Raw genomic sequence first — 72,089 nt, 5'->3', positions numbered from 1 at the left:
GGTGGCAGGAGGAACAAGACTTTTGGTCAGGTGAATACAGGGTTATAAATACAAAATCAAATAGAGGTAATGCAGGAGTAGGTTTAATAATGAATAAAAAAATAGGCTTGCGGGTAAGCTACTACAAACAGCATACTGAATGCATTATTGTGGCCAAGATAGACACGAAGTCCATGCCTACTACGGTAGAACAAGTTTATATGCCAACTAGCTCTGCAGATGATGAAGAAATTGATGAAATGTATGATGAGATAAAAGAAATTATTCAGGTAGTGAAGGGAGACGAAAATTTGATAGTCATGGGTGACTGGAATTCGAGAGCCGGAAAAGGAAGAGAAGGAAACGTATTAGGTGAATATGGATTAGGGCTAAGAAATGAAAGAGGAAGCCGCCTAGTAGAATTTTGCACAGAGCATAACTTAATCATAGCTAACATTTGGTTCAAGAATCATAAAAGAAGGTTGTATACATGGAAGAATCCCGGAGGTACTAAAAGGTATCAGATTGATTATATAATGGTAAGACAGAGATTTAGGAACCAGGTTTTAAATTGTAAGACATTTCCAGGAGCAGATGTGGACTCGGACCACAATCTATTGGTTATGAACTGCAAATTAAATTTGAAGAAACTGCAAAAAGGTGGGAATTAGAGGAGATGGGACCTGGATAAACTGACTACACGAGAGGTTGTAAAGAATTTCAGGGAGAGCATAAGGGAACAATTGACAGCAGTGGGGGAAAGAAGTACGGTAGAAGAAGAATGGGTAGCTCTGAGGGATGAAGTAGTGAAGGCAGCAGAGGATCAAGTAGGTCAAAAGACGAGGGCTAGTAGAAATCCTTGGGTAACAGAAGCAAAATTGAATTTAATTGATGAAAGGAGAAAATATAAACATACAGTAAATGAAGCAGGCAAAAAGGAATACAAACGTCTCAAAAATGAGATCGACAGGAAGTGCAAAATGGCTAAGCAGGGATGGCTAGAGGACAAATGTAAGGATGTAGAGGCTTATCTCACTAGGGGTAAGATAGATACTGCCAACAGGAAAATTAAAGAAACCTTTGGAGAAAAGAGAACCACTTGTAGGCATATCAAGAGCTCAGATGGAAACCCAATTCTAACCAAAAGGGAAAGCAGAAAGATGGAAGGAGTATATAGAGGGTCCATACAAGGGCGATGTACTTGAGGACAATATTATAGAAATGGAAGAGAATGTAGATGAAGATGAAATGGGAGATACGACACTGTGTGAAGAGTTTGACAGAGCACTGAAAGACCTGAGCTGAAACAAGGCCCCGGGAGTAGACAACATTCCATTAGAACTACTGACGGCGTTGTGAGAGCCGGTCCTGACAAAACTCTACCATCTGGTGAGCAAGATGTATGAGACAGGCGAAATACCCTCAGACTTCAAGAAGAATATAATAATTCCAATCCCAAAGAAAGCAGGTGTTGACAGATGTGAAAATTACCGAACTATCAGTTTAATAAGTCACAGCTGCAAAATACTAACACGAATTCTTTACAGACGAATGGAAAAACTGGTAGAAGCCGACATCGGGGAAGATCTGTTTGGATTCCGTAGAAATATTGGAACACGTGAGGCAATACTGACCTTACGACTTATCTTAGAAGAAAGATTAAGAAAAGGCATTTGTAGACTTAGAGAAAGCTTTTGACAATGTTGGCTCTCTTCCAAATGCTAAAGGTGGCAGGAGTAAAATACAGGGAGCGAAAGGCTATTTTCAATTTGTACAGAAACCAGATGGCAGTTATAAGAGTCGAGGGACATGAAAGGGAAGCAGTGGTTGGGAAGGGAGTGAAACAGGGCTGTAGCCTCTCCCCAATATTATTCAATCTGTACATTGAGCAAGCAGTAAAGGAAACAAAAGAAAAATTCGGAGTAGGTATTAAAATCCATGGAGAAGAAATAAAAACTTTGAGGTTCGCCGATGACATTGTAATTCTATCAGAGACAGCAAAGGACTTGGAAGAGCAGTTGAATGGAATGGACATTGTATTGAAAGGAGGATATAAGATGAACATCAACAAAAGCAAAACGAGGACAATGGAATGTAGTCAATTAAGTCGGGTGATGCTGAGGGAATAAGATTAGGAAATGAGACACTTAAGGTAGTAAAGGAGTTCTGCTATTTGGGCAGCAAAATAACTGATGATGGTCGAATTAGAGAGGATATAAAATGGCAATGGCAAGGGCAAGGAAAGCGTTTCTGAAGAAGAGAAATTTGTTAACATCGGGTACAGATTTAAGTGTCAGGAAGTCGTTTCTGAAAGTATTTGTATGGAGTGTAGCCATGTATGGAAGTGAAACGTGGACGACAAATAGTTTGGACAAGAAGAGAATAGAAGCTTTCGAAATGTGGTGCTACAGAAGAATGCTGAAGATTAGATGGGTAGATCACATAACTAATGAGGAGGTATTGAATAGAATTGGGGAGAAGAGGAGTTTGTGGCACAACGTGACGAGAAGAAGGGACCGGTTGGTAGGACATGTTCTGAGGCATCAAGGGATCTCAAATTTAGCATTGGAGGGCAGGGTGGAGGGTAAAAATCGCAGAGGGAGACCAAGAGATGAATACACTAAGCAGATTCAGAAGGATGTAGGTTGCAGTAGGTACTGGGAGATGAAGAAACTTGCACAGGATAGGGTAGCATGGAGAGCTGCATAAACCAGTCTCAGGACTGAAGACCACAACAACAACAACCTTATGCGAGAGAGTGGACGGTTATCCTCTCCATACTTGTTATAGTTAACTCACTTTGACACTTAAATCCAGCAAACGAACATAAGTTACACGGAAATTTCATAAAGCAAAGTATTGTCTCGCAGCGATCAGCCATTTACACTTCATTTGGCTAAACGAGATGTTTAGCGGAATCACGGGAAATCACTTGTAGAAGCTAACAAAATTTTGTAATGATTAAAAAAATGGGTCAAATGGCTCTGAGCACTATGGGACTTAACTTCTGTGGTCATCAGTCCCCTAGAACTTAGAACTACTTAAACCTAACTAACCTAAGGACATCACACACATCCATGCCCGAGGCAGGATTCGAACCTGCGACCGCAGCAGTCGCGCGGTTCCGCACTGCGCGCCTAGAACCGCTAGACCACCGCGGCCGGCTAATGAATAAAAACTCTGTACTTCAGATTTCCGGGGAGTTGGCAGATTTCAAGGAAGGGGGGGGGGGGGGGGGAGTGCACCTCTTGGGCCAACGGCCTTGCCGCAGTGGTAACCCCGGTTCCCGTTAGATCACCGAAGTTAAGCGCTGTTGGGCTGGGCTAGCACTTGAATGGGTGACCATCCAGTCTGCCGAGCGCTGTTGGCAAGCGGGAGGCAAAGTGAGGAGCTACTTGATTGAAAAGTAGCGGCTCCAGTCTCGGAAACCGAGATACGGCCGGGAGAGCAGTGTGCTGACTGCATGCTCCTCCATATCCGCATCCAGTGACGCTAATGGTCTGAGGATGATACGGCGGCCGGTCGCCGTTAGGTTAGGTTAGGTTAGGTTAGGTTAGGCCATCGTGGCCTGTTCAGGAGGAGTTAAGTTTTTAGTGTACCTCTTGCCCCCCCCCCCTCCCTCCCCACCTTCACTTGTGGATGCCTAAGCTGATCAAGCGTTTCCAGTTATGCTTCAAATGTAGGGCCAACAACGCCTAAAAAGTTATGATAATCTTGTTTTTTTTTCATTCAACCACAATCCTAGCAACAAGTTCATGTGAATGGGTCTTTGACTCAACATTACACCAATTTTTTTCTGCTTGCCACAAAAATAGAATGACTGGCACAGCATCAGCGTCTTGATCGTCCAACATCCAGAACCAGAGTAAATATTGCACAGTACTGTTGCCCATTGTTATTGAGCCGTCTAGGGAGAACTTCAGTAATATTGCACAATATTACTGAGCAGTAATATTGATCGTGTATACTTCGGTATATTGATCAGCAACATACAGGCCTAACATTGACGTAATTTCGACAAATGAGTTACACGAATAAGTTAAATTAGCGCGAAAACGATAAATAAGAGGTTTGAGCGCCCCATGCCGTGTTCAAAAGGGAAAATTTTCTTAACTCTCAAGTACGGGAAGGCCCATACAGTACGGCACATCTGATTACTCCAGTGCGCAGCATGAACGACTACCATGCGATCTTGAATTCTGGGATTTCACCGTCATCGCCACTGTTGAGTGGTGCTATGAAGAATGCAGTACGTTCCCTGACTCTTCACCTACGCAACAGACAGGCAAATTACAAACCAGAAGTCACATTCAGAGACCAAGTCTTGCCGTACTACATTACTCCAATATGCATTTAAAAAAGGCGCACCACGAAGGAATTATTCGAATGAGAGAAAGTGGTTGATAGGTGTGATGTACTTTCGTGCTGAAAAGTATCCGAATGACCTGCATTGCGTTTCGCCTGATTTCTGTGCAACCCACATAACATAACTTTGTAGGTTCTCTGCTCTGTTTTCGGTACAGCCGCCTGACTATACAAAATAGTTACTATAAGAGGCCACAAGAGATAACTGCTTTGTTATTTTTGTCACTGAGAATGCTTTTTTAATCAGAAATAACCAAATCTTTTCGTCTTTCAGATTTAAAGAGTGGTTGATGGTCTTCATAACTGCAACTGCTGCCGCTGCATAAGAAGAGGCTGAAGATGGGAGCTTAGTTCGTAGTGATACAAGAAAGAATACCCAGTGTTACTTTCTGGTGCGATTGCGATTCTTAAGCCACCATTGTATGTATGGAGAGCTTCGTTCAGCCGGCCGGAGTGGCCGAGCGGTTCTAGACGCTACAGTCTGGAACCGTGCGACCGCTACGATAGCAGGTTCGAATCCGGCCTCGGGCATGGATGTGTGCGATGTCCTTATGTTAGGTAGGTTTAAGTAGTTCTAAGGTCTAGGGGGACTGATGACCTCAGAAGTTAAGTCCCATAGTGCTCAGAGCCATTTGAATCATTTTGAGAGCTTCGTTCCATTTTTCACACACATACGTTCTGGCTAGCAAATTAAGGTTCCTGTCAGTGTGTACACTAAATTCAAAGACAACACTGGAGAGCAACATGTGCAGAGGTTGTAGGGGAACAACTATACTTGACACCAAAAGGCAGTAGAGACAATCGGCAATCAGGTGGCGCAGAATGTGTCTTGTCACTACGAAAAACAGACGCTCTAACCCGACCTGTTTAACGAAACCATATTAACTGAAGAGATAGACAAGATATAAGACCTGTTGCTCGACAATCAATAGTCATAGTAGAACTGTTAAGCCATAAATTTCATATCTCTTTTTTACGCATTTTGTCGCTAATTTAAAGTGAGGATTGAATTAAAGTAAAACGATCGTGAGGGTACCCTCCAAAGTGGAAAAGTTTGCCAGACATAGGAAATCTTCTCGTTATTATTATAGTCTTGTTTAGCTCTTCTAACATCTGAAATCTTCTAAAAGTTCTTGAGATCGATATATGTTTTGTTATCAAGAGGAGTGTGTAGCATTCCACATTTATTCACGACAGAATGAGTCGTTAGAGCTATGCTTTCCAACGTATATTTGCTGCCAAATCGTTATCAGCTGAAATGAAGAGGCATTTCCAGTTGTCCTATTAATAGTACGTTTGTAGGACTTGACATCTTCGTCCCACGATAAGTCCAGATACAGCTGTACTGCAAGCTACCTAATTTACAGATATTCTTTACGCTAAGAGACCTGTATACAATGCAACCATACTCGATCCTGGTCCTAATTAATGTCTGATAGGTGATCAATAAAATTTTGGGTTGGCAGACCACCAGACTCTGGTTAAATATCTTATCATGACAGGGAGACAAGTACTGAAAATGGACATGAAGTGAGTAATCCAATTGAGTCTGCAATTGCACCATATTCTCATTACCTTGACTGACAGTTTAACAAGAATTGAATAATTCCTTGTGTAAACTTCATTGTGATTCACATGTCATCTTGAGAAAATAATGACTGAAGACTTCACAGAAGGGATTTCAAGGTCGTTTCCATTTAACCAATCGTCCACTTCAATTACTGAGTCAATCAGATTGCCAACTGCGGAATCCTCGATGGAACCAGATGAGTATAAACATATATCATCAGCATACTGCCGTATTTGAACATTACATGCAAGAATTTCTTGGAGATCCCTAAACTAAATTCTGTATAATAAAGGGCTAAGGACTACACTCTGATATAAATCTTTAGATAGGACGAAAGGAACTATAAACTGATTCTGATAACTTATATATATAAGTCGTTCTCTTCACAAGGGAAGTACTAATGCTATACATCCAGCTGACTGGAAGTCCAATTCTCCTCAGCTTTTCTAAAATGATAAGGACATGGACATTGTCATGAGCTAATGTGGCGTCTGAGAATAATGATATTAAGAACTTCTTTTCTTGGTAAGCTGAGATATGTCTGTGCACAGAATTTTTATGTTGATCATTGTTCGTCGACCTTTAATGAAGGATCAAAGCAGTAATTCATTAGTTTCCAGCCATAGCTCAATACGACTTTTGACAAGTCTTTCAAGTTTTCCGCCACACAAGAGGAGAAGGCAATTAGTCTATTTGATGTATGAATTTTGCGACTTTGCCAGGTTTTAGTCATGATGATTAGTGTAGTCCATTCCTCCGTAACTTCCCATCTTTCCCACATTTCATTGAATGTCCAAAGAAGTAGATCCAAAGAATCTGGTGGTAAGTTTCTGATCATATAATAATATACAAAAGTATTTATAGAATTTTTCATAACTACTCATGCCTGGTGAACGGAGCTACTGGAGGATGATTGTAACCCGTTTTGGGCGGAATAGCCATGGGGGCTTCAGGTAAAGATGGAAAAGCCCCATTAATCAGAAATTCTTCTAAGCACATGGAATCTATTATTTGACAACCAACTGCATTAAGACATTTCAGAAATTTAGCTGCCTTACAGACCTCTGAAACACTGAGAGATCTTATTCAAGCTACTACAGTACTTACCCAAGTCTCCTGTTTCCTTTCCTTCAAAAATCTCCTAGAATTTGCATCTATTCTTCTAGGAATTGTCCAGCATCTATTCCCTACAATATTTAGCTAGAACTTACCTTCATTTAGCTGGCAGACAGTCCCCTACCCGAAATTCGCAGAATAAAATTCTTTTTTCTTCACTGGGATAATGAGTTTCTGAACGCTAGATTCATAAGTGACAAAAGTGTGGTGTAAGCTTCCCTTGGTGTCCATGCCGATGTCTTGTTTCCTAAGTATTTCCTATGTGATTTTTTGATATTTTTCCCAGAAGGTGTCCTTCGTTTTTCATGGGCTGTTTAAATAATATCTCTTTTCTACTTATCTCATGGTCGAATACTATTTCAATGTGATAATTGTCTGATCTCATAGAATACCTTCAGATCCACCACTCAGAAATTTTATAGAAATCAGGCTACAATAGACTCAAGTCTGCCGCAGACAATCATTTAAAGAGAGAATGTATCATTGGTGGAGATCTGTCGTTCAGAAGACCAATGTAGATCTTTGATTGCTCTAAAGAGGCATTCTGGGTCGTTAAGGACATTGCCCCGAGTACTGTGATATGATAAGGAAGAAGAGATGAAGTTGCATAAAAAATTGATGCCAGATATTGCTACTGGTCATTGTCCTAGATGGATTGTATTTATAGACATTATACAGAATTTCTTGGAAAGGATGAAAAACATTCAGTCAACCAGTTGCATGACAAAGGTTCATTAGAACCCCAGACCTAGGTTTCTGTAATTATCGAATTATCTTTTGCAGAAGGTTGCCTGACTTTTTCATCCTTCCCAACACTATAGCTTTACAGTTGCTGCTTACAGACTTGTTCAAGGTTTGATACTGAAGTTGCCATTCAGTGCTTCTTTTTGCAACTGCCACTTGAAAAGCTTTATTGTTAAAGTTTAATTATACACTCCTGGAAACTGAAACAAGAACACAGTGAATTCATTGTCCCAGGAAGGGGAAACTTTATTGACACATTCCTGGGGTCAGATACATTACATGATCACACTGACAGAACCACAGGCACATAGACACAGGCAACAGAGCATGCACAATGTCGGCACTAGTACAGTGTATATCCACCTTTCGCAGCAATGCAGGCTGCTATTCTCCCATGGAGACGATCGTAGAGATGCTGGATGTAGTCCTGTGGAACGGCTTGCCATGCCATTTCCACCTGGTGCCTCAGTTGGACCAGCGTTCGTGCTGGACGTGCAGACCGCGTGAGACGACGCTTCATCCAGTCCCAAACATGCTCAATGGGGGACAGATCCGGAGATCTTGCTGGCCAGGGTAGTTGACTTACACCTTCTAGAGCACGTTGGGTGGCACAGGATACATGCGGACATGCATTGTCCTGTTGGAACAGCAAGTTCCCTTGCCGGTCTAGGAATGGTAGAACGATGGGTTCGATGACGGTTTGGATGTACCGTGCACTATTCAGTGTCCCCTCGACGATCACCAGTGGTGTACGGCCAGTGTAGGAGATCGCTCCCCACACCATGATGCTGGGTGTTGGCCCTGTGTGCCTCGGTCGTATGCAGTCCTGATTGTGGCGCTCACCTGCACGGCGCCAAACAAGCATACGACCATCATTGGCACCAAGGCAGAAGCGACTCTCATCGCTGAAGACGACACGTCTCCATTCGTCCCTCCATTCACGCCTGTCGCGACACCACTGGAGGCGGGCTGCACGATGTTGGGGCGTGAGCGGAAGACGGCCTAACGGTGTGCGGGACCGTAGCCCAGCTTCATGGAGACGGTTGCGAATGGTCCTCACCGATACCCCAGGAGCAACAGTGTCCCTAATTTGCTGGGAAGTGGAGGTGCGGTCCCCTACGGCACTGCGTAGGATCCTACGGTCTTGGCGTGCATCCGTGCGTCGCTGCGGTCCGGTCCCAGGTCGACGGGCACGTGCACCTTCCGCCGACCACTGGCGACAACATCGATGTACTGTGGAGACCTCACACCCCACGTGTTGAGCAATTCGGCGGTACGTCCACCCGGCCTCCCGCATGCCCACTATACGCCCTCGCTCAAAGTCCGTCAACTGCACAAACGGTTCACGTCCACGATGTCGCGGCATGCTACCAGTGTTAAAGACTGCGATGGAGCTCCGTATGCCACGGCAAACTGGCTGACACTGACGGCGGCGGTGCACAAATGCTGCGCAGCTAGCGCCATTCGACGGCCAACACCGCGGTTCCTGGTGTGTCCGCTGTGCCGTGCGTGTGATCATTGCTTGTACAGCCCTCTCGCAGTGTCCGGAGCAAGTATGGTGGGTCTGACACACCGGTGTCAATGTGTTCTTTTTTCCATTTCCAGGAGTGTATTTGGTTGTAGCTGATGGTGTTCTTAATTAATAGAAGCGCTCCTCCTTTGTCACCTGGGCTATCTAAGGTTACTAAATTAAATCCTATGAAATTAACTCATGTTTGTAGCTGGCATGAAGTTTTGTTGAGACCTGCAATCGTGATATTGTGTTTAATCAGTTCTTTTTCCAGGATTCCCCTGTTCGATATTTTTGACCTCGTATTCCATTGTAATATACAGTGTTAAGGGCGATCATGAGACGAGAAGCTGCTTCTGCTCATTATGACCCAATTTTCCTTTTTTTATATCTGCATGTTCCACATTATTATTATTATTATTATTATTATTATTATTTAATATTCCAGTCACTTGCTTTTAGATCAAAACTGTCTTCTTGTTATCCCCTCCATGAAGTTGACCAAACATGTCTCGTTGGAGCATGTGGACATGATGCATAAGGATTCTCTGTAATTGAAGATTCTGGCACATTTATGTTCACAAAGAGGGTATTGAAGATGGGATACGCTTTCTAGGTTTTGGTCTGTTAGGTGTAAAATTGTTGTGAATCTGTGTTGTGTGTTTTGTGTGAGAGAAAATTCCTTCCCCAATTCAGTTTACTATTACCATGGTTCACTACCACTGCAGCATATGATCTCTGATTTCTACTTCTTCAGCTTTCTTTAATGGAATTTTGAGGGTAGCTGATATTTTTAAGCTCCTTATGTTTAAGCGCTTTGGACAGGTTTTCTCCTTAGATGAGTGATTCCCTTTGCTATGGACACAGCTTGTTGTTTGACTTGTAGATTGTGTTGCCTCATTATCATCTCCACATGTATTACAACGAACCTCTAACTGGCACTGATTACTTACGTGGTAGCATAGCTCCCATGCCATATATTGTAATACAATCTGGCAGCAAATGTGATGAGAAGGTGCCAACACATGTTTGTCAAGATATGTTGCTCATTGCATCCAAGTAATTTATGCTTTTGGTCATACTATTTTCGTGCATAACAGAGATTCTAGTCTGAATAACTTCCTACAGCTGTATTTCCAACAGATTGCTATTTATATTTCTTACAACTCGCTGGGGGTGAGTCCTGTGGCTTGATAGTCCCAACTGTTTGTGTTTTAGAGGGTCTTCTTCCACAAATGCGCTGGTTGCCTCCCTCATTGATAGGTCATTTCATGATTTTACTTTTAAATTCTAAGTCTGTGGTGAACATTAATTTTCCCAAATCCATAGGGTGGTATTTACCGTTGCTGTCATTCATTACCTCTACAAACGCATAAGAAGGACCAACTGCATCAATATGATACCTATTGGAAATTTGTGGTAAGTTCCTATGGGACCAGACTGCTGAGGTCATCGGTCCCTAGGCTTATGCACTACTTAGTCTAACTTTAACTTACGCTAAGGACAACACACACACCCATGCCTGAGGCAAGACTCAAACCTCCAATGTGGGGAGCCGCACGAACCATGCGAAGGTGTCTTAGACCACTCGGGTACACCATGTGGCGATACCTATTGCTTTTATTCTGTTCATAGATTATATTCCAGTTTGGTTGAGCTTTAGTTTGCCTCTGAATGGTTTGTGCATCTTGCAGCTGCTGATCGCTAACTAAATCAGCCCCAACAATGTCTCCAAATTCCCTTTTTTGAGCGAGGGAAGTTATTCTTTTATTTAAAGAATAACGATCAGACATACATGTATTGAGCCACATCTGATTGGTTACTTCCTTTATTTGTTGTTGTTGAATGGTAATCGCTATCCTCTTTTCATTTTTTTCTTCGTTCCATTACAGACTCCATTTTGACGCCAGTCTCGTCATTTCATCGACCTCCGTACTCTTACTCAGAAGAACCTCAGTACTCTGTAAATCGTGAATACGTAACTAATCATCGGCGGAGGGATCTCCTCCCTCCCCTAGAGGTCCGTTGTTCACAGTTAGCGCACCAAAAGCTATTCATATTATGTAATCTTTCGATCTTGCTTCAAGGACGGCACTCGTTCGGCTTATAAGTGTCTTACATGAGTTTTTCCTAGATTTACTTTAAATTAAACTTGGTAAATAGACTATATCGATACAGTTCATTCGGTTGATAAAAGCCCCGTCCACACGCAGTGATCTGTCTGCGTAGATATCTGCGCAAATTTCTGTGCATGCAGTTGATGTTTAAGTGGTCACACTGCACAAGCTCCAATGTTTTGGACAGTGGCTGCTTAAGTGAAGGCAGTTTTCGCACATATATTTACTTCACGAGTTGCTGTGTGAATCTGTCAACTGGCACGATAATTTACGGATGCGTTTGTAAACGAAAAATTATATTTTGACACTTATAACTCCAAGTGTAACACAGAAAAATACTTGTCTGAGGAGAGCAGTTTCTTCGCTTGAGTGGCTGATGATGACATTAAGATTTCTGGCAACAAGAAGGGACTACAAGGATCTAGAATTTTATACGGCAATTTTGGAACAAACAAAGAGTGAAATCAAGCATAACACATGTGAAGCTATTTGCGCTGACCTGAAGGATGATTCCATGAAGACAAGTAAAGCAGCAGGCTATAGTGGAGATTTCTTGATAGGGAGGACACAGGATGTTATCTTGGAAGGAGAATCATCGACAGATGTAACGTAACTTCAGATTTACCACATGTGTGTTGGGTTCCTTGTTGTTCACGTTTTATATAAATGATCTTGTGGACAACATTGATAGTAACATCAGACTTTTTGCAGATGACGCTGTTATCTGTAATGAAGTACAATGTGAAAGAAGCTGTGCAAATATTCAGTCAGACCTGGATAAGATTTCAAAGCGATGTAAAGATTGGCAACTTGCTTTGAATGTTAAGAATTGTAAAACTGTACACTTCACAAAACGAAAAAAAACATAGTAACCTATGAATATAAAATCAATGAGACACAGTTTTAATCTGTAAAGTCATGCAAATGTCTTGGTGTGACACTTGCGAGAAGCATAAAGTAGAAATATCACATAGTTTCAGTTGTGGGTAAACAATATAGCAGACTTCAGTTTATTTCTAGAATACTGGGTAAATGCAATCAGTCTTCAAAGGAGTTACAAATCACTCGTGTGAACCACCATAGACTGTTGCTCATGTGTGTGGGGCTGATACCAAATGGGGCTAGGTGAGACATTGAACGTATGTAGAGAATGGTACAGAGATGATCAAAGAACTGTACAGAAAGAGCCTTGAAACTTTCCCGAGAAAGTCTACTATTAACAAAATTTCTAGAACTGGCTTTAAATGTCGACTCTAAGCATATACTTTAACGCCCTACAGATCGCTCCCATAGAGATCAGGAGGATAAGATTAATCACAGCACGAACAGAGACATTTAAATAAACATTCTTCTCTCGTCCCATATGTGAATGGAATGGGAGAGAAAGCCCTAATAACTGGTACTGTGGGACGTACCCTCTGCCATGCACTTCACAGTTGTTCACATATTGCAGATGGAGATTTAGATGAAGTATTGTTTTTCAAGTGTACGAGATACATATAATATTTTTACAGTTTTAAACTCGTTTGAAACACAGTATATTCTTAAACAATATGTTTGTTACCAATGGGCTGCAGTTTAGTTTGTTTCTGAGTTGGGATTTTCACTGTCTTGCCCAGAGGCTACCACCAACCTGTTAAAGATTTGTGGATCAGAATATCAGACTTCATTCTGAACTCCAGATGGTGATTCATAAGCTATCTGGAGAGTCTCGCTTCTAGTGTTACGGTAGTGAATTTTACATCTTTATCTACATCTATACTCTGCAAACCACCGTGAGGTGCATGGCAGACGGTACGTCCCAGTGTACCAGTTATTAGGACTTCCAATTCCATTCACATATGGAGCGTGGGAAGAATGATTATTTGAATGTCTCTGTGCAGTAATTATTCTAATCTTATCCTCACGATCTCCGTGTGAGCGATAAGTAGGGGGTTGTAGTGTATCCCTAGATTAATCGTTTAAATTCTCTTCTTGAAACTTTGTTAATAGTCTTTCTCGGGATGGTTTACGTCAGTTTTGCAGTTCTCCTCTAATCCGCAACGAATAGGACTTACCGCCACTTTTTTCCCCCTACACTGTCACAAGTTTATGGCATGGGACCGTAACGTGAGGTATGCTAGCAATCCATTGGCGCTAGATCGAAAGATTTCGTTACTTTGTTCTGTTCTTTGCAGTAGACAGTCATCAAGGAATTTTGGCCTTATTATTACTATTATTATTAAGTTTACCTGTTTGCCATAGAGTCACCTGCTTGTAATTTCTCTATTAAATTAGTTAATTAACGAATTATACGTAGCTGCGTTCGTATCTACATTGCTGTATCCCCTGCTCTTAGTTTTGTATAAACATGTATGACTCCTACGTATTTAGTTAAATTCGGCAATGAACTCTGACGTGTATCTGCCATTTCAAAATTCATTTAGCAGCATAAGTCGCTTATTCACACCATATAGTAGAAATATATACTCCGTCATGCGCACGTAACGATCTGTCTGCGCAGATGGTATGTGCATAAAGACTTGCGCAGACAGATTGTTACGTATAGACGGGCCTTAACCAAAGATCATCGTGTTGTTTTGATATAGATGATCATATAGTTTATAAGTGGCGGAAAATTCGTGTGGGAAAACGAGTGGTGATAAGTTTTGGTCTGCCTTAATCCACAAATGCTTGAATTTAGGCGAGTGTTGAAGCTTTCAGAAAACGTAAGTTTTCTCGTTAATTCGCCAGTGTTGAATCAATTTTTCAAACGAATCGGTTAACTGCTGTTTACTGTATCGAATATTTAAGTGGTCAGAGGAAGGCATGACAATAGTAAAGAAGGCAATCTACTGTGTAATAGCATAACAACGATGAAACAAATGGATCATGAACCCCTTTACCTTTTGTATTACGTCGCAGTTTTCAATGACTGCAATTCACACTACAGAATTTTCGTACAGTCTTTGTATTTTACTTTCGAAGTACTGAACGCTCTTAAATTGATGCAATTATTTCTGTTACAATTACTTTTTGTATCGGGCACCAGTGACGAGCATCTTGTAAAATAATAATAATAAAAAAAAATACTATAGGAACTTTAGAGGCGCACTGCTATGCTTGTAAAAGTCCATTTCAAATATAATGTAGTGTGTTGTGGAAATGCTTAGGAACTACAGTGAGAAACATAGATATAATTGTTGGTGAAATGAAGGGGAAATAAGTAGTATATCTTAGTATGGTTATTTATTTTTCCCTTATAATTCTCACATACCTGAAAGTAGCATCAACATTTCACAATCTGTAAGAAATATTAATTTTTAAATTTATCACTCTGAATTCCTCTGATCTCCTCCATCCAGTCCACTTGATGAAAAACCCAAACAGTGATGCAGTTTACGTAACAAAACACATTTGTTTTCTCATACTTTCCCTTATCAACTATTTCATGTCCAGTGACGAATAAGCATTTGAAAATAGTCGTGCCAAATCCAGTTGTACTCTTCAAATGGGATAATCTAATTTAGCATTCGATACAAGTAACAATTGGTAAGGTTTTTAATTTTGTCTAGACATTTGAAAAGGTCTCAATGGAGTGTTAGTGACGTATGTCCAAGAAAGTGCACTACAGTAATGCAAAAGATTTCGGCAAGTCTGCAATCGAGTGGAGGTGTTCCTGACTGTAGAGCCCACATGCACAGAAATAGCTTTGAGTGATGTGATCATGATGACTCCAGTTATAAATAAGTGTCCTAGTGAATAGCATTGGCTGCAGTTCCACCTTTTGATGATGAAATGGTTATCTATGAAAACAAAAATTCTGTACTATCCATCCAGTTTATAGATGGGCTCCAAATGTGTAAAAATTTAAGACATAGACTGGAAGTGAATAATGTTAGAAAAAACCTGGGAGAAATGTGTGGAATGATCACATAAACTCAGTTTTAGGCAAAAGAAATGGCATGTCGTGACTCGTTGGTATTATACTGGAAAACTGTAGCCCATAGTGGAGTACAGCTCAAGTGTGAGTATAACATCAACCAAGGTAACGGGGGACAGTGGGCATACACCAGCACGGATAGCTCAAATAGTCATAGACCACTTTGGTGTGAGGAACAATGTAGCCGAAATACTCAGAAATTGGAAATGATCAATACTGAAAAAGAGGCAAAAAATAAGAATGGTCATTGGCCTCAGCAGAGCAATGTTGGCAGTACTCTCTGTAAGGTGACTGAATGAGAGCAGTTGTGTCAGCAGCTTGTATGGGTTTGGATCAGGTAGGTAAGGTCGGAGTTACGTAGTTGAACCTCCTTGCACTTATATGTGTGATTTATTTGCATAACATTATAGTGAAAAGGCTTAGATTGCTACTCACCATATAGAGAAACACTGAGTCACAAGCAGACACAACAAAAAGTCTGCCATATGTTTTAGCTTTCGGTCAAAAGGCCTCCAGAAGTAAAAATAAATAAATAAATAAATTTATACAAGCACAACAGACATCACATGCATAACCACTGTCTCCAGCAGCTGTAGCCAGACTGAGTCATAACCATTGCTGATGAATGTAGCAATCTGGTGGTGGGGATACGGAGGCAGCATGGGGTGGGGGAGGGGGAATAGCAGGGTGGAGCTGCTTGTGGGAATGAGCAGGGCCAATGTAGGGCTGCTAGGTGCAGTCTTGAAGTTTGGTGGTGGGGCCCAGTGAGGGAGGGGGGTTCGAGGGGAGGGGAGCAGAAAAGGAGAGAAGAGAAGAGGATTAGTGGCTATATTGGTCAAATAGAAGGCTGTATAGTGCAGGAGCAAGGAGGGGGATAGGTAAGTGGGTCTAGTGAAGGTTGAGGCCAGGACGGTTACAAAAACATAGAATATATTGCAGGAAGAATTCCCGCCTGTGCAATTCAGAAAAGCTGGTGTCGGTAGTAAGGATCCAGATGGGGCAGGCTATGAAGCAGTCATTGAAGTGAAACACATTGTATTAACTAGCATGTTCAACAACTGGGTAGTACAGCTGTCTCTAGGCCACACTTTGTCAGTGACCATTGATTTGGACAGGCAGCTTGTACTCATCATGCCCACATAGAAAGCTGCACGGTGTTTGCAGTGTAGTTGGTAACTCACTGCTTTCACAGGGATAGATGATGCTTGTGACCGGAGGTGGTGGGAGGATGTATGGGACAGATCTTGCATCTAGGTCTTTTGCAGGCATATGAGCCATGAGGCAACGAGTTAGGAACAGAGGTGCTGTAGAGATGGATGAGGATATTACATAGGTTTACTGGGTAGTGGAATACCCGTACTCCACCCATGCCCCAACCCCTTGCCTCATCTCCCTGCAACAGATCTTGATGCAGATCCCATACATCCTCCTACCACCACCTACTCCTGACCAGTCATAAGCATCTCCTATCCCATCAAAGGGCGGGGCTACCTGTGGAAGTAATCATTGATCTACAAACTGAACTGCAACCATGACAACAAACAAGCTGTCTGTTCGCATGAATGGCCACAAACAGACTGTGGCTAAGAGACAGCTGGACCACCTAGTTGCTGTCTGATGTAATGTGCTTCACTTCGGTGACTACTTCGCAGCCTGCACAATCTGGAGCATTCCCCTTCTGTACTTATCTTATCCCTGTTCCACAGAACCCCGACTGCACCTAGTAGCCCCACCCTGTTCTCACCATCTTGCTGCACCATCCCACAGGCAGCTCTATACCTTCCCCCACGCCACCCTGCCTGTATACCCTTCCTGCTACCTGCCCCGTGCCCCCCTGCTTAACCCCATCACCGGATTGGTGCTCCAGTCATGCACGATTCCGAATCAATCTGGACAGGACAGCCAGATATAGTGGGCATGTGTGTACACAATGTGCTTGTATAGATCTTGAATGTATGTGTGTTTTCTACTTCAGAAGAAGACCTTTTTAAGTTAAAGCTAAAATGTGTCCCAGCCTTCTCATTGTGCCTGACTGCAACTCAGCATTTTTTCTGTACGGTGAGTAGCGATCTATTCTTTTCGTAATATTGTTATTCCATCCTAGATTTTCCATTGTTTGTTTGATTTACATAGTATGCATCAAAACATCAGTCAGAGACTTGTCCATTGTCTATAAGTTTTCTGAATTTACCTTAGAGCATTAGATTCTCTAGTAAAAAATGAATTAAATGTTGTTCTAATATTAACAAGAAGCTATGCTATGGCTAAACCTATTACCCCCTCACTATTGGTGGGTTGGTTTACGTGCCTTAGCAATAATACAGATAGCTGTACCATAGGTGCAATCACAACAGTGGGATATTTGTTGCGAGGCCAGACAAATGTGTGGTTCCTGAAGAGGGGCAGCAGTCTTTTCAGTTGTTCTAGGGGCAACTGTCTAGATTATTGACTGATCTGATCTAGTAACATCAACCAAACTAGCCATGTTGTGCTGGTACTACGAACTGCTGAAAGCAAGGTGAAACTACAGTCGTAATTTTTCCTGAAGCCATGCAGCTGTGCTATATGGTTAAATGATGATGGCATCCTCTTAGGTAAAATATTTCACAGGTAAAATAGTCCCCAATTCGTATTTCCGGGTGTGACTACTCAAAGCAAACTAAACTTGCATTTTGCTGATCGAAGCATGGAATGTTAGATCCCTTAATCAGTTAGGTATGTTAGAAAATTTAAAAACAGGCCTGGAAAGGGTAGATATAGTGGGTATTTGTGAAGTTTGGTGGCAGGAGGAACAGGACTTATGGTGAGGTGAATACAGGAGTATAAAATACAGAATGAAATAGGGGTAAAGCAGGAGTAGTTTAATAACGAATAAGAAATTAGGAATGCAGGTAAGCTACTATGAATAGCGTAGTGAATACATTGTTGTAGCCAAGATGAACATGAAGCCCACACCCACCACACTAGTACAATATTATATGCCAACTAGCTCTGCAGATGACGGAGAGATTAAAGAATTGTATGATGAGATAAAGGAAATTATTCATATAGTTAAGGAAGACGAAAATTTTATTGTGGTGGGGTACTGGAATTTGATATTACGAAAAGGAAGAGAAGGAAGGATATTGACTGTGGGAAAGGAAAGAGGAAGTCGCCTGGTAAAATTTTGGGAAAGGAAAGAAAGAAGAAGTCGCCTGGTAAAATTTTGCGCAGAGCATAATTTAATCATCGCTAACACTTCATTTAAGATTGATGGAAGAAGGCTACATACATGGAAGACACTTGAATGATTATATAGTGGTAAGACGGAGATTTCAGAATCAGATTTTAAATTTTAAGACATTTCCAGTGGCAGACATGGACTCTGAACACAATTTACTCGTCCCCTAGGAGGTTCACAGCTCTTTTGAGGGAACGTTTTTGGTGCGCACGGGGCCCCAAGCTGTTTCAGCCTCTCTTCTCTGTCAGACTGAATTCCCTTCCTCATACCCTCTTCTTCCCACCCTGGCTCATCCTCCTCCTGTGTCCCATCTTTCTACTCAGTGTTTTCCTTTATGATGACCCAGCTATTCCTTCAGTTGCACTGTTTCTTTATGGTCTTGTTTTGTATCTCCACTCTCCCCCTTTTTTTCCTGCTTTTTCTGGTCCTCTGGGGATTGACCTCCCTTTCTGAGTTGTTTCCACAGTGTCAGCATTTGGGGCCAGCTAGGTCACCAGCACAGCAGTCTGTGTGTTGGGGCTGTTAGGTACCCATCTGCCTGAGCCCCTTGCAACACAGGAGTCACATTTGTGGTACCTGAGCTGTCACTGCCTCGTGTATGACTAGGAGTAGTTACTCATTTTTTTGGGGCATCGGAACTCCCAGCAATGACCATCTTGCCAGGCGGCCCTTGCTGCAGCTGGGTGGTGTTCATGAGGCGAGCTCCTGATTGAAGTGGCTGATACCAGGGGAGACGCTCAGTACATAAACCATGTTAAGATCAACACTTCTAGATGTTCTCTCTCTGCTTCCTCGGCCTTCAGCTCCCTGGCCACCTCCTGGAAGGAGGCCTAGATATGACAGTTTGGGACAAAATCCTTTCCCCATTATTTGGTTTGTTTCAGGACAGAAGGGGAGAGTCTCACCGCTGCCAAACTGCAATATTTTTTTATTTTATTTATTTATTTATTTTTTTAAAAGAACACGTTGAAAATAAGTTTGGTGAAGTTCACTCACTCCATAAGATACAATCTGTTTTCTTACTGATTAAGACCCCCTCTTCCAGTCAGTTGGCTTCCCTTTGTTCTTGTGAGCACTTAGGACACTTGCCAGTGAGCATTACTCCTCAACATTCCTTAAATGTTACCCAGGACATTATCTTCCACAGGAACCTCATCTACAATCTGATGAGGAACTCAGGACTAATCTGACACCGTATACCATTCATTTCATCTAGCTAGTCCAGAGAGGTCATAAGGACAATTGCATTGATAACAGTGCTTTCATCTTGGCTTTTGAGAGGGATACCCTTTCTGAAAAAGCCAATGGTTTATCATTGGAACATGAAGCACCTCCCACGTCCTGTTTCTGGTGTCTCAGTTTTGGTCACGTCTTCGTAATGTGATGTGAATCATATTTATTGTAGTGATAGCAGCTGCCCTCTCCATGTGGAGATTCCTTGCACCCCACTGCCCAAGTGTGTGAACTGTTCAGCAATTCAACACTCTCGAGCATCTATTCCACTCTGAGGCCCAGCAGAAATTCGACTGTCTCCACCCAGTATCTTTAACATCTACCTTTGCTTCAGTTGTGTCCTTTCCTCCTTACCTCCTTCCTATCCCTCCTCTTTCCTCCTCCCTGGAAGTTCCAGTTCCCTCCCCTCGTGAAGCTGCCCCTTCTCCTCAGCCAGGCACTGGGCTCCCTCTATGAATCCCCATTCTTGGCGTCTCCAGGACAAGAATCCTGTTACTTTGAGTTGGACATTGTTAGTTAGTGGGTTCCTCTTCATACTGCTTTGGAAGCAGTGGCCATTCAGATCCATTTAGACTCTGCAGTAATGATATGTAATCTTTATCTCTCCCCAGACTGGCCTATGCTTCCAGCTCCTCTTGCCCTCCTTCGACAGCTGCCTCCCTTCCTTCTCCTTGGGGATTTTAATGCTCATAACCTCCTCAACACTGGAACCACCACAGACATTAGTGTGGCATGTGGCACTTTCTCAGCCATTGATCTTTCCATCTGTAGCCCTGGATTCCTCCCTCCATTCAGTGGGGAGTTCATGACATTATAATTGGGATGCCTTTTCCTTGGCTGCCATTTCCACAGTTCCACCATACGACAGCACTGATGAGTCCGTACAGGGTATGACCATTGCCATCCTTTTGGCAGCTGCTTCAACAAGTCCTTCTTCCTCAGCGGAAGACTGTCCCTTGGTTAACCCCCAAAATTACTGCAGTTAGTAAAGACTGCTGTCGTGCCTCCAATGCTAGAAATGGTATCCATCTCTCGACCGACCCCTAGCCTTTAAATGGTCTCATGCTCAGGCTCATTATTTTCTTAAATGCCATAAACAAATTTGTTGGAACAGTATGTTGCCGCCATAGGGCCGCACACTTGCTCTTTGATGTATGGACAGACATCGGGTACATTTTTGGCTGCCATATTCCTACAGGTGTCCCGGGAATTTATCTGAATAGTGTTATCACCACCAGCCCAGACCCAATCGTTGTGCATTTTGTGGCATTTCACCCAGGCCTCAGTGTCATTTACTGTCTGTCTGCATTACGCCTTCTTAAACACTATCTGAAATAACTCCCATTATCTTTGGTTCTCTCCCACCTGGAGCCTTCTAACACTTCATTTAGCAAGTGGGAATTCAGCAGCATCCTTGCTCTCTGCCCCAACATAGCTCCTGGACCAGGTTGGGTGCAAAATCAAGTGCTTCAACACTTACCAGTGGTTAGCCGATGTCATATACTTGCCCTTCTTAACCATCTCTGGAGTGTGGGGAAATTGCCTTCCCAGAGGCAAGAAGGTGTATTATTCCAGTTTTTAAATCCGGTAAATCACCTCTTCAGATGAACAGCTATCATCTGATCAGTTTAAGAAATGTCCTCTGCAAGTTACTTGAAAGTATCTTTGAATCCTGGGACCTTTTGGCTTGAACCCATGGTGGTTTTTGCTGAGGCCATTTACTGCAGATAATTTAGCCACATGGAGTCTGCTATCTGAATGGATTTTGCCTGGTGTTAGTATCTTGTTGCAGTCTTCTGCAATCTTCATAAAGCTTGTGATACCACACACCACCACCACATCCTTCCCACCCATACATGAGTGAAACCTCTGTGGCCCATTCCTGATTTTTATTCTTTCATGTCACACTTTTCAGGTACAGATTGGCAGCTCACTTAGCGCCTTGCATCTGCAATAGAATGAAGTTCTGCAGGGTTCTGTTTTGAATATCCTACTCTGTTTTGTGGCTATCAATTGTCTGGTGGCAGCTGCAGAACCTACAGTGTCACCCTCTTTGTATACTGATGACTTCTGCATTTACTTTTTGTTCATCTGTAATGAGTGTTGCTGAACACAGACTGCAGTGTCAAATATACCGTGTGCAGTCTTGGGCTCTCACTCATGGCTTCCATTTTTTGGCTGCCAATATTATGGTTGCATTCCTGTCAGTGCTGTAGTCCAAACCCATCTAGATCTGTACCTCTAAGGCCCTGAAAGGGTGAATTCTCATTATTTTTGGGACTGGTCCCTGATGCCCAGTTGCATGGCTTCCCCATCTTTGTTAACAAAAATTGACATGTTGGTCAAACCTCTATGCTCTTCGAAGCCTCAGCAACACCAGCTGGGTGCAGATTGTTCTACTCTGATACACCTCTACATGCCATTGGCCAAGTCCCATCCAAGTTACAGGAGTCTTGTATACAGCTCGGTGCCACCTTCAATGTTACAGATGCTGGACCTGATACACCATTGTGGGTTATGACTGGCAACTCATGCCTTTTCGACTAGCCCAATGGCCAGCCTCCTAGTGGAGGTAGGGGTTCAACCATTGTGGGTTCTGCACCACGAACAGTTGATCACTTTTGCGTATGTGTCCACTGCTCCCCAGAGCACCCAGCTATCGTCTCCTCTTTCCAGATAAGGAGATCCACCTCTCACAATGCTAGCCTGGGTCTGGGGTTACAAACACCATCTGCATCTGGTCCACTTTTTCTGAACTCCAGCTTTCTCTTCTACCACTTCTTTGGAATTGTTCACATACAACTCTGTGTTGCATCTCTCATTCACAGTTCAGTCACAAGGTCTGAAAAACTCGGCTCATCCTGAGTCCCTCTGCCACCAATTCTCCACTCTCAGCACGTTTTGAGGTTCAGAAGTAGTTTATACTGATGGTTTAGTGGTTGCCAATCATACTGGCTTTGCTTGTGTTCATGCACTGTGTAATAAACACCCCTCCTTGCCAGATGGCTGCAGTGTTTTCACTGTGTAGCTGGTAGCCATTTATGTTGCTTCTTGAGCATATCTGTTCCTGCACTTGTGAGTTCTTCCTCATCTGTCATGTCTCTTTGAGCGGTTTACAATGTCTTGACCAATGTTGCCCTTACCATCTCTTTGGTCAGGACTATCCAGGGTTCCCTTTTTTTCCATTATACTATGTGGATGCCCAGTGGTCTTTGTCTGGACACCAGGTCTCGTTGGGATCCCAGGAAATGAAAGGATTGCCAAATTAGCTACTAGCAAGTTGCCTCTTGGTATCAGTATTCCGGAATCGGACCTTCAGTTGGTGTTACACTGTCAAGTTCCAAAGATATGGGATACGGAATGGCACACTCTTACTTTGTGGAACAAATTATGGGTGAAAAAGGAGACCATGAATTTGTGGAGAGCTTCCATGCCGGCTTCTCACAAGGACTCCATCGTCCTGTGCCAGCTCCACGTTGAGCGTACTTGGCTGACTCATGGTCACCTGCTCGATCACAAGGATCCGCCCCATTGTCATACTGTCCTTTTGACAATGGTCCACATTTTGCTGGACCGTCCTGATCTAGGCACCCTGCAGTGGGCTCGTAATCTTCCTGACTCGCCATCTCTGGTGTTGATGGATGATGCCTCAGTGGTTCACCTGGTTTTACAGTTTGTTCTTGAAAGAAGTTTCTGTCACTAAGCGAGGGCACTTCAGCCTTGTTGGCCCATTGAGGGGTTGGCAGGATGTCCTGTTGCTCCCTCTGCCCCATTTGGGCAGTGGCTGTTTGGGCTCGGTGGTGTGCCTCAGCCCTCACCCTACTGGCTCTTTTGCTCTTCTTCCTCCTTCTCGCATGTTCTGTTTCACTTGGTGTTTCCCGTTTTCCTATGCTTCTCTCACTCTGTACATATCACTACTCTTTTCTGAGTATTGTTGGTTGGGGTACCTCTAGTTAGTGATGGGGTATGTCCCCTTTGGGAGACCTCTGCAGCTCCATGAACGGGGCACCTTTCTTCCTTCCGCCCTTTTATTCTTCCTTGTTCTTTTCTCTAGGCTTTGACATTTGGTAGACCTGGAGTTTTCTTTTATTGGGTTCCATGCACTAGGCCCTTCTTTGCTGTGTAATTTTGTTGACTTATCCGTTCCAGGTAGGAGGGCAGATTACCTCATAGTTTCATCCCTTTAATCATTAAACCATCTAACCAGATTTATGGGAAGCTGCCATTCATTGCATAAAACAGAAATTTTGTCCAAGTCATCCTGAAAGGCCCTGCACTTTTCCCATACACACCAGTGTCATCAAAGAATGTCAGATCGCTGGCTGTACTATTCGTCAGATCTATTTGGACATGGAGAACACCTACCAAGGACACTTCTGACATTGCCTTTGTCTCTGATGAACATTTTCTGTCCGGGGCTGCACACTGGCTTGTATTGTTCAAAGATTATATGATCAGACCACATATTTAAGAAACTATTCCATATGACTTGATCTTTTAACAGTCTACAGTGTATTACACTACCAGACAAAAGTTTTCCATCACCATGAAAAAACCTATATACTTTGTTTCAATGTACAAACTTGTCATAAGCACTAAACAGACCAACAAAATAAATATTTTATCTCTCTATCATTAAGTAATGGTTTAGATTTTAATCACTTCTACGCATCCATCCTTTCCCCTCAGAACAGTTGCACAAACTGTTGGCATTCTGGAGATAAGATTTTGCAGTGTTTTTGCAGATATTGGAGCCCAACGCATCTATAAATTATTCCACAGACCTTCAACATAAAATGACTTCTGTTTTCTCATCTCCCCATCAAGTTCATCCCTTAAGAGTTAAATGGGATCAAGTCAGGTGACTGACTTCACCAAATCATGCTCTTCAGTTCCCTACATTTGTCTTTTCTACTGACATACCCTCTGCACAATTTAGAAGCATGTTTGGTATTGTTGTCCTGCTGCATAATAAACCACAAGTAATAACTCTCTTGCTAGGTGGAACTGCATTGTTGATCAGTACCCCGTGATGTCTTTTCTTCTTTAAGGTTCCATTAATTCTCATTAGACTATGGACTTTATCAGCCACGTTATCCCCACACCATGACCAACCCTCCACCACGCTTCACGATTGACGTCACACACTACTCCTCATACGTTCACCACAAAGTCAGTGAACAAACGTTCAACATGCCTTTCAAATACTTCAGACTTAGATTCATCCATGAATAACACCTTTTACCATTGCTGCGTACTCTTAAGTTTTATGTTGCTGTGCCCATTGCAATCCTTTCGTGTTATTCTGTTTGCATAATAAAGGTTTTTTTGTTACTGTACACCGCTTTAAACGTTGTTCATGGTGACAGCATTGCACTGTTGAGACAGAAATTGGAGCTACCAGCTCTTCTTGTGAATTTCAGGTGCAGTACGAGGCCTCTTGACATTTACTCTTTGCACATATGAACTGATCTTCCCTGTACGATGTTACTTGGAGGTCTTCCAGATTGCGACACACTCGCTTCAGTACCAGTTTGCTCGAACTGCAACAGCGTGTACACCATTGTAGATTGGGCTACGTCAACTGTTGTTGCTGTTGTCTTTCTATAATGGCCTTCCTAATGCACATTTTTCAATTCAGATCTAGTGCTTCTCCTGTTAGGAGGTAATACGCTCTGATACTGTTTGGGTATACAAGCACACTGCTAGATGCACACATTGTACTGTAAACTAATGTGAATTGATTGCTACGCAGCTGGCTGAAGGAATGAGGCCTACTTGAATGGAACCATCTTACGTAAAGGCACATCAGTGTTGTTGTGGATACACATCAATGTCTGTGTGGGCGAACAACCAGTCAAATAAGCAACAGAGGCACTTAATCTTTACATGTTTATTGTTTTATTATCAGAATGGGGATACGATAGAATATTAAAAACAAAATTCCTGTTTTAACCACAAAACTATAAATCAGACTGGTGAGCGGAAACTTTTGACAAATAGTATGCATGTCTAATGCTTTTCAGACTTCTAGTAATATAGAATCTGCCTTTTTTTCCTGTGTCTGTGGTTCACAGTAGATTCTGTGTGAAAAGGGTTTCAAAACCTCTGGTTTTTCACGACAGCCTCCACTTTGCATAAGCCAGTTCAAAATGTATGCTGCAGAGGATTGCATGATTTTTCAAACAGTGGTTAAAATGTACTGGCACTACAGAGACTACTACTCTTACTTGAATTTGCTTAAATAAGTTGATTTCGTGAACCACAAATGGCACAAAGGAGCAAATGTGCTGTGATGTCAATGTAAGAATCTACAGGTTGTGAATTAGTGGCAAGTGTGAGTCAATTGACACCACATATGACCTTAGTGGCTCACTTCCAGACTGAAAATATTCTTTCAATTTGAAAATATTATCTCACAGATTACCTGTTTTGGTGTTGTGGTCTTCAGTCTGAAGATGTTTGATTCGAGTGTCCACGGAAATCTATCCTGTGCAAACATCTTTGGCTCTGCATAGCTACTGCAGCTGACACCTGTTTGAACCAGCTGACCACATTCGTGTCTAGGTCTCCCAGCACAATTTTTACCTCTCACTTTTCCCCCCATGCCTCAGGATGTTTTCTGTCAAAGAATCTCTTCTTTTAGTCCTATTGTGCCACAAGTTTCTCTTTTCCCCAACTGTGATACAGTGCTTCCTCATTTTAATTAACTCTTTTGCCCAACTAATCTTCAAGATTTTCTGTAGCACCACATTTCGAAATCTTATATTCTCTTCACACCTGAATAGTTTATCATCCATGTTTTACTTCCGTACAGATGAATACCTTCAAAAAATACTTCTGAACATTTACAATTGTATTAGATATTAACCAATTCCTCCTTTTTCAGTAACACTTTTTGTGCTATAACCACTCTGCTTTTTATGTCGTCTTTTTTTTTTCCACAAAAAAAAAAAAACCCCTCATTTACTACTTCTACTGCTTCATTTCCTGACCTAATTTCTTCAACATTAGCAGATTTAATACAACTACAAGTACATTCTGTGCAGTTGGTTCATCTGTTTTTCAAAGATCGCTGCTCTCTGACAGAATTACGGTGTCATTGGCAAACCTCAAAGATTTTATTTCTTTGAACTTTATTTCCCTTTCTAAATTTCTCCTTAGTTTTCTTTATCAGCTTACTCACTATACAGGTTGAATAACACTGGGATAGGTTACAACTCTGTCTTATTCCCTTCTCGATCACCAGTTCTCTTTTGGATCCCTCAACCCTTATAACTGGAGTCTGGTTTCTGTACAAGTTGTAAATAACCTTTTGTCCTGTGTATTGTTCATATGCTACATACAAAATTTCAGTGTATTCCAGTCAACATTGTCATAAGCTGGTGACCTATTGACTTGGATAGTGTAACATTGCTATTGTCAAATTTCTATGGTGGGGGCAGGCAGTATTGCTTGCTAGTACATGGTCTGTGCAATCAGTATGAATCACTCTGTGTTCCACTTTTCCCTCTCCAACCCATATTACACGTCTCCCCTGGTGAGACTCTACATGTAACTACTCAACACAGTGGTTACACGGAGACTGAGAAAGGTTGTGACTGGCTGATCTCTTATCACTCAGCTCATCTGAAAGTAAATTTCAAAGTAAATCATGTGGTTCCCAGTGTTCTGCTGAGTTGTTGTTTTTTTCATTTTGTGCACAATATCTCAACAACAATCCTAGCTGCTTCATTCAGGTGTTAAAACGAGTTTTTTCGTTATATGTAACCCCTGGAAACATGTCATGGATCAGTCACACTGAGAAAACCTGAGATACCACAGCTGCAAAGTTGTTTTAACTGAACCTTAGTAGTGGAAAGTAAAGATGATTCTACAGCTTGGCATAAAAACTCTGAAACGTTCTGAAATGTACAACATGGAAATCGTGGATGGTAAAACAAAGACAGTGGCTGTAACTGGAGCGAAAATCTGTTGAGTGAAAATTTCAAGCAATGATGAAACAATAGAACAAGTAACAAACTTTATATCTTTATTTGTGTAGCCATATTTTGCACTTTGTGGGCCCAGCAGACACAGAGTGGAATTTAAGGGGAACACATCCTGCCTATCTAAGCCATGTTAATTTAGGCAAGTATTTGACCCATTTCTGAAAATACTATTTGATGCAGGACCCTAATATTTTTACTGTATGTTACATGACGCTAACAGAGTCAACTTTATTAAAATCTACTCTATCTATTTTGTAGTTTTTAAGAAATACTTTTTTTAAATTTATTAACAAAAAAATATTAAGTTTTTTCTGCAGAAAATATTTTTGTGAACTTCCTAATGGGGGAATATTAATGAATGTAGTACCAGAGGCGGCTTTTTATGTTATGCAAAATCTCTGAATATTTCACTCATTTATCTGTGATAGTTTCTAGTATAGTGGGACATGTGTACTGAAAATTTTAGTTTGGGGGAAATTGACTTTAAAGAAAAAACTTTTGAAATTTGTTACTTACAGTTAATTAAAACTGTCCTGCTGCATATGATGGCCCTTCTTTGACCTCTAGCAGGTCTTCCAGCTTCTTTTTTACCTTTCTGGATGTTTGTCTTGCTTTCTTGACCGTATTAGATGCAGACCTGTCTGCATCGGCTATCCTCATTTTATCGCAGTCTTGCAGCCCAGTGATCATATTTTCACCAGGATTAATTCCCAGCTTTTTCAATACCCAACGCTTTCCAATATTACCACAATTGAATGTAAAAACAGCATCATGAACTCCTAGTTTCATTGTATGCATGCCTACAAATACAGTTTTAGGAAGGTGGTTCCAAATTATGCTGTTGAAACATTTATTTGGGTTCTGTGTCTGCCCATGCAGACATTAGAAGGTCGGATGAGCCAAGTCTCTGAAAATAGGTTTAATTGCTGTAATAACAGCAGCAGGAAGAGAATGCGTGTGAGATTAAGATTCTCCAGTTGCCTGAGCCCTATTATATTTGCACAACGAATTTTCTCCTGATGATCACAATGTATGACATGGCTTATCATCAGTAGAGGACTTATGGAAGAATTTGGCCCAAACATCTCTCTGCATTGCCTCCAGATTTTCTTTATTTCTGCTATTTGCCTGCCCATAGTATACCTGCAAGTTTTCTGCAACAACTACTCGCAATCACACATGAACAAAACTAACCGTGTGTTTGAAAATGTGTTGTTTACAAACAGCAGAAACAAAAGCATACCGACCGTTGCAATCCAAGGATAGCCAACACACTTGGGAGTAAAAGAAAAAAAAAAATAATCCCTAACATGCAATGTTGGGATATAAAGATATAAAATATATGCAGAAAAGTGGGTGACAGAAAAGTGGGTGTGGCACATAAACACACATGGTAGGAAAATGTTCTTCAAATGCTCGAAAAAAAAAAAAATTCAGCAAAATCCTTTTCAGAGTACTTAAATAAAACCTTAATCTATCGAAATGTGATGAAAACCAAAAATAGATTTTTTTCGACCTGAACCGCAGTGTGGTCCCCTTAACAAATTATAATAAATTAATTGGAAAATTGAAGGCAGCTTTGGTAGAGGAGAGGAAAGAAATACAAGTCAGATTTCAATGTGATGGCAAAACCAACTCTTCCACTTGGCTGAGAATGTTGAGACTCCCCTTCAAAATTATAAAGGCAGAATGAACAGCACACGGGTGAGGTTCTTAAGTTTCCTAAGTAGTGTAGATTTGAGGGACAAAGTGAAAACAGTTGCACCACTGTGTCAAAAGGAAAGAAAGAGAGCTGTCATAAGTACTCTAGGAGAGGAAGGATTTTGGAAGACTACTGCATCATTCGAATGATCAGTTTGAGTCGTCATACAGTGGGAACACACCTAGTACTGCTAATATGTGAGGGATGGTAATAATTGTGCTGAATTCTGTACTTATTTATTGATGTATTTTTTGCACTTTGGTCTAGTATTTTCAAAGTTTTACAGTGTTTCAAGGAATTAATTACAAGAATATTTCCCCCCTGCGGGTTCGGGGGTAAGAATAGGCCCGCGGTATTCCTGCCTGTCGTAAGAGGCGACTAAAAGGAGTCTCAAACGTTTCGGCCTTCTGTGATGGTCCCCTCTTGGGTTTGACCTATTTTTTTTCCAAATTTCCATTGTTAGTGCGTGCCATTTGGGGAAGGACACCTTACGTGGTGTTTTTCTATTGGTCCATCTTGCTCCACCATCTTGCATGTTACCTGTTGTCGTGTGGGGGGGGACTACGCCCAACATCTTCTGGGTTGTCTCCTTCTCGCCTTCTGCACACTCTTCTTCTTAGCGCCCACGACAACTGTGGACCCTTTCAACACCTAAAATCCAGCACGGTAGCCAGTCCGTTGTGGTGGGGTCGTCATGTACCCTCTTGGTGGTAGCCCCCTGACCACGCAGGGATCGCACTACAGATGCCAGAGCTGTTTCCTCCCCATGCATGCCAAGGAGTATGTGCCCATCTTGTCTGGGGCACGGGGACTCCGGGCAACGGGATATCGGCCAGGTACCCGTTGCTTTGGCTGGGTGGCGCCCTTGGGGAGAGCCCTCGTTTGGAGTAGGTGGCATCTGGGCGGATGTGGCGCAATGAAGCGCAATAAATCACACCAAGCTGGTGGTCGCACGGCCACCAGCGTCTCTAAGCGAGGTAGAGTCGACTTCGATGCTGCGCAATATGACCCTCAGACGTTCCCCTCGTTGGCTGTGCCATGGGAGGGACGCCGATCTAGTGCCAAGCGGGAGCCTTACGTACCGCAATACCTTGTCTGCAGCAGGACTGATGGTGACTCCTTTCTTCCGACGAAGCCTATGTTTTTTGTGGAACACCTGGAGGATAAGTTTGGGGAAGTGGCAGGGTTGTCAAAAATGAGGAATGGGTCCATCCTCCTCAAGACGTCCTCCCCAGCCCAGTCATGAGCGTTGCTCTTGTGTGATAAGCTGGGTGACGTCCCTGTTACCGTCACTCCCCACAGTAGCTTAAATATGGTCCAGGGGATTATTTACCATCGTGACCTCTTGTTGCAATCCGATGACGAGCTGAGAGCCGACTTGGAACGACGTGGTGTGCATTTTGTCCGTCGTGTCCATCGAGGACCCAAGACAAACAGGGTGGCCACCGGTGCCTTTATCTTGGCCTTCAAGGGTGATGTCTTGCCCGAGAAGGTCAAGGTGATGGTTTACCGTTGCGACGTCAAGCCATACGTGCCTCCCCCGATGCGGTGCTTCCATTGCTGGAAGTTTGGGCATATGTCCTCCCGTTGCCCATCCGGCGCTACATGTTGAGATTGCGGACGCCCCTCTCATCCTGATTCTCCATGTGCGCCTCCGCCTGTATGTGTCAACTGTGGGGAGCACCACTCTCCATGCTCGCCGGATTGCCCCGTTCTTCATAAGGAGCGGAAGATAATGGAATTTAAGACCCTGGACCGGCTTACTTATCGAGAGGCTAAACAGAAATATGAAAGGTTGTATCCTGCTTCCCTTCGAACATCTTATGCTGCAGCCACGTTATCGTCGCCCACGCGAGCGACGGTTGTCGCCTCATCTGTGCCGCCTTCAGTGGGCCCTCGGGGCCATGTATCTCTGTCTGCCCCCCTCGTGCCTGGGGGCAAGCCTTCCTCTGTTGCCCCCTTAGCAGTTGGGGGCAAACCCTCTTCTGTCGCTCCCCCCACGCTTACTTCGGGAGTGACATCTGCTCCACAACCGGGAGGCTCGATCCCTCCCCCTCCTTCTCCGCCAGCGTTGCCTCCGCCGGTTCCTCTCTTGCGGAAGGGGTCCCTCGGGGTTCTCCCTTCCTCCGTTTCTTCTCCTTCCCAGCCAGATGTCAGCCAGTGGCTGAAGGTTCCGCCACCTGCTGGTCGTAGGGCTTCTGCGTCGTCGTCAGCCTCCGACGCTCCTTCAGAGAAGCTCTCCCAGCCCTCTCACCCTAAGGGCCGACGTGAGAAGAAGGAACGGCATGTGTCCAAGAAGAAGGACGTTCCGGCAGTTTCAGCACCGCCTGCTGTACATAGTCCTGGCTCCGGGGATGAGGTGGAGATCCTCGCCTCTGCCGCGGATCTCGCCCTCACGGAACCCTTGGGGGCCTCTCCTATGGACTCAGCTGCCTCTCCCCCGGTGGCGGCAGTTGGCTCTGAGGCGCTGTCTGCCTCTTAGTCGCATTCACGCCCTCCCAGTCCCTTCCTGCTTCCATTCTCCAGTGGAACTGCGGTGGTTATTTCCGCCACCTGCCTGAGCTCCGGATGCTTCTGAGTGATTCCCCTGTTCTCTGCATTGCTCTGCAGGAAACTTGGTTTCCGGCACTGCGGACCCCCGCCCTTCGCGGTTATCGGGGATACTATAAGAACCGCGCTGCCTGTCAACGAGCGTCGGGTGGGGTTTGTCTTTTTGTTCACCACTCTGTTTGTAGCTCGCCGGTACCCCTTCAGACGCCTTTAGAGGCAGTCGCTGTCAGGGTTGAGCTCTCGCCGGCTATTACTGTTTGCTCTGTTTACATTCCTCCGGATGGGGAGCTCCCCCGACATGTCTTGGCTGCACTGCTGGCTCAACTCCCGCCACCTTTGCTGCTTCTGGGCGATTTTAATGCCCACAACCCTCTATGGGGTGGGACTGTCTCCGATGACCATGGTCGGGCCGTGGAGCATGTGTTGGCTCAGCTCGACCTTAGCCTCTTGAATACCGGTGCTCCCACGCATTTCAGTGTTGCCCATGGCTCGTTCTCGGCCGTCGATCTCTCTATTTGCAGCCCTGGACTTGTCCCATCCCTCCACTGGAGAGTGCATCCTGACCTGTGTGGTAGTGACCATTTTCCCATCTATTTGTCACTGCCCCAGTGTCATTCTTCTGGGCGCCTGCCTCGCTGGGCTCTCCTCAGGGCTGACTGGCCGGGTTTTACTTCTGCGGCAACCATAGAGTCTCCCTCACAGGGTGACATTGACGAGGTGGTCCGTGTTTTAACCATGTCCATCATTTCAGCGGCCGAGGCTTCCATCCCCCGTTCTTCTGGCCTCCCTCGGAGGAAGGCTGTCCCCTGGTGGTCGCTGGAGATTGCTGAGGCTATTCGCGACCGTAGGCGGGCTCTTCAGCGTCATAGGCGGCACCCGTCTCTGGAGACCCTCATCGCCTTTAAGAGGCTCCGTGCCTTCGCCCGTCGTCTTATTGCACGGCGTAAGCAGGAGTGCTGGGAGAGGTATGTCTCATCCTTGGGCTCCCATGTCTCCCCCTCACTCGTGTGGTCCCAGATCCGGCGGATTTATGGATACCAGACCCCTATGGGTGTCCCTGGGCTCTCCTTGGACGGCGCTGTCTGCATGGATGCTGCCGCCATTGCTGAATGGCTTGCCGCGCACTTTGCTCAGAGCTCTGCGACTGCATCTTATCCCCCCGCCTTTCGCTCTCTCAAGGAGCGAGCCGAGCGGACGCCGTTCTCATTCCACACGCGTCGTTCTGAAACATACAATGCTCCTTTCAGCGAGAGGGAATTCCTCGCTGCCCTCGCCGATTGCCCTGATACAGCACCAGGCCCAGACTGCATCCACGCGCAGATGCTGAAGCATCTCTCCAGGGACAGCCAGAGACACATTCTCGCGATCTTTAATCGCATTTGGAGTGAAGGCGTGATCCCGTCGCAATGGCGAGAGGGTGTTGTTGTCCCCATCTTGAAGCCCGGTGCGGACCCACTGGCGGTGGACAGCTATCGTCCCATTACCCTCACCAACGTTTTGTGCAAATTGCTCGAACGTATGGTGGGGCGGCGTTTGTGTTGGGTCCTTGAGTCGCGCGGTCTCCTCGCTTCATCCCAGGGTGGCTTCCGTCGGGGCCGGTCTGCAGTGGACAATTTGGTGCGGCTGGAATCTGCTGTCCGTACGGCCTTTGCCCGACGTCAGCATCTCGTTGCTGTATTTTTCGATCTGCGGAAGGCGTATGACACAACATGGAGGCATCACATCCTCGCCACGTTGCATGAGTGGGGTCTTCGTGGTCAGCTCCCGGCTTTTCTTCAAAGCTTTTTATTGCGCCGCTCTTTCCGGGTGCAAGTCGGTGCCACCTCTAGTTCATCTTATATACAGGAAAATGGGGTCCCGCAGGGCTCAGTGTTGAGCGTCTCCTTATTTCTGGTGGCCATTAATGGTCTGGCTGCAGCAGTGAGGTCGTCGGTGTCTCCTTCTTTGTATGCCGACGACTTCTGCATCTCATTTAGCTCCACAACTACGGGAGTCGCCGACCGCAGGCTGCAAGTCGCCATTCGCAAGGCAGCATCATGGGCTCTGACTCACGGTTTTCAGTTCTCTGCACCCAAGACTCGAGTTATGCACTTCTGCAGGCGTCGGACGGTCCACCCTCATCCTGAACTTTACCTCGACGGCCACCTGCTTGAAGTGGTGGACACTTGCCGCTTCTTGGGACTCGTGTTTGATGCCCGACTCACATGGGTTCCTCATGTTACTCAGCTGAAGCAAAAATGCTGGCGGCACCTCAACGCCCTCCGCTGCCTTAGCCACACGTCTTGGGGTGCAGATCGCTGCACGCTGCTGCGGTTGTACAGGGCCTTTGTGCGGTCCCGGCTTGATTATGGGAGCCTGGCCTATGGGTCTGCGTCCCCCTCACTGTTGAAGTTGTTAGACCCCATACACCACTGTGGGGTTCGGCTTGCAACTGGCGCTTTTCGCACCAGCCCCGTGGATAGTCTACTGGTGGAGGCCGGGCTTCCCCCGCTGCAGATTCGCTGCCATCGTCTGCTCGCCGACTATGCTGTCCACGTACATTGCTCGCCAGGCCATCCCAATCGTCGCCTGCTTTTCCCTGCCATGGTCGTCCATCTGCCCGAACGGCGACCTAGGTCTGGGCTTTCCGTCGCTGTCCGTGTCCAGTCCCTGCTGTCCGAACTGGGGTCATTCCCTCTTCTGCCTCCCTTCCGGGTCCGTACACCTACGCCTCCCTGGTGTTTGTCCCGGCCGTCCGTCCGTCTGGATTTGGCACAGGGACCTAAGGACTCGGTTCCGCCTGTGGCCCTCCGTCGCCGTTTTCTTGCGCTCCTCGAATCATTTCCGGACTGTGAGCCTGTCTACACTGATGGTTCCCTAGTTGATGGTCGCACTGCCTACGCTTTTGCTCACGCTGCCCATGTTGAGCAACGCTCCTTGCCGGCTGGCTGCAGTATTTTTACTGCAGAGCTGGTGGCCATCTTGCGCGCTCTTGAGCATATGCGTTCCTGCTCAGGTGCGTCCGTCGTCATCTGCAGTGACTCCCTGAGCAGCCTCCAGGCCATTGACCGCTGCTATCCCTCTTCTCCTCTGGTGTCCTCTATTCGGGAGTCTGTTTCCACCATTACCCACTCTGGTCGTTCGGTGGTTTTTGTTTGGACGCCAGGTCACGTTGGCATCCCGGGGAACGAACGTGTTGACAGGCTGGCCAAAGGGGCGATAGACGCCCCAGCTTTGGAGATCGGCCTTACGGCTCGCGACCAGCAGCTGGTGTTGCGCCGTAAGGTACTTGGGATGTGGGCTGCTGAGTGGCGTGGCATGACAGCCCCGAATAAACTGCGGGCTGTCAAGGAGACGACCGCTGTGTGGCGTTCCTCCCTGCGGGCTTCTCGCAGGGACTCGGTGGTCCTGTGTCGGCTGCGCATCGGCCATACGTACCTGACGCACGGCCATCTGTTGCGTCAGGAGGATCCCCCCCTGTGTCGGTGTGGGTCCCGGCTGACGGTCAGCCACATTTTGCTGGAGTGTCCTCTATTGCGCACACTCCGGCAATCTTTTAATCTCCCGGGCACTTTGGCTTTGGTTTTATCCGATGATGCCTCCATGGCTGATGACGTTTTAAATTTTATCCGTGGTAGTCCGTTTTATGGTTCGATTTAGGGAGGTCCTGCACCTTTCCCTTTCTGTGTCTTTTGTCCTTGTGTCTGTTGCTGTTCTGGTGTGTCGTGAGATGGTTGACTCTTTCCCTTTTTTTGTTCTCGTGGTCAGTCAACCAGTCTCCGGCCATCTTCCTTTCTTCTGTTTCTTTCTGTCTGGTGTTCCTCTGTCCTGTTCTTGTCTGTAGTTTTTGTTGCTGCATTTGTGTTCTTTTAGCGCCTGGAGGGACGTCTCCTCCCCCTTTGGTTTTTACCTGCTCCGTAGTTTTTCGGCTCGCCTGATTTTGGAATGGGGGACTGATGACCTTCGCTGTTTAGTCCCCCTTAAACATCCCAACAACCACCACAAGAATATTCCTGCCAAAATCCCCTATATACCCTCGAGGCGTTCTTTGACAGTTAAATATATATGTGATTGTATGATGTCATAGTCATCGCAGTGGTTATGTAGTGCCGATAGTTACATTGTTGTATTGTATTCATTGCTACTTGCAGTAACTGCATTCAGCGGGTGTAAAAGGTGGTGAATGTGTATATTCTACAAGAGCTTGCCATGTGTCAGAAATCCATCACTGATGGAACAGAACGTTAGCCTAGGATTTTTTTTGTTATTATGCACTGTGTTCACCGCTCTCGCCTCCTCCCCGCCTACGCCACAACGCTCCGGCGGCAACGGAGGGGCCTTCTCCTTCCTTCCAGAGCCACCTCCTTACTTGGAGATCGTGTACTTGGTCACCGCCTTCGTGCCCTTGCTCACGGCGTGCTTGGCCAGCTCGTCAAGCAGCAAGAACCGCACGGCGGTCTGGATCTCGCGGGACGTGATGGTCGAGCGCTTGTTGTAGTGCGCCAGGCGAGACGCCTCGGCCGCAATGTGCTTGAAAATGTCGTTCACGAAGCTGTTAACCATGCTCATCGCCTTCGACGAGATGCCCGTGCCAGGGTGCACCTGCTTCAGCACCTTGTAGATGTAGATGGCATAGCTCTCCATCCTCTTGCGCTTCTTCTTCTTGTCGCCCTTCGAAATGTTCTTCTGCGCCTTGCCAGCCTTCTTGGCGGCCTTCCCGCTAATCTTGGGCGGCATCTCGAACGTACAGCAGCGACGGCAGCAACAGCAGCGAGCGCTCCGCTCTAGTCAGCGACTCTTTGCCTTTACAAATGTCTGCTTGTGTCTGTGTATGTGCGGATGGATATGTGTGTGTATGCGAGTGTATACCTGTCCTTTCCCCCCCCTAAGGTAAGTTTTTGCGCTCTCGGGATTGGAATGACTCCTTACCCTCTCCCTTAAAACCCACATCCTTTCGTCTTTCCCTCTCCTTCACTCTTTCCTGATGTAGCAACCGTTGGTTGCGAAAGCTTGAATTTTGTGTGTATGTTTGTGTTTGTGTGCCTATCAACCTGCCAGCGCTTTCGTTTGTTAAGTCACATCATCTTTGTTTTTCGATATATTTTTCCCACGTGGAATGTTTCCCTCTATAATATTCATATCATTAATTTGAACCCAACAATTACGTTTGCTATTGTCACTGTTGCATTTCGAAATCTTTTCTGTCATCTTATTTTCTCTTTCTGTTTTTGCAAGTAGTTTCACTTTGTATTCACCTTCTCCCTTTTACCATAATCTACCATACAGTTTTATCCCGCCTATATATACTCAATAATACGTAACCCACTTCCAAACCATAACCAAAAAAAAAATTTTTTCTGCTTTCAACACTACCGCTGCTATAAAATCCACCGTTTCCAGTTCACAAACAGTTCCTTTCACCTATTAAACAACCATTTCGGCTAGTTCTAATAACTTTCGCTTTATTTCCATTTCCGTTTTTCCCACATCACTGATCATTTTTAGCCGCTTCCCACAGGTTTTAACGTCATTATTTCTTCGTCAGACAATTGTTAGCCTCATTTTCATAATCTGCCACCACAAAACCACTCCTTTTAATACATTTACACGCAGTTTTTTCGAAATTTTCCCGAATTTCTCCACCCTTTAACGTGTTTTGGCGGCAACACAACCACCTAACCTTTCTGCACATCGTTGTTTACCAACCCAAGTTCACCACAGGATCAACATAGCTCAGCTTTTACCAACACTTTTTCCCCTTTTTTCACACCAGATCTCCAGTTGCTTTCTAGTTCACCTTTATCTCTCCCCATATATTTTTATTTTCATTTTCATTTCAGCCTCATGTTACACTTTCCACCTTCTAATACCATGTCACCCTCACAACATCCCCACAACGACCCCATTAAGTTTTATTTACATTCCCTCCGCAAACATGCCTTCGCCCTAGCCAGATTACGCTCCCATATTTTATTTTCCCAGGCTTGTCTGACATTTGGCATTACCCCCAAAGGTCTCACACTTAAAGTTCCCATCTCTGGCTGTAACCCTTCTTTCCATCAGTCCCTATACCAGTTCCAAACTGAACAATCCATTGCCCTCACCCACCTAATCCTTCACCTACACATCAACTCAGCCAATGAACACACCCGTCAACTCCTATCCTTAATAAAAGTCCTCAATCTTTCCTCTCCCACATCCACACCGGCTGTTCAGAGCATTCTCCTACAGGCCAACCGCAAATTAGAACAGCATGCCACCCTCCACCTCAAAAAACTATCCAATCTCCTGGTTTCCCACCTCCGGAAAGGCAACTCACTCACCCTTCACAACCTTTCCAGCAAACCTCAACCTCCTCTCATTGAACACAGACCCACTCTCTCCCATCTACTCAATCTCCCACTTCCAGCTCCACTCCCTCCAAAACCTCAAAATTCCAATCAACACAATCTGGAACCACAACACCCTAATTCAGTAGTTAACCTTTCCTCCAAACCTCTCTCCCAATCTGAAACCTCTGTCCTATCCAAAGGCCTCACCTTCAGCCTCACTCCCAGATTCAATCAAACAGCCCTCGTCAAAGATTTACTGTCCTACACTCGTAGTCTCTGCTGGAAATATCACTTTGCCCCGAAGAAAAATGATCCTAATCCTACTCCTAATGATCCAACTCCCCAAGACACTATCCAAATTGAACCCTGACTGGAACAGTTCCGCCCTCCGTCACAGCGAGACCCACCTCCTCTTCCTCAAAATCACCTTCTCCAAAGCTTCAAGGAATTTCTCATTTCCAGCCTTGCCTCTCAAACCTTCTTATAAAACCTTAATCCTACTCCCAACATCACCACTGCTGAAGCCCAGGCTATCCGTGATCTGAAGGCTGACCGATCCATCTTCATTCTTCCGGTGGACAAGGGTTCCACGACCGTGGTACTTGATCGTCGGGAGTATGTGGCTGAGGGACTGCGTCAGCTTTCAGACAACACTACATACAAAGTTTGCCAAGGTATCCCATTCCTCAGAACCTTAGGCACCCTACAAAACCTTTCACCTGACTCCATCAACCGCCTGACCCCACCAACACCCCGCACACCTACCTTCTTCCTAAAATTCACAAACCCAATCATCCCGGCCGCCCCATTGTAGCTGGTTACCAAGCCCCCACAGAACGTATCTCTGCCTACGTAGATCAACACCTTCAACCCATTACATGCAGTCTCCCAGCCTTCATCAAAGACACTAACCACTTTCTCGAACGCCTGGAATCCTTACCCAATCTGTTACCCCCGGAAACCATTCTTGTAACCATTGATGCCACTTCCTTATACACAAATATTCCACACGTCCAGGGCCTTGCTGCGATGGCGCACTTCCTTTCACGCCGATCACCTGCCACCCTACCTAAAACCTCTTTCCTCATTACCTTAGCCAGCTTCATCCTGACCCACAACTTCTTCACTTTCGAAGGCCAGACATACCAACAATTAAAGGGAACAGCCATGGGTACCAGGATGGCCCCCTCGTACGCCAACCTATTAATGGGTCGCTTAGAGGAAGCCTTCTTGGTTACCCAGGCCTGCCAACCCAAAATTTGGTACAGATTTATTGATGACATCTTCATGATCTGGACTCACAGTGAAGAACAACTCCAGAATTTCCTCTCCGACCTCAACTCCTTTGGTTCCATCAGATTCACCTGGTCCTACTCCATATTCCATGCCACTTTCCTTGACGTTGACCTCCATCTGTCCAATGGCCAGCTTCACACATCCGTCCACATCAAACCCACCAACAAACAACAGTACCTTCATTATGACAGCTGCCTCCCATTCCACATCAAACGGTCCCTTCCCTACAGCCTAGGTCTTCGTGGCAAACGAATCTGCTCCAGTCCGGAATCCTTGAACCATTACACCAACAACCTGAAAACAGCTTTCGCATCCCGCAACTACCCTCCCGACCTTACAGAAACAAATAACCAGAGCCACTTCCTCATCCCCTCAAACCCAGAACCTCCCACAGAAGAACCCCAAAAGTGCCCCACTTGTGACAGGATACTTTCCGGGACTGGATCGGACTCTGAATGTGGCTCTCCAGCAGGGATACGACTTCCTCAAATCCTGCCCTGAAATGAGATCCATCCTTCATGAAATCCTCCCCACTCCACCAAGAGTGTCTTTCCGCCATCCACCTAACCTTTGTAACCTCTTAGTTCATCCCTATGAAATCCCCAAACCACCTTCCCTACCCTCTTGCTCCTACCCTTGTAACCCTCCCACCACCACCTACTCGAGTCCTGTAACCCGGAAGGTGTACACGATCAAAGGCAGAGCCACGTGTGAAAGCACCCACGTGATTTACCAACTGACCTGCCTACACTGTGACGCATTCTATGTGGGAATAACCAACAACAAACTGTCCATTCGCATGAATGGACACAGGCAGACAGTGTTTGTTGGTAATGAGGATCACCCTGTGGCTAAACCTGCCTTGGTGCACGGCCAGCACATCTTGTCTCAGTGTTACACCGTCCGGGTTATCTGGATACTTCCCACTAACACCAACCTGTCATAACTCCGGAGATGGGAACTTGCCCTTCAGTATATCCTCTCTTCTCGTTACCCGCGAGGCCTCAACCTCCGCTAATTTCAAGTTGCCGCCACTCATACCTCACCTGTCATTCAACAACATCTTTGCCTTTGTACTTCCGCCTCGACCGACATCTCTGCCCATATGTGCGGATGGATATGTGTGTGTATGCGAGTGTATACCTGTCCTTTTTTCCCCCCTAAGGTAAGTCTTTGCACTCCCAGGATTGGAATGACTCCTTACCCTCTCCCTTAAAACCCACGTCCTTTTGTCTTTCCCTCTCCTTCCCTCTTTCCTGATGAAGCAACCGTTTGTTGCGAAAGCTTGAATATATATATATACTCTCCAGGATATGATTGACTTCATTATTCACTCCCTGACCTGAGCATGTAACCATTACTATTATATCGTACAGAAACAAACAAAACAACTTTAGCAGTCTGCTATTTTGAAGCAAATCATTAATGTGTAATAGGCCTAGAAGTGAGCTCTTTTTCAAACTAAGTTACTGTTTATCAGTCAGGTAGCAGCTCGTTTTCTGTTGTGTGAAACTGTAAAGCTACCTGTGGTTTGTAGTATTACTGCAATATATAATCCTCAACTCATAATTGTTCTTTTACCGATTTCAGATGATGCGGTGATGTGCATGGTTATGTCTCAAGACAGAAAAATGGCAAGGTAAGTATTTTATATTGTTCTAAACACTCCCTCAGCTTAACTAATATGAATAGTTATACACATGTTGTGTTTGCCATTACATGGAGAATTTTTCCAATCACTCCATTACTGCTTCTTTGTTAATTGAGAAAATAATATTGTAGATTCTAGTACTTCGCACATGACAGCAACAGGAATATTTTATTTGTAGGTGTACAGATTGTTTTCAAATGAATGATGCTGTTTCAACATGTAATGAAGAACTTGACTCTCATTGTAACTCATAGACAGCAACTGACTAAATTTCGGATGTGCACTATACGGCCAGACTGAATGTTCTCTGGGTGACAACAGGGTTAAATAAATGCGAGCAAAATATGGTACCTCTACCTACTTGTGTTTGAGTAGACTGAGTAGCAAGAGAACTGAGCGAGTACAGATGGGGTCACAGTACTAGCAAGGAGACCACACAACAATCAGATTTTTGTATTTTTTTTTTAATTTATGGTACATGAAGTTCATAACTAAGAAACTAATCATCCAAAGCAGTTTGATGCAACTCTCAACATTTCTAGAGAAAATCGACTTTGAAATTCAGTAATTCATGGCAGAGTCTGTTGATGGATAACATGGCTCTGTAGTAGAAAGCTTGCCTACAATCTGGGTGGCTCAGGTTCTATTCTCAGCTGTTGCAAGTTTTTTTAACAATTTTGTGTGTTCTGTGGGCATTTCCTTGAAGCATAAAATCTGTAAAGATGGGGAAAAAAAGAAAATTGGTGGTGCACAGTACTTGTAGGTTCTGGTTCAGATTTCGTTTTGGTCTTTTTCCCTGCTCAGATCTAATACCTACATCATTTAAATATAAACTTCATCCAATGTATGCTAATTAACACACATCTAATTGTCAATTTTTTATTTAAAAAAATCAACAGCTTGTCATTTCTAAATACATTTTACACACAAAATATAAATTCTTAATTATCACTCTATTATAAAAAAAAATTGTTAACAAAAAATTACAGATTAATTTTTTTCATCATTATGTATTTAACATTTCACAGAAATGCTCATAGAACATGCACCAGTGTTTGAAAATTTGCAGCAGCTGGGAATCAGACCCTGGCCATCATGTCACGGGTGAACATTATACCACAGAGCAATGTGGCCCATCTGCAAGTTAGGCCACGAATTACGGATTAAATAAAGATGCTCGGAAAATTTCAAGTTTGATTTTCTTGAGAATTTTTTAGAGTTACACCGAATTGCTTTTGCTGGTTGATATTTGAGTTCTTTATTTCACATACTATAAATGTAAACAATTACAAATATCTAATTGTTGTGCAGTCTCCATGTAAGTGTACACAAATTTGAGAATTCTGTCAGTTTTAACACATACTACATATTCCTGAGTCCACTGTTAGCTATGTTGTGCAGAGGAAATGTCACACACACACACACACACACACACACACACACACACACACACACACGCTACTGTTAACTGTTGGAGACCTGTAGACTTGCTTCACATCTCAGATACAGAGGTCAGCAACAGAATTATCTGTTGAGAGGTGATAATTGCTTGACTTCTAATTCTTCTCACTACCAAGAAGCCACAATCTTCAAATTTTGACGCAGTGTGATGAATAGCATTCTTTTGTAGGTTGTCCAAATCGGTGATAATTCTTCATCTGTTTCTTTCCTGTGAGACTGAAACTTAGTTCCTTGATGACAGGTTTCCATTCCCTGTGTTCCTATATGTATTTTCTTCTCTGTTTGTAGTGACATTTGCTGTGAAGACAAGATATCTTCTCTTCTGGGACTGTCCTCAAGGTTGCTGGTGTTTGAGAGGAACCTTTTTTTAGATTAGAATGAGGATTCAAGCACCATGTTTTGAAAGATGTGGAAGAATATTTAGAGAACTCTGAAAAGGTAGACAACCTGAGCACTACATAACCACAGGGTTGGATAAGTTACACATAAAAGATTACACTATAGCAGCTTACTCATGCAGGAAAGGAGGAGTCTTTACTTATATTAAGGCAGAACACAAGTTCACAAACATTGAGACAAGTAGATTTTGTAGTGATCAGTACATAGAAATGTGTGTTTGTAAATTAATACTTAAAAATAATTCATTTTTAATTGTAACTGTATATAGATCCCCACTAGGAAATTTTGAACTGTTTATGACGAATCTGGAGTCCTCGCTGTATTATCTGTCGGACAGCAGCAAGCAGTTAGTAGTCTGTGGTGACTTCAATGTTGATTTTGTAAAGGATTCTGATGGGAAAAAATGATATGGAAACCGTACTTTGGATCCTACAGTTTGATCTTGGGAATTAACTTTCCAACACGGGTGGATAAAGACAGTTAGTTAGGATAAATAACATAGTGGCGTACACTATGGATACTCCTAAGTGTAAATCAATTAGAATAATTAATGACTCCAGGACAAATGCTTTTAAGAATAGTTTGCAGATGTTCTGGGATGAAATTTGTAATGAACCAAGTGCTAAAATTTAATCTATTTCAGGATAAATTCATATCATTATCTGAAAATAGTTTTCTGCATAAGCTAGTCAGAAAGGACAGTAAAAAATCATGTTAAAAACCATGGATCACTAGAGGGTTTAAAGAATCTTGTGAAAGGAAAAGAGAAGTGTATCTTTTGCCAAAAACAAGTAGGGATCCAGTGGTAGTTGCACACTACAAAGACAACTCAAAATTACTAAGAAATGCTATAAAAAAGTCAAGGAACTTGCACATAATGTCAGAAATCAGTTATTCTGACAAGAGTCTTAAGGCTATAAGTAATGTAGCGAAACGAGAGACAGGACAACTAGGCACAGAACAGGATAACATCCCTATTGAATGGAATGGAAGGGGCATAAATGATGAGTCACTGGCACCAGGCGCATTTAATAATCATTTGGAGGAAGATTTACCACCAACTATAGAAGAAATTAAAGAAGTAGTTAAAACCCTCAAAACAACAATGCTACTGGAGAAGATTTTATTACAGCTGAACTTTTAAACTGGACCTTGCCCAATATAGCAAATGAGTTAAGTTTACTCTTTGAAGAAATGTGGAAAACAGAGAAAGTCTCAGAGGAATGGAAAGTTACCTTGATACACCCACTCCATAAAAAAGGTAATAAACAGGATGTAAATAACTACAGAGGAATCTCTTTACTGCCAGTGGTGTATAAAGCATTTTCCAGGATTTTATTAAGAAGAATAGAAACAACACAAGACAGTCATTTAAGTGAATATCAAGGTGGATTTAGGAATGGAAGGTCATACTCAGAACAAATATTTAATCTCAATGCAGTAATTTGCCACAGATTACTTAATTCAAAGGGCATTGTAGTTATGCTTGTGGATTTCAAAAAGGCTTTTGATTCTGTTGACAGAGAAACTATAGATAAAATGATTTGAGAATTTTGTGTAAAGCCTAAACTGGCAAACCTAATCTGCGCGTACAGATACAATCTGTAAAGTAAAATTTATGGAAGAAATTTCAGTCTTTTAAAATAAAAACAGATGTATGACAAGGTGATGCCCTATATACAATTCTTTTTAATAGTGTATTAGAGATAACAGTGAGAATTTGGAACAAAAAAGTTATTGAACTCAACATTTTGCCAATAACATTAGGAAGAGAGAGTAAAAAGATCGAAATCAACTGTCTTGCATTTGCAGATGATTCTGCCATACTTTCCAAAGATGTGGCATCTGCTATACCACATAAATCTCCTGGAAGAAATAGCAAGCAGAAGTGGCTTAAGAATTCCTGCAGAAAAAAACAAAATTTTTAACAAACGTTAAGGACAAATAGAAAGGGTAAAAAAAATTCAAACATCTAAGGGAGATAATCCAAAAAATGCTCTGGAAAAAATCTGCAATAGAGGAAAGAGAGCATTAAATGGAGAAAGTATATGGTATCACCAAAGACCTCTACAACAAAAAGTGCCTATCCAGAAATGCAAAAATAAAACATTACAACACAGTAGTGGAGCCAGAATGCCTATATGCAAGTGAATGCCTGGCATTAAACTATAATGTAGATAAATTAGCACTACTAGAAAGGTGTATTATAAGGAAAACATTAGGATACAACACAGCAGGAAGCTGGAAATTGTGGAGTAATCCTGAAATATAGCAAAATATTTCAAATGTAATGAGAAGAAGAAGACCCGTGTTTTTTGGACATTTATTTCAAATGCAAGACAGTAGGTAACTAATAATATTTTCAAATATTTGTGAGGTAAGAAGTCCACAAGAAGCTATACCAATGAAGTAAAAATGGATTTAGAAAGAAATGACACAAAACCAGAAGATATAAACAACAGAGAAGTGTTTCAGAAAAAAGTATTGAAAATGGAAGGACTCCAAGGCAGGGTAGCTAAAAAGACTGGTTCAGAATGATTTGAAAACAAAGAAGAAACACAGTGAACAGATATTGGAAGAAAAGAAAAGAACAAATAATGAAGAATTGAAATTTGAACGTGGTCCTCAGATGGCCTATTCACAGTTAAAAATAGAAAGCATGAGGACAAACAGTTCAAGAGAAAAATCATGGCAGTATGTTGAAGATGCAACTTTCATAAAATTCAGTGATATGAATGTGTCACTAGCTTATCTTTCTGAAATTAAAAAATTATTGAGTGACTCAAAAATAAAAGCTCATCTGGTTTTAATTGTGTTTCCAACAGTGTACTAAATATTTGTTTGCACACAGTAAGCCCAGTCTTATCTGAAATATGTAATGCATCACTAACTCAAGGCACTTTTCCAGTGAGATTGGAATATGCTGTTGTTAAGCCCCACTCACCAACTTAGTATTGGAGGGCAGCGTGGAGGGTAAAAATTGTAGAGGGAGACCGAGAGATAAATACACTAAGCAGATTCAGAAGGATGTAGGTTGCAGTAGGTACTGGGATATGAAGAAGCTTGCACAGGATACAGTAGCATGGAGAGCTGCATCAAACCAGTCTCAGGGCTGAAGACCACAACAACAACAAGCCCCACTTTAAGAAAGGTGATAAGAGGGATGTCAATAACCACTGACCTGTTTCACTCTTGATATCATTTTCCAAAATTTTTGAGAAGGTGATGTATTCTTGAACAATATCTCACCTTAGCAACAATAATATCTTAAGCAAATCACAGTTTGGATTTCAGAAGGGTTGCTCTACTGAGAATGCCATGTACATGTTCGCTCACCAAATTTTACAAGCATTAAATAACAAAATAACACTTTTTGGTATTTTTTGTGAACTATTTAAGGCATTTGACTGTGTGAATCACAGCATTCTCCTAGATAAATTGAAGCTTTATGGGTTTATGGTACAGTCAACCAATGGATGTCATATCTAATCAAGGGAGTGCAGAAAGTTGTACTTGGTAATATAGTCTGAGAACATAATTCTGACTGGGGAGAAATGACGTATGGGATTCCCCAACCTTGGCTCAATCTTAGGTCCACTGTTGTTCCTCATATATGTAAACGGTCTTCTGTCTAATATACAACAAGCAGAATTAGTTGTTTGTGCAGATGACGCTAGTATTATAATCAATCCAAGCATACATTCAGAAACAGAAGACATGGTAAACAGAGTTCTTGAAAGTATCACTGACTGGTTTTCTGTGAATGGTCTCACCCTCAATTTAAAAAAAGAAAAAAGAAGACAGAAAGAAAAAAACACAATATATTCAGTTCTGTACGTTTAGGGGGAACTGCACCAATGAAAATGTAACACATGACAAGAAAATAATAGGTGGGGTGGGAACGCCAAAATTCTTAGGTGTCCATATTGATGAGAATTTAAATTGGAGAAATCGCCTTTTGTAACTCCTAAAACAACTTAGTTCAGACACATTTGCATGTAGAATCATTGCAAATCTTGCACAGAGACAATCAGGAAATTGACATTTTTTGTAACTTTTGTTCAATAACATCATGTGACATAATGTTCTGGGGTAACTCGTCTTTAAGAAAGAAAGTCTTCATTGACCAAAATGTGCTGTAAGGATAATATGTGGTGATCAAGCACAATAATCTTGTATACATCAGTTTAAGGAGTTAAGGATTGTGTCTCCTGCTTCACAGTATATTTATTTTCTCATGAAGTTTGTTGTAAATTATCCACTACAGCTCAAAAGGAGCAACGATGTACATAATTATAATACTAGAAAGAAAAGACATTCATTACACCACATTAAGGTTGTATTTAGCACGAAAAAGGGTGCTCAGTGCTGCAACAAAAATTTTTAATCACTCACCCAGTGATAACAAAAGTCTGACACACAGCAAAAATAAATAAATAAATAAAAATAAAAAATTTGAAAACAAACTGAGAAAGAAGAATTTCTATTACTGTAGTGTTTAAAAAGGTGGTGGGTTGGAATTACTAACTCACTTCTGTTATCATTTTTTTCTTTTCGTAATATAAAAAAACTTACAAATGTTCAGAATGTTGTAACCATATGTGAAAATTAATTTGTGCTGTGAATGTAAAATGACTCATTCTACATCATTACAATCTATCTCACAAAATTATCAATGGAACATGAAACTAAGTAACTATGAATGGGAAGAAGGGAAAGAATAAAGGTTTCTTTATTCTGCAAGTGGTGTTCATAATGAAGCCCCATTCACTTGCTCTGGAAACAGCTTGTCAAGTGCTGCAGACACCTTGGCAGTATTTCTGTAAATCAATATTATTGGAACTGTATTCCCCAGCAAGAGGTATCACAACAGCACAATTGTTGACAGATCACAACAGCACATTTGAGGGGCCCAGTGGAAAAAGGGCACATGCCACTGGAGTATGTTGTGTCTGAAAATGGGAATTAAGGAAACTGATTTTGTATAGTAATGTGAACTCCTGCTGTGAAACAAACTTTTGTTACAGTAACTGGATGGTGTTTTACAAATACTATTAAACATTAGGCCACTTCATTACAATTTGAAGTACAGAAAATGAAATCCTTGACATCCTTACATGGCACATCATTAAACACAGACCTAGGATAATATAGCTTTTATTTTGTCCAACACACAAATCAGAATAAATGATGTGCCTTTGATGACGTTCTTCCTTCATCATGTTTAAAGCCTTTAAATCACAACTAGCTACTTCTTCAGCCCCTCTAGATGCAACATTCTCAGAAGAGACACATATCATTGCCTTCTTATCACTATGATGGTGAATACACAAATTATATGTCCAAAGTTGTTTCTTATAAAAAAACTGTTTCCGTCGAAATATATGGTGTTGGCAGTGCTTGTTATAAGCCCATGCACAAAATGAGTGATCACTACCATCCTGTTTTGAGGCACTTTTCAGAGCACTATTTGCAGCTTCAGCTTTCTCAAGGTGTAGTTTGATGTCTGTGGTTTCGGTTTTATTACATGCTTTATAAGAATCACAAATACGACATGTATCATTCGACGGCAATTTAAAACTAACATTATATTCCAAGTTGAAAATGGTTTTATACACATGTTGTTTCACTGGGACTTCATCTGTATTTTTAAGATCTTCACAACACAAACGGTACATTCCAGCAATCGAGTGAACAGAGTTTATGTTGGACTTCTTCTCATTCTGCATTCTACTATAATGTGATGTGTACCTTGGAAACATTTTGATGTGATTTCTAACATTATTTTTTCTCTTGTTGTCATTGGCATGAGGTCTGTTAGAATGCTTGCCTCTTATATACTGTCTAGGTGTATGTACAGATACAGGTGTTGTAGATTCATGACACTGTGTCATATTCTTCATTGCTATGGACAGCCCTCAAACATTTAACAGAAATGGCACAAACAGCTAAAAATGCAGTCCTACACACTTCAACCTCAGTAATTGGAGTGTCAAATAAAATACCTGAAAGATACCTTCATCTGGCTTACTGTTGAAACCTTTCTCTTCTTTGAATACACTTTTTGCTCTTATTAGGCCCTACTAATCCAAATAAATAAGCATTTTGCTTATTATAATCTCCCAACCGATTAAACTCAATAAATATAGCCTCCTTCTGTTCTTCATTCAATGTTGAGTATTCGCAGAAACTAGTCTTGCAGTCTCGGGCAAAATCTTATTTTTTTGGGATTTATATTCTTTTCCATTGTTTCTTAACCTCTTCCTTTCATTATATTTCCATTCATTTTCTTTATGGATTCTCTTTTTTTTTTTTTTTTTTTTTTTTTTTTTACATGTACTGTTGCATTTTCTTCATGAGTAACATTAATAGCAAGACAACTTTTGAGAAATGTTTTCTGATTGGCTTTCTGAAACAAAGTCAACCAGTGAGACGAATCGACTCATGAGACACAGAGATACTATTTGCATGGGCTTCTTTTCCACTGGGAATGTGTCAGTCCTGAATAATAGCAAATATAATATGTTCTCTTTAAAGGAACGGGCACATCCCACTGTTCTAGAAGTTCTTACCTACGATACTAGATGGCATCAGCTGTCTTCCTCTACCAAAATCACTTCACAGGTGACATGTACCCCTTTTCCACTGGGCCCCTCATTTTTTGAGAACATATCAAAAAGAACTAACAGTGGAAAGAAAGCATAGTTTGCCATACCACACCAGACAGCGCTGTGTGGAAACACATGTGAAGAGGACACATGTGGAGCACTAGGGGATTTGAGTGTGACCATTAAAAAACATTTTAATTGTTTGCCCTATCACCTACGTGGAAATGTGCTTAGGACATGTCACTGGGCAGTTCATTGAGGGCAGTTCTACAGAATTCAGTGTGTTTGGCTTTGTCAGTCTCTGAGATCTTTCTGCGCAAAAGTTGTTGAAACCGTTCTGCAGGATTCTGGCAACAGAACACTATGGTGAGTTACTCATATGGCAGTAACACAGTTTCTAATGGAATGTGGAGGGCGTCTTGTTGATATATTCCTCTGTTTCTCAAAATTATGTGGGCTTTGTACACATTTCACAAGACTAGGTGATCATTTCTTATGAACAGAGGCATTTTCTCAGAAGTTCCTAATTCACTGGAGTACATTATTGTGGCTAGGGACATGACCGTAATGTGCAATATTGGAATGGTAATGGGACAATGGCTAAGTTGCAACAGAAACCCGTTATATATATAAGCTTGAATTTTGTGTGTATGTTTGTGTTTGTTTGTGTGTCTATCGACCTGCCAGCACTTTCATTTGGTAAGTCACATCATCTTTGTTTTTAGATATATTTTTCCTACGTGGAATGTTTCCCTCTATTATAACCATATCATATATATAGAGGGAAACATTCCACATGGGAAAAATATATCTGAAAACAAAGATGATGAGACTTACCAAACAAAAGCGTGGCAGTTCGATAGACACACAAACATACACACAAAAATCAAGCTTTCGCAACAAACAGTTGCTTCATCAGGAAAGAGGGAAGGAGAGGGAAAGACGAAAGGATGTGGGTTTTAAGGGAGAGGGTAAGGAGTCATTCCAATCCCGGGAGCGGAAAGACTTACCTTGGGGAAAAAAGGACAGGTATACACTCGCGCGCGCACACACACACACACACATCCATCCGCACATACACAGACACAAGCAGACATTTGTAAAGGCAAAGAGTTTGGGCAGAGATGTCAGTCGAGCCGGAAGTAAAGAGGCAAAGATGTTTTTGAAAGACAGGTGAGGTATGAGTGGCGGCAACTTGAAATTAGCGGAGGTTGAGGCTTGGCGGGTAACGAGAAGAGAGGATATACTGAAGGGCAAGTTCCCATCTCCGGAGTTATGACAGGTTGGTGTTAGTGGGAAGTATCCAGATAACCCGGACGGTGTAACACTGTGCCAAGATGTGCTGGCCGTGCACCAAGGCATGTTTAGCCACAGGGTGATCCTCATTACCAACAAACACTGTCTGCCTGTGTCCATTCATGCAAATGGACAGTTTGTTGCTGGTCATTCCCACATAGAAAGCTTCACAGTGTAGGCAGGTCGGTTGGTAAATCACGTGAGTGCTTTCACACGTGGCTCTGCCTTTGATCGTGTACACCTTCCGGGTTACAGGACTGGAGTAGGTGGTGGTGGTGGGAGGGTGCATGGGACAGGTTTTACACCGGGGACGGTTACAAGGGTAGGAGCCAGAGGTAGGGAAGGTGGTTTGGGGATTTCATAGGGATGAACTAAGAGGTTACAAAGGTTAGGTGGACGGCGGAAAGACACTCTTGGTGGAGTGGGGAGGATTTCATGAAGGATGGATCTCATTTCAGGGCAGGATTTGAGGAAGTCGTATCCCTGCTGGAGAGCCACATTCAGTCTCCAGCAGGGATATATATATATATATAAAAACAAAGATGATGTGACTTACCAAATGAAAGTGCTGGCAGGTCGACAGACACACAAACAAACAAACACAAACATACAAACAAAATTCAAGCTTTCGCAACAAACTGTTGCCTCATCAGGAAAGAGGGAAGGAGAGGGAAAGACAAAAGGATGTGAGTTTTAAGGGAGAGGGTAAGGAGTCATTCCAATCCTGGGAGCGGAAAGACTTACCTTAGGGGGAAAAAAGGACGGGTATACACTCGCGCACACACACACATATCCATCCACCAAATAGATGTGTGTGTGTGTGTGTGTGTGTGTGTGTGTGTGTGTGCGCGCGAGTGTATATCCGTCCTTTTTTCCCCCTAAGGTAAGTCTTTCCGCTCCCGGGATTGGAATGACTCCTTACCCTCTCCCTTAAAACCCACATCCTTTCGTCTTTCCCTCTCCTTCCCTCTTTCCTGATGAGGCAACAGTTTGTTGCGAAAGCTTGAATTTTGTGTGTATGTTTGTGTTTGTTTGTGTGTCTGTCGACCTGCCAGCACTTTCATTTGGTAAGTCACATCATCTTTGTTTTTAGATATATTTTTCCTACGTGGAATGTTTCCCTCTATTATAACTAATGATTATGATTGTGTGAGGAATTTAGTCGCTACTAAATCAGCTCCCCTTCTGCAAGTGTATAGTATGAGCATGTAGTAAGAAAAGAAGAAAAGGAAGAAACAAAACATGTGTCACTGTTACAAGGCTTTAGGGCTGCAGACTGAGAACCGTTTACTTTGATACAGAAGAGGGAAAATCATGCAGCAAAATATTTGTCCCACTCACAAGTTAATTATGGGTACAATAAAAGCAAAGTGAAATAGTTTTCTGTTACAGATCCTGTCTTGTATAATTTCTGAAGCATTTTTGTGTGTGTGTGTGTGTGTGTGTGTGTGTGTGTGTGTGTTCAAAGAATAGGTGTTTCGAAGAATAGTAGCTATTTAGCAGTATAGTCACTGATGAAATGTTTTATTTCCATGTGACAGCAGTATTCTGCAAAACTGAATTGTGATTATTCAGTACAGATTTAACATTGAGTAGTGACCTCCTTTCTTCTTCCACTTTTTTTTTTTTAATATGTGTAATGCTTTTACCTTTCTTAAGATGTGATACAGTTTGAACCTGCTTCCATGTCATGTGAAAAATTGATATGAAATTGGATAGATTGCTACTCACCACACAGAGAAGACTCTGAGTGATAGATGGGAACACTGAAAGATATCTGTTGGGTATTATAAGCTTCAGAAATCAGTTGTTCTGTGTGTTGAAGAATACGTTTGTTCAGCCTGTTGGAATTTTGGGTTACAGTTTTCATTCTTAAGCAGCTTTGTTACTAGAATCAATTGTATTGTGACTCAGTTATGATGGTGAATTATTTCTTCTACAGAGTACCAGCAGGAAGGGATAGAGAAAAGCATCGGTCTTCGAGCCCAAAATTGCGAGGCTCTGGAGGTAAGAGGGGTCTCATTGTAACAGATTTCAGGGAAAATGTTCAAAAACTATAATGTTTTTAATATTACTTTGATATATGAAGTGCTTCAAGAGATATTTATAAGTTTGCCTGTGTTCTTCCACACACAGAAACTTCTCATTGTTTACTGTAATATAGTGTTTCATCTTTAACATTTTCTGTCATTTACTCCTGTGAGTGACAGCCACACAGTATTATGTAGTCTTCCTAGACTGCAGAATGTACTGTGGGAAATAAGTAGTTGTGAGATTGGAAAAAGTGCAGACCACATCCATTTTCAAAAAGGATTGTCAGACATAGGCACATAATTTTAGACATACATTGGTGCTATCAATGTGCATGTTTAATACATGCATAGTGGCCTTTTTGGAGAAAAAAAAGTCCCCTCTATAAAAATCAACATGGACTCTGCAAACAGAGATCGCTTACTTATTATTGAACCAGATTTCTGACCGAGTTCAGGATTTCTTAGCATATAGAACTCAACACAATCAACAGGTCTAAAAGTAATTTCAGGAATTTTGAAATTATCTCTACCAGAAATAAAAGATAGCCTCAATACTTCCACTGCGTAAGAAGGCAATAAACAAGATGTTAACAACAACAGAGAAATTTCTTTTATACCAGTTGTGTGGGAACTATTTTCAGAGATTGTACAAAACGAAGTAGACACAGCACTGGAGAGTCATTTTGTCAAGATATCAAGGTGGTTTTAGAATGACAGAGCCTCTTCTGTACAAATATTTATTCTAAGGCCAGTCATTCACCACAGATTACTGAATTCAGAAGACACTGTAGTAATGGTTGTGGACTTCAAAAAGGCCTTTGATTTGTTTAATGGAGAAAATAATCCAAGAATTTGGTGTAAAGTTTAAATAGTTTAAATTGGCAAATCTGTTTCATGAAACACAGATGCAGTATCTGAAGTTAAATTTATGAGAGATATGCGTCAGTCCATCGAAATAAACAAATGTATGGCAAGGTTATGCCTAACCCCCATTCCTTTTAATCATGTTCTAGAAAAGACCGTGAGAATTTGGAATAATAAACTGAAGGAATATAAGATTTCACCAGTAACGAATGGATTTGTAACAATTATTAAAAACTCACCAAAACTTTTGAAAATAGATATTGGCCAAAAAGATAAGGTTAAAAAATTTAAATATCTTGAGGAGATGATCCGAGAAAATGACTTGGAAAAAGCTGCTAGAGAGGAAAAACACATGGGTGGGTCATACGGAATAACTAAAGATTTTTATAGCAAAAGATGCCTGTCTAAAATTGCTAAAATAAGGGATCACAATACAGTAGTGAAACCACAACGTCTATATGGAAGGGAATGCGTAGCGTTAAACTATAATTTAGATAAACAAGAAACATTAGAAATGCAAATGATTAGGAAAATACATGGTGTCCAGCGAAGAAGTCCCTGATTTCAACATTAAATATCTCGAAACCTAAGATCGACAGAAGAATGCAACAAATGGTTTGTTTTGTTCGAAAGCTGTAAGAATTTTATACATAATGTTTTGAAATAGCTCGAAAGCTGCTAACAGATGGTGCTGTACGCTGTGTAGTTCTTACAGTGTCAATGTGCATAATTAAACTCGTACTATGCAAACAGACCTTGAAATTGCATCACAATCATTTCAAAATCTCCACCACTTGTAGACCGGAGATGGTGCATTTTGTGGCGGTGTTCGTAGCAACAAACACTTGGCTGTAGAAATGGCTTACGAAGTCACCGCCACACTTTTAATAGCGGGCCGACCGGTCCGCTGGAACAGTAAACAGAAAGATGAAGCCCCAAACACGCTGATTAAATAAAAGTCGGTACTTATCTTTATTTAATGAAGATACAGAAACACAGTAATGAGCTCAGTGTCTACAGAAATCTGTCTAGTTCGAGTCGGAGCGGCTAGGTCAGCGTCGGCTGACGACAAACAACAACTCTGCTGCGATGAACACACAACTGACTAGTAAGTACACAATTCGGTGGCGAGTATACAACTGAGCGGCGAATACAGAACTGTCCTAGCGCTCGCGACTCCAGCGCTTAAGAAGCAAGAAGCCAGCGGTGGCGCGCGCAGACTTGCGGCGATTTGCTGTCTCGCTGGCGCTGCTTATGCGGACGGCGTCCGGACTTTGATGCTGCCAACCTTTTGGCAGCGGGCTCGGGTGGCATTACTGGCTAGGACATAACAGTGCAAATGAAAAATGGATTCAGATGCCAAGCAGACCGCCAATTCTAGCTCTTAGAGTGTGGTGGGGTGGTTCCTATAGATAGTTTCTTTCAATGTGTCCCACAAAAAGTAGTCCAAAGGTGTAACATTGGGCACATATGGAAGCTAACCCATCCCTGGCCAGTAAATGTATAATAATCCGACACAGTGACTCAATTTGTGAAGTATTCATCCCCATCGACGCGCAGGTCGCCGAAGTGGCGCCAAATTAAAAGACCTGCACCAGGTGAACGGTCTACCCAACAGAAGGCCCTAGCCACACGACATTTCATTTCATTTTTTCATCAAGAAAGCGAAACACCTGTTTGGTGCGATGTAATCTGGCCCTATATTGCGTGAACCTCTCGGTGCCTAGTTGATCCTAGCTCTATGACAGTAAACTTATGCAAAGTTGTAACGTGACATTCACTAGCTGCAACTCGCATGAAAAAAGTGCCATCAATGCCTCTGCTCCATACCACAAGCCAAACAGTAACTTTGGGAGAATACAGTGGTTTTGCTTCACACAAATGGAGATATTTGGAACCTCAAAATAACTAGTTTTTTCCTTCAAGACTTCATTCAGGTGGAAGTGTGCTTCATCTGTGAACCACATGCAGCCAACATCAAATTCTTCGATATCAATCGGTGTGAGAATTCGGTTCACAAAGCCATCCCTCTGTTGCCCATCTCATACTGGTGTGGCCTGATGGCTTTGGATTTTGAACGGAAGTGTGTGTAGGCTCGGTCTCAGTATTTTCTGCATGCTGGAACACTTCAGACCTTCTGCTGCAACTCTTTGGATGGATTGCGCTGAATAATTCCAGAAACCATGGCAATATTTTCAGGGGTAACTACAGTTTGCTAGGAGTCAACATTCCCAGCTAGAGTGTCAACCAGTCCACCTGTTGGTTGCAATTTGGCAAGAGCTTGTGTATAGTTTTGGAATATTAATCATCTTTGAAAACTACACTTTATTGCTGTAGGACTGTGTTCTAAACTGTGGTATCCAGTACCAGAAAACTCGTCGTTGAATGGAATATACAATTTCAACCTCTACCTTGTGTACACTAACCTCCTTTCATGTTTCAATGGTGGAACTGATCACGCTGAGTGCAGTGTATTATTTATAAACAGTATGTCGTGTGATTACAACACCATCTGTTATCAGCTTCTCAAACTATTTCAGAACTTCTGTCTCACAGTCTTGCCACTTTCACAATAAATGTACTGTTCATTCACTCGTCTGCCAATCTTAGTTTTTGAAATATTAAAAACTGGGGGCTCCTTTGCTGGACATCCTTTATTAGTCCCATGGAAGGCTGGAAATTATGAAGTAAGCTGAAATTCGTCAAAGCATAGAAAACAAAAAAAGATAAAAAGAAAAATGATATTTTTTTGGACATTTGTATCAAATGCAAGACAGTGGATTAACCAAAAAGATCTTGAAATATTTGTGGGTAAGAACTAAACAAGAAGTTGGACCAGAAGTAAAAAAGTATTTAGGCAAAGAGTAAATATGAATGGATTCTGAGGTAGGAGAGTGAAAGAGTTGATCTGAAATGGTCAGAAGAAAGGAAGGAAAAAACAGTGAGAAAGTGGAGGAGGATAGGAAGAAAAGAATAATGACTAAGGAATTTAAGCACCTCAAGTAAATGATTCTGCAAATAATGTCATAAGATCTGTAGGATGTTTGTGGATGATACTGTCATCTGTAGGAAGCTTGAAACTTAAAAAGTCTTACTATGGGTGGAAATTTTAGTGAAAAGTATAGTAAGGTTTAAGCTTTCACATACAATAATTTATTTCAAATGCATTCACCTTTCCTAGTATAAAAATGGCATTTATTTAACAAACACAAGTTGTAGTTCCTGATATTCCTGGGACTACAGTTTGCTGTGTAGGTAATCTGATTATAATTTTTTGTTCTTTCTATAGGTGCTGGGCACTCATCTTCAGGAAGAGTAGGGAAGACACAAGTGAAGAAATCTGCTTCAGACCGGAAACTCGAGTCTCAAAAATTGAGATTAGCTGCTAGAGAAATAAGATCCGACAGACGACACGCAGTTAAGAACAAGAATACGTCGAAAGTACAAAAGCAGGTTCCGAAAGCCGACAGTATGCCAACAGTTGCAGGGGGAGAGGAGACTGAAGATGAAGCGCTGTACAAACAGAATATGTTGATAACACCAGAGTCGGAGCGAAAATGTTCAGCACGTGAAATTGAAAAAATCAGAGAAGCACTCGTAGACGCTCTTGAACCTCTCGAGGACGGGTGTTTTCCACAGTTTTACAATTCGAACAATTCGCAGGGTGTTCTCATCCTTACGTGTGCCAACGAGCAGACAAAGCAGTGGCTGGAGAGAACTGTGCCCCTGCTGAAGCCGTGGGATGGTGCGAAGCTCTGCGTAAAGCCTAAAGGGGAAGTGGCACGAGGGACTAAGGTACTATTTAAGACACCAAAGTTGTTTGCCAAGACAGACCCTAAAAAAATCTTGCTGATGCTCAGCACTCAAAACAAGACTCTAGAGACCAGGACGTGGAGGAACGTGAGTGCGAAATCCGATTCGTCAGGCCAGACTCTGGTCTACGTAGTTGACAATCGGAGTCTCGAAGCCATCCGAGCCTTGAAGAATAAAGCATATCTCGGATTAGGCAATGTCGAGTTAGTTATCTTAGATGAGGAGGACAGCAAGCAGCCCTCTGTAGATGCAGACGTGAAAATTGAGGCGGAAGATGGCAAGGACACCTCCGTAGATACCGACACGGCTCCTGCAGAAAAATCTGAAGTGTTGTGATGTTCGTATTTGAGAAGCAGCCACAAACATTTAGACAATTGTTGCTCGAATACAGCAGATCCGGAGAGAACTTCATGTGAATTCAGTGTCCTCGTACAGTGTACCGAGGAGGACAGTGCGTGTGCTCGAGCTGCTTCTAGCTACAGTGCAACCTTGTTTATTTGGACTGTGTGAGGCCAGAAGTAAGCCTACAAACCAGGAGAATGTGGTAATACAAATAATGTTGTTGTGGTCTTCAGGCCAGAAACTCACTCGGTGCCTCTCCCCATATTAGTCTATCCTGAGCGAGTCCTTTTATTGTTGTGTAACTACTGCAACCTATATGCATTTGATTCTACTCACTGTTGTCGAGCCTGAGTCTCCCTCTACAGTTTTTATCTCTCACACTTTCCTCAGTTACCGAGTTGACTATTGTTAGACGCCTCAGGACGTGTGCTGTTCACTGATTTCACTGATCTCTTCCATTAGTCGAATTGTGCCATAATTTTCTGTCATTCCTGACTAGAGTCAATACCTCTTCATTGATTTTTCATTCTGTCCATTAGATCTTCAGCATTAATTTGTCACACTACATTTCTAAAGCTTGTATTAACTTTTTATCTGTACTGTTATTGCCCTCATTTCACTGTGATATAAGGCTACTCTCTGCACCCTTTACCCTTAAATTTATGTGATATGTTAACATATTTCTCTTTGCCAGGGAAGCTTTTCTTGCTTTGTCAGTCAGCTGTCAGTTATTTTCCTGCCTAAATAGCAAAATTTGGCTGCTTTTAGCATTTCATTTCCTAGTCTGATTTCCCCCAGCATCACCTATTGTAAAGGAAATGCACTGCCTTATGCATCTTTACCTTTTATTTATGTTCCACTTATAATCTATTTCAAAGGCATTATCCATACTATCAACTGATCTTTCAAGGCTTATAATAACAAAACATACTGTATGGTTCATTCTGATGTAAAACTATGTAACAAACAAGATTTTACAGTTTGTTGAAAAACAAAAACTGTCCTCTTACTGGTACTTTTTTTTTTAAAATGTATGCCACAGTGTGTGCTGCCTCCCTCGCCCCCTGTTGCACTTTGTCTGTCGCAGTACCACAAGCACCCACTGATGTTTTCCATACCTATCTCACAGCTTCCATTTATGTGTTATATGTTTATAGAAAATCACCTGAGCCAGATCAAACACAGTTTCTGCAAATTGCATACTCTGCATTGTATTTAAAAGTCATTTAACGTAAGGAATGAAAATAAAATTTTCATGAAGAACTAATAGGAGTAGGTGAGAGCTATAAAAACGACGTTGTATTGTAGCAGCGACATGTTATATTTCAGTGTAGCTGTTATGTGACAGATGTGCACAATTCTCAACATTTCCTCCTTATTACAAACTTTCCAAGGCACTGTACGTTATGTCTTTCCAAAAAAAATAAAGTGAAATGCAAGTTTTTCTTTATTCGTTTGTTAATTGCAAATGCACAGTTACCATTGAGGAAAAGCCTCTCAGTAAGTTATGCACCGCTAACGTCTGTGCTGCATGCAGTTTGTGGTATCCAGTGGTCCTGATAGCATAATGCAACAGAGAGCAGTGGGTTGGGGGCTCTGAGATTAATTTCTGCTTGGGAAAATGTTGAGTTTGTGAAAAATAAACCAAGGCAAATTTCTTCGCTAGGCAATGAAAACCTCGTAACTCAAATTGGTCAAATTTTACAGGAGAAACACAAAACTGATTATAGAAATCACATGGGGACCTGATTAGTCAAATGTAGTGGTTTCTGCAACACAATATGGATGTGGTCATTGGTACATAAGACTTTATTATGCACTTCAAATTGTCTGCCGGTTTTTGGAGTTACGAGGTTTTCACAGTTATTTTTTTGGTAGTGATGGAGATAAGAGGCATGTAACAAGTGCACGGTTAAGAACTGAAATGAATGAATGTTTCATTTGTTTTAAAAAATATTTACTTAAACTTTGCGTTATATGTGTATTATGAAACATCTGTATGGATAAATTGTTACAGATATTGATCAAAATATTAGAATCTGGATGTTAATAAATTACAGTGTTTAAAAAACATAGAAACAATGTTGTTAGCTTTAATTAAACTTTTATTACTGTAAACATCTGTGCAGTTTATTAACATTTATTATTGTTACTATTACTGCTACTATCACAGTCATAGGTGGCTGTAAACAAGTTTATTTTCGGCTGCATTTTTCTAGGCACAGACAAGTTCTCTCATTACAAATGTGAGGCAGTGTGTCATAAAATGAATGCATATCCTTAGGAAGGACCAGCTTTAGTTGTTGCAAATGCGTAAACTTTTCTGCACTGATCTTTAGTGGTGAACTGTAGAGAGGGGGCACTGTAAATGAGCTGGGTATGTTTGACATCCTTCTTGGAAGTGGTTCCCATGTATTGCTGAATTTCAATTTATGTACCATTATTCCAGAGGGATCGTACTTAAGACACCAGATATCAGTCACTGTTGGATCCCCAATTTTGGATCCTGGCCGAATAGACAAATAAAACGTGAGTTTATCATAGGACTTGAAAAATGTGTGGTCCAAATAATTGACAACATAAGGTCTAGGACTTTGTCTTGCGTTAGTACAAACTCCTACATAAGCAGCAGGAGTATAAATGGTCTGCTTTTTAACTTCCTTTCTATGGTGGAGTACATAGAATTACACTCCATTTGAGTGTGACCTTTCTCCAGAAATTTTTGCACTATTGTAATGTGTTTCTGATTGGCAAGATAAGCCTGTGCATTACTCATGACTGAGTTTCAATTCTGGTACGTGCATCCGTCACTATATAAAATAGCTTCTGAATGTTTCTATAAAATGTGTGAGTGTACTGGCAAATTCCTAAGCTGTTGGTCCACCTTCTCTCGCGCCAAAGGTAACAATAACCATCATTACTTTTTAAATCATAGATGGTAAAGTTGTGGACCTTTAGTTTGCTTTTATAGTACAGTGCAGATGCTTTTAGTCTCGGAGAAAGCAGAAGTGCTTGAAGGTCCATAGTAAACACTCTAGCTGGTCCTAATTTATCACTATTTTTCGCTTCCCTTGCCTCAGTTTTTCGGGCCATATGCAAAGAGTAATCATTGTCTGAGAGATTTCCTGTCTAGTGAGAACAACAAAGATCGCACTGGTCCTTTTTAGGCGAAAATAGGGTAAGATTATTTTCGTCGAATACCTTGCAGAATTGTTTGTAAGCAGCTGGGATTTGTCCTCTTTCCTTGCAAAATTCTATGTATTTCCTATGTAGTTCTGATTAACTCTGCCAGTTAGGTTCCAAGTAGAGTTTTGTGGAAGAATGACGCCAGTAATGCGATTCCAGTTTTGGCAACTGTGCAAAAAAATCTGATGCTGATTGTCGTCCACCTGAAACTTTCGTTGGTCTCTCCTGCATTTGAGGCCCTTCTGCAAGCGTTCTTCCTGATGCACTAGATGCCCCTGTTCTGACACTCCATTCACCTAAGCACAAAGTATTCAGAAACATAGTCTTGCAGACAGATTTCTGTGTCCTTCTATTACAAAATTGTAATGTAGTGTGCTATAGCAGTGAGATTTATTAGATTCTGAATTATTTCTGCGTCTTTTAACTGGAACGTAGTAGACATGGCTTCTAACAAAAATTTTTCTTTCACCCTAAGACATATCCTGCCAGAAATTATTAAATATTAGCTGTCTGTGCTCTTCGGTAATATCCTTGCAAGTCCTGTTCCTATTTAAGGAAGAATGTTTACAAGTACATCGTGGTTTCATTTCCCTCCTACTTCTGCTCATTGTTGGACTTTTTTTGCCAAACTCATCATTTTGCCTAAATAATCCTGTACCCTCATACATTTTTCTTTCTGCTAACTTTGAAGTGGTTGATTGCTTTTCCTTTTACAGTGCTGCTTAGTACTTTTTACTCCCACATCAACTTCGTCATTGTCATCTTTCGTGCTGTTGTTACTGCTATGGTCATTTTTGTTTTTATCGGGGTCATAAACATCACTACTGCCACTGAAGATATCATCCTTGCTGCTGTGTTCGAAAAGACTTTCAAACTTAGAAGTGGAATTCGCCTCTGTATTGGCTTCTTTTTCTGCATTATCCATAGTGTAAACAATAATGTCATCAATAATATTTAAATAATTTAATCACCTCAATTTCAAACAAGGATCTTACTTGAAGTTACAACAATATAAACTACGGTTTACCTTCATTTTGTAGGTCTACTCTTTCTTTTGGTGCAGGACAAGGAGGAACCTGACTAGAATCTTCTTCCGGTGATTTTATACGATATGACCCATTGTCGGCTTGTTTCACAAGGTGAGGAGTGAATTTACTCTTTTTACCAATAGCTGGAAACAAAGTAGTTACTGTAGAATGTATAGGATTCTGTTAAGTTCTAAAATTAAAACCTCGTATGTACTGAGTGCTGTCAGCTTTACGCGTGATGAAAAACTCGTAAATCAACATTGTATTTAACAAGGTCATTATTAAGTCTGTATATTAAAATTCAATACACAAATACCTGGAAATACTAATGTGTACCTGTAGCAATAAAGCAGTGTTGGGTTTGTCAGACAGAAAGGTTACTGTCACATCAAAAAACATTTTAATCTCGGAGCACGTGTTCGCCCTGCGCACTAACAATGGCGATTACCGGAGATGCGAGGTTTACAGCACAAACTACATATCACTACAGATGTGAGTTTTTCATTATTGCCGATAGATGGCGACACTGTACAACGCTAAGAAGGAAGGTTTCAACAGGCTATGTGGCATAATTGTCTACATTAGGTTTTCATTGCCTAGCAACGATTTGTGCCAGACTGAGACACGAACTGAAGTTTCCTGCTTTTCATGAGCAGCTGCCATAACCCCCAGGCTACCTGAGTATACGTCCACATGGGACTCAGACTTTCACTTTCACCGTCCCTGGTCTTTTTGCCAATTGCGTGTCTAGCATTTTTGACTGGTTTTCATTGACATCATTTCATGTCATTCCGTCTTCATTGATTCCATTGCCATTGATCCATTCTTTTCATTTCAGTGACCATAATTTGATTGATATACATGTGTAACTAACAAGAGATGGAGCCTCTTGCAGTGTGGCAAATTGCAATGCAATAAATGCAGTTTTAAAGAACTGGCTTGGACTGCATAAATTTTATCATTATGTTTTAATTGCAAAACCAATGTGCTTTAATTATTTAATAATCTTGCCCATTAATATACAATGCAAGTTTATTCCCAGTGTGACTAATACCAACGTTGTTGTGATTTTACCCAGTTGACCTATATCCCTATTTGCAGTTCTTGTTCCTGTGTTTGATTTGTGACGATTCTTACAAATTATTGACGGTGAAAACTAGCACTGCATCCACTTCTTGCTTTTTCTGAGAAGGGATAAATGTGTTACAGTCCTCCTCAAAACATGGTTTTTGTTCTACAATTACTTGCCTGGGTAATTTGTCAGGGTTGAATTGCCAGACATTTTTGCTATACAGATGCACAGTTCGGGTTCAGTTTCTTGCAACACACTGATGCCTTCCAGTCTAAATATCGAACATATGAATACTCCGTGTCACAGAAGTTCCAGGACAGTATTAAAAAAACAGAAAATTGCACTTATTAAGTAATGATCCTTGTTTCTATCTAAGTAGTCCCCTTGGCTATCTATACACAGTTGCCAATGTTTCTGGAAGTCATGGAAGCAAGCAGGGAAATTTTCAACTGTGATGCCTTCAGCCTCATTTGTCACAGCCTGTTGAATGTCTGTGATATCTTAATGTAGCTTTTCTTTGTGATTCTTCCCTCATGGAAGCAAGAAAAATCACAAGGCGAGAGGTCAGGCGAATATGGCGGATGTGAGATGGCAGTAACATAATGTCTGTCCAGATACTCGATTACAATAAAGCACTATGGGGGTCTTACATTGTCGTGCAGTAAGAACCAGTGCTGAGAGAGCTGCAAATCAGAGTGGCAACATCGAATTGCTTGTCGCAAACGTTTCAAGGCTTCGATGTAAATAGTTTGGTTCACTGTTTCACCTGGAGGAACATATTCATGGTGAAGTAATCATTTATTATGTAAGGATCGGATCAACATTGTGTTCACAAAGGTTGCCGTGTGACTTTCTTCGATGCTGGTGATCTGGAACTCCATCATTCAGCATTTTGATGCTTTGTGTGAATGTCATACTGGTAGCACCCACTTTCAGCCCCAGCAATAATCTTGACAAAAATGTGGGATCACGTCTGACTCTATACAGTAATTCAGCAGATATTCGTAGTCTCCCCTCTTTCTGTTCATCTGTTAATGTGTGAGTGATGAGTTTTGCATTAAGTTTCCATTTCCTTAAATCTTCGCGTAAAGTCTTATAACATACATCATGGTTCAGATTACATTCTCCTGATATCACAGACACAATTACATGATGGTCTTCTTTCAGAAACTTGTTTACACCCTCCATGTTTGCATTGGTAAGTGCCGTAGACTGGCCACCTGCTCTGGGGTCGCCTTGCACTGAATTTCTGCCATTGGAAAACCTTTTGTGCCATTTGTAAATCTGACCGCTCAAAAGTGCCTCGCCTGCGTATGCTTGCTTAATCATTGTCCACATTTCACTAGCGGTGTTCCTGAGCTAAACAGTGAACTTAATGTTCACTCTTAGCTCATAGTCAGCATCCATTGTGTCGCCTAAACTAATGTGCCAAGAACCCGAACAGTGTGTTCCTAAGCAAAGCCCTGCTACCTTGTGTGTTTGTACATAAACGTGGCCGAGGTCATTTCAAGGATGCACACATACCATGTAACATAAAAAACAACATTCGCTCCTTTTTAGTACTACAAACTAAGAAATAAAAAAAAAAACTGTCCTGGAACTTTTCTGACAGAGGAAGTACAGTGGAATATTGCAACTTCACTGTGCTCTTTTGCAGGGAACGTAGTGGATTATTAGATTTACTGAATTTAAGTGGTGTCAAGACAATTCTGTTAAAATCAACAGGAAGGAAGCAAATAAATCCATCATGAAAACAACAAAATTTAGTATTTGCAGCAACAAAAACCATTAAAAAATAAATGTAATGGAGAATTAATGTAAGACCCAAAATACTAAAAGCCTCTGCATAACTTTCTTACTCCAGTTCTGCTGAATAAATAATTTATTTAGTTTGGATGCATTGTCCCAGAAGATTGTTTCATAATACAACAGAGAGCCAAAAATACGCAAAATAAGCCAGTACCTTGTCTTTATGTAAAGACAACCAGATACTTCTAAGATCAAAACATGCTAAACTGAATGTAATTAATTTATCCATATGTTGACAACAGTTTAACTTTTTATCAAAATGGACCCCGAAAAATTTCACGCAGTGCTTCATCAGTGTAAGACCATTAAAACCTAGATCTGGGGTAGTAAGTGACTGGCTTCTGCTTATTTGAAATTGAGTAATCCAAATCTATACATGACTAAGAGTTAAATTGATTGTGTGAATCACTTGTAGGCCAGTTTAGCTATCTATATCTACATATATACTCCACAACCCACCATACAGTGCATGGTGGAGGATATCTTGTACCGTGGTAGTCAACCTCTTTCCTGGTCCACTCACAAGGAAGTGAGGGTCAAATCTATATGTCTCCATACAAGCGTGTACTTCTTGTTTTCATGGTCTTCAAATGAGATGTACATTTGTGGCAGTAGAATCAATTTGCGGGTTGTCACAGATGCAAGTTCTCTTAACTTCCCCAACAACATTTCACGAAAATCTCTTCTACCCTTCAGGTATTTCCATTTGAGTTCCTAGAGCATTTCCATAATACTTGATGTTGATCAAATCTACCAATAACAAATAATAGCAGCATGCTTTTGAATTTCTTTAATGTTTTCTTTTAAATGAGCCTGTGGAGGATCCCACAAACTTGAGCAGTACTCAAGAACTGGTCGCACTAGTGTTCTTTACATGAGCTTCTTTATAGATATGCTACACTTTCTGAGAAATCCCCCAATAAATGAAGGTTGACCATTGTTCCTTCTTCCCCCCTCCCCCCAGCCCCCTCCATGTTGCTTACCGTACATGCTCGTTCCATTTCGTGTTCATTTGCAGCATTGCACCTACATATGAGGGGTGTCCATAAAATAAGGTGCCCAGTTTTGTTTTTTTTTTTTTTTCCACAGTGTAAAACATGTTTATTTCATGAATGCGTACATTTTTGGAAAGTTCGGAATTTAATCTGTTTTTCTACATAGTCGCCACTGAATGTCAATACATTTTGCAAGTGGTGTACGAGCTTTTGAATGCTCAAGTCAAAAAAATCTGCCACCAAGCCACACAAATACCTGAGAACCGCTTCTTTCAGCTCTTCTCTGTTGCCAAGATGTGTTCCACCCAGATGTTTCTTCATGTCAGGGAAGAGATGGTAGTCACTTGGGGCTATGTCCGGGCTGTAGGGTGGGTGTTAGACAATACCCCATCCAAATTTTGTGATGAGCTCATTGGTGGCTTTAGCTGTGTGCAGTCGAGCGTTATCCTTATGCAAACGCACCCCCTTGGACGACAGCATACCCCTCTTGTTTGTAATTGCTCGGTGCAAATTTTGCAGTGTCTCACAGTACCCAGCAGTGTTGATTTTTGTACCACTGGGCAAGAACTCACACAACAATACCCCCTTTCGGTCCCAAAACACTGTTGCCATCACTTTGCTGACACTTTGCGTTCGTTTGAATTTTTGCGATCTCGGCGACTCTGGGTGCTTCCATTGATTGGACTGTTCTTTGGTTTCAAGTGTGCAGTATTGCACCCAAGTCTCATCTACAGTGACAATGGAGTCGAAGTATTCCTCGCCATGAGTTCCGTGATCTTGAAGAAGTTCTTGGGCTGCTTCAACGCATTGATGTTTGTGGCCTTCGGTCAACATTCTTGGCACCCATCTCGCGCAAACCTTAGCATACCCTAAATGCTCCAACAAAATCTTGTCAATAGAGGTTTTGCTGACATCAGGGATCATTCCGGAGAGCTCACGAACCGTCACTCTTCGATCTGAGAGCACCATTGCTCCAATTTTGCAATTCTTTCATCAGAAACAGATGGTTGTCCGGAACTCTCCTCATCGTGGACGTCGGTACGCCCGTTCTTGAACTCTCTGCACCATTTGCACACGTGTTGTACGCTCATACACTTGTCTCCATAGATTTTGCATAGCTGGGAATGGATATCTGCTGGTGCAATGTTTTTTGCAGACAGGAAACGGATCACTGAGCACAGCTCACACCTGGCGGGCGAAGCGAGTGGGAGATCCATCACGTATGGCTGTCAAGCCAAGACTGAGCTTCACAGTCAGGTCACTAGGGAGGTGATTTGGAGTGGGGGAACCAAGGTACACTATAGAATCGTGGGATCCACCATAACAGCACTTTTCAGGACTGTAGCTCCATGGGAACCTTATTTTACGGACAACCCTCATGTTTACTTGATGTGATTGCCAGGCAGCACGCCACCAACACCGTGTTCGAACACTACAGGCTTTTCTTTCCTGTTCGTTTGCATTAACCTATATTTTTCTACTTTTAGAGCATACTGCCATTCATCACACCAGGTAGAGGTTTTGTCCAGGTCACCATCATGTATAGTCCTGCAGTCACCCAACAACTACACTATTCCTTACATTACAGCATCGTCAACAAATACTCACAGATTGCTGCTCACCCTGTCTATCAGATCATTTATGTATATAGTGAACAAGAGCGGTTCTATCACAATTATGTGGGACACTCCTTCACTAACAGTCTGTATTGCGGCACTGTGTCACATGCTTTCTGGAAATGCAGCAATAAGCAATCTGCCTGCAGTTCAGTGGTTTGCAGAATAATGTAGGGTAAGCTGAGCTTCACACGAGCTATCACTTGTCTTGCCTCTCTTTAGATCACGTTTAGACCCTTGATTAGTGTGAGGAATGGCTGCAATGTGATTGACTCTGTCACAGAGTAAGTATGTGTATGCCAAAGATGAACAACTGGTAACTGTGAAGTGTGAAGCTTTCTCAATCAAATGCAGGATCCCCAGTGTCTGTAGGCAAATCGATGTGGCCATGGTCTTCATTTTTGTAAGAGCTGCTATTTTGTTTTGTTGGAAAAATAAGTGTAATAACAGAGCAACAAATTGTCCAAGTTTCACATGAAAATTGGAAAAACTGCAGCTGAAATCTGTTACTAAAAAAAAGAGGATGACGAAGACTGCTTATCACGTGCATAAGTTTTTGAGAGGTTCAAGCGTTTCCGAAATGGCTGAGAAGACAGTGAAAATGAATCATGCCCTGGACAGCCTTCAACATCAAAAATGGAAGGAAATATCAAATAAGTAGGGAATCAGGTTTGATGTGACCAGCAGTTGAGTATATGATCAATTGTTGAAACTATAGGAACTCTCAAAGGATGCTTAAGGCAAATTTTCCATAACCAATACAACTTGAGAAAAATGTGTGCGATACTGGTGCTAGCTCATGAAAATGTTTATACTGACGCTGTGAATACCATTAAAAAAGATCCATATTTCTTGGAAAGAGTGATAACGTGATGAATCTTGGTTTTTCAATTATGATCCAGAAGCTAAGTGCCAGGCCATGCTTTGGAAGGAGCCAACTTCACTGAGAGCCAAAAAAGCTCAAATGAGCAAATCAAGATTCAAAGTGCTGGTGATAGTTTCTTTCGATATTCATGGAATTGTTTATCTTCACTGGGTTCCCAAAGTTCAGACTATTAATTGACATTACTATTTTGAGTTTCTTGCTCAACTCCATGAGAAAGTAAGAAGAAAGGACCCAAATTGTGGAAGAACAAGTCATGGGTTTGCATCAAAACAATTCACAGGCTAATACCGCACTGTCTATTAAGAGGTTTCTAGTGAAGTACAGCATCCCAGTAGTAGACCACCGACCTTATTCACCTGATCTACCACCATGTGACTTTTCTCTATTCCCCAAGGTATAATCTGCATTAAAGGAAACAAGATATTAGTCTGTTAAAGCAGTGAAAGAAAAAGCAGATCAAGGAGCTTACAAAAGAAGACTTCCAGCACTGTTCCCATCAATGGAAAATTTGCATGTTGTGTTGTAGGGATAGAGGAGAGGAGTATATTGAAGGTGAAAATACATAAATATACACGTTTTCGAAGCAACATATGCTACAGCAATAGTCCCATTATTTTATAGCCGCACCTCTTATGCTTATGTCATGAGCAAATATTATAATTTCTAAACTGCCCTTTGTCTTTGTAATGTTATTTGTGTAGCTGAAGAACAAGAATGGGGCCAATACTGATGCATGCTGGACCCCACAGATGACTTTCTTAATACCTTTGGCACCTATCAGGTCATAGGTCATCCAGGACTGCTCACCATTCACTTCTGTCTTTGGCAATTTCTCTCAATTCCCCCTGAGTCTGATGTACATTCTTTATTTTGCCTTCCACCACCCTCTTTCATGTTCATCCAGGCCTGTCCCTCGTCCTCATTCCCTGGGGATTCCATTGAATGCCTTTATCTCAATTCCTCAGTTGTGCTTTCTCAATGTGTGTCACAGTCTTCTCTGCTTTCTCTCATGTATTTGTCCCTCTATGGTATCTGGTTTGTTTTCTCCATAGATCCTCCTAATTTATTTTTTTATGGCCACCAAATATTTATGATGTGTCAGAAGCTGTGTAAATATGATGATATCATCTTTACTTTTCAACTTTCACTGGTTTATACCTGTGTTAAAAATATGAATTTTAGTTTTGCATGTGATGTTCCTGTATCTGCGTATCGGCTACAATTTTATGAAGGCAGAAGCTGCTTTCTTTACGCAGTTATTCACATTTTCTACAGCTGCACAACCTTCTGTCAACACAGCACCCAGATACAGGAGTGAATTCGCAGTCTCCACCAGCTGCTGCACTGTAAACAGTGACAGCTTCGAATACCGGTTCTCTAAATTTTGCCATTGGTGTTTCTTGAAAAGACTTTTGCCTTTCTTCCAAGGATTCCTATTTGAGTTCCCAAAGCATCTCCATAACACTTGCATGTTATGTTGTGGATTGGCAAGACAGCCAACCCACTATGAGAGGAAGCCGAAAGGCACGCGTTTTAGCTCATGCAGGCTGGCGTGAGCTCTGGAACAGGTCAAGGAAATGAGACTAGCAAAAAACATACGTAGCTGCTGGAATACTTAACTTTAATCCATAATTGGTGAACATCGCTCTTGACGGTACATGTTTTACAGCATCAATCGTAACTGGTAATGGCGCCTTGCTAGGTCGTAGCAAATGACGTAGCTGAAGGCTATGCTAACTATCGTCTCGGCAAATGAGAGCGTATTTTGTCAGTGAACCATTGCTAGCAAAGTCGGCTGTACAACTGGGGCGAGTGCTAGGAAGTCTCTCTAGACCTGCCGTGTGGCGGCGCTCGGTCTGCAATCACTGACAGTGGCAACACGCGGGTCCGACGTATACTAACGGACCGCGGCCGATTTAAAGGCTACCACCTAGCAAGTGTGGTGTCTGGCGGTGACACCACATGTTACTCGACTCTACCAGTAACAAATCTAGCAGCCTGCCTCTGAATTGCTTAGAAGTCTTTCTTTACTCCAACCTGGTATGGATCCCAAACACTTGAACAGTACTCAAGAGTAGGTCGCACAAGTGTCCTGTACGTGGTCTAATTTACAGATGAACCACACTTTCCCAAAATACTCCCAGTAAAGTAGTCAACCATTCACCTTCCCTACCATAATCCTCACATCCTCATTCCATTTCATATTGCTTTGTGATATTAAGCACTCCGTCTTCAGGCCACAAGTGGCCCATCGGGACCATCCAACCGCCATGTCATCCTCAGGTGAGGGTGCGGATAGGAGGGGCGTGTGGTCAGCACACCGCTCTCCCAGTCGTTAAGATGGTTTTCTTTGACCGGAGCCGCTACTATTCGGTCACGTAGCTCCTCAAGTAGCATCACAAGGCGGAGTCCACCCTGAAAAATGGTGACAATGCATGGCGGCCTGGATGGTCACCCATCCGAGTGTCGGCCACGCCCAACAGCGCGTTCGGTGATCTCACGGGAACCGGTGTATCCACTGCGGCAAGGCCGTTGCCACTTTGTGATATTGCACCCAGATATTGAAATGACATGTCTGTGTCAAGAAGGACACTACTAATGCTGTATCCCAAGATTATTAATTTGTTTTTCCTACTCACCTGCATTATCTTACACATTTTTTCACATTTAGAGCTAGCTGCTATTCATCACACCAACTAGAAATTTTTGTAAGTCATCTTGTATTCTCCTACAGTCACTCAACATTGACACCATACCATACACCACAGCATCGTCAGCATACAATCACAGATTGCTGTTCACTCTGTCTGCCAGATCATTTATGTATGTAGAGAATAACAGAGGTCCTATGACACTTCCCTAGGGCACTCCTTATGATACCTTTGTCTCTGATGAACACTTGCCTTAGAGCACAATGTAATCGGTTCTATTACTTAAGAAGTTTTTGAGCCACTTGCATATCTGGAAACCTATTCCATGTGCTTGAACCTGTGTTAACAGTTTGCAGTGGGGCATCATGTCAAATTTTTTCCAGTCATCTAGAAATATGGAATCTGCCTGTTGCTCTTCATCCATAGTTCACAGTATGTTGTGGGAAAAGGGCAAGCTGAGTTTCGCATGAGCAATGCTTTCTAAAACCGCGCTGATTCCTGGACATAAGCTTCTCAGTCTGAAGAAAGTTTATTATATTCAAACTGAGAATATGTTCAGGGATTCTACCACAGACTGGTGTTAACGGTTATTGGTCTGTAATTTTGCAGGTCTGTTCATGTGGCCTTCTTATATACATGAGTCACCTGAGCTTTTTTCCAATTGCTTGGGATTTTGCACTGGGGAAGAGATTCGCTATGAATTCCAACTAGGAAAGGGACCAATGCCGTAGAGTACCTTTCTCCAGCAGAAAC

General features: G+C 42.3%; 1 protein-coding gene and 1 pseudogene across 1 annotated transcript; both read left to right on the top strand.

Annotated features, from left to right (window-relative positions):
* Positions 1 to 3,231: 3,231 nt before the first annotated feature.
* LOC124717665 lies at positions 3,232 to 3,349 on the top strand (annotated as a pseudogene).
* Positions 3,350 to 13,981: 10,632 nt separating this feature from the next.
* Positions 13,982 to 60,131, top strand: LOC124717058. Its single transcript, XM_047243742.1, has 4 exons — positions 13,982 to 14,109; positions 41,217 to 41,265; positions 52,984 to 53,048; positions 57,228 to 60,131. Exons 2-4 carry the CDS (start codon positions 41,228 to 41,230, stop codon positions 58,085 to 58,087), a joined length of 963 nt encoding a protein of 320 aa, XP_047099698.1. The 5' UTR covers positions 13,982 to 14,109; positions 41,217 to 41,227; the 3' UTR covers positions 58,088 to 60,131.
* Positions 60,132 to 72,089: the final 11,958 nt, after the last annotated feature.

The sequence above is a fragment of the Schistocerca piceifrons genome, chromosome 9 (assembly GCF_021461385.2).
Source record: "Schistocerca piceifrons isolate TAMUIC-IGC-003096 chromosome 9, iqSchPice1.1, whole genome shotgun sequence".
NCBI classification, from domain to species: domain Eukaryota; kingdom Metazoa; phylum Arthropoda; class Insecta; order Orthoptera; family Acrididae; genus Schistocerca; species Schistocerca piceifrons.
The sequence above is the reverse complement of the archived record's forward strand: the minus strand, read 5'-3'. Positions and strand labels throughout refer to the sequence as shown.

Excerpts from the sequence above, each read along its gene's own strand:
- LOC124717058 (XM_047243742.1), top strand. The coding sequence starts at position 41,228 with ATGTGCATGGTTATGTCTCAAGACAGAAAAATGGCAAG. Across the intron at positions 41,266-52,983 it reads CAAGACAGAAAAATGGCAAG|AGTACCAGCAGGAAGGGATA; the intron begins GTAAGTATTTTA and ends TTTCTTCTACAG. Across the intron at positions 53,049-57,227 it reads AAAATTGCGAGGCTCTGGAG|GTGCTGGGCACTCATCTTCA; the intron begins GTAAGAGGGGTC and ends TTCTTTCTATAG.